This window comes from Sander vitreus, chromosome 5 (genome assembly GCF_031162955.1).
Source record: "Sander vitreus isolate 19-12246 chromosome 5, sanVit1, whole genome shotgun sequence".
Taxonomy (NCBI): domain Eukaryota; kingdom Metazoa; phylum Chordata; class Actinopteri; order Perciformes; family Percidae; genus Sander; species Sander vitreus.
The window spans coordinates 7,767,644-7,839,732 of NC_135859.1; the positions used below are offsets into that span (position 1 = coordinate 7,767,644).

At 41.2% G+C, this 72,089-nt stretch overlaps 1 protein-coding gene across 1 annotated transcript; it reads right to left on the minus strand.

The window, feature by feature from the left end:
- Positions 1-8,395: 8,395 nt before the first annotated feature.
- Positions 8,396-50,277, minus strand: LOC144517983 (protein crumbs homolog 2-like). The gene is made up of 13 exons (XM_078250294.1): positions 50,208-50,277; positions 37,233-37,928; positions 36,144-36,339; positions 32,716-32,855; positions 28,786-28,971; positions 28,560-28,673; positions 20,369-21,322; positions 18,823-19,364; positions 16,428-16,593; positions 13,401-14,262; positions 12,606-12,722; positions 12,278-12,404; positions 8,396-8,617 (listed from the first exon to the last, which is right to left on the minus strand). Exons 1-13 carry the CDS (start codon positions 50,275-50,277, stop codon positions 8,396-8,398), a joined length of 4,392 nt encoding a protein of 1,463 aa, XP_078106420.1.
- Between the last annotated feature and the right edge of the window lie 21,812 nt (positions 50,278-72,089).

The following is a 72,089-nucleotide window of genomic DNA, read 5'->3' on the forward strand; positions in this document are numbered from 1 at the left end:
TGTTATCCAAGACGACTCCGGAGGCAGTTGCAAGGTACCGAAGGGCCCGAAGGGCTGCAGCCTCTGCCGTGAAAGAGGCAAAGCAGCGTGTGTGGGAGAAGTTCGGAGAAGACATGGAGAAGGACTTTCGGTCGGCACCAAGGTACTTCTGGAAAACCGTTCGCCACCTCAGGAGGGGGAAGCGGGGAACCATCCAAGCTGTGTACAGTAAGGATGGGACGCTGTTGACCTCAACTGAGGAGGTAATAGGGCGGTGGAAGGAGCACTTTGAGGAACTCCTAAATCCGACTAATACGCCCTCTATGGTAGAGGCAGAGCTGGAAGATGGGGGGGGATTGGCATCAATTTCCCTGGTGGAGGTTGCTGAGGTAGTTAAACAACTCCACAGTGGCAAAGCCCCAGGAATTGATGAGATCCGTCCAGAAATGCTTAAAGCTCTGGGTGTGGAGGGGTTGTCTTGGTTGACACGCCTCTTCGACATTGCGTGGAAGTCTGGGACGGTGCCTAAGGAGTGGCAGACCGGGGTGGTGGTTCCCCTTTTTAAAAAGGGGGACCAGAAGGTGTGTGCCAATTACAGGGGTATCACACTTCTCAGCCTCCCGGTAAAGTCTACTCCAAGGTGCTGGAAAGGAGGGTTCGGTCGATAGTCGAATCTCAGGTTGAAGAGGAACAATGCGGATTCCGTCCTGGTCGTGGAACAACGGACCAGATCTTTACTCTCGCAAGGATCCTGGAGGGAGCCTGGGAGTATGCCCAACCAGTCTACATGTGTTTTGTGGCTCTGGAGAAGGCGTATGACCGGGTGCCCCGGGAGATACTGTGGGAGGTGCTGCGGGAGTAGGGTGAGGGGGTCCCTTCTCAGGGCCATCCAATCTCTGTACGAACAAAGCGAGAGCTGTGTCCGGGTTCTCGGCAGTAAGTCGGACTCGTTTCAGGTGAGAGTTGGCCTCCGCCAGGGCTGCGCTTTGTCACCAATCCTGTTTGTAGTATTTATGGACAGGATATCGAGGCGTAGTCGGGGTGGAGAGGGGTTGCAGTTCGGTGGGCTGGGGATCTCATCGCTGCTTTTTGCAGATGATGTGGTCCTGATGGCATCATCGGCCTGTGACCTTCAGCACTCACTGGATCGGTTCGCAGCCGAGTGTGAAGCGGCTGGGATGAGGATCAGCACCTCTAAATTGGAGGCCATGGTTCTCAGCAGGAAACCGATGGAGTGCCTTCTCCAGGTAGGGAATGAGTCCTTACCCTAAGAGAAGGAGTTCAAGTACCTTGGGGTCTTGTTTGCGAGTGAGGGGACAATGGAGCGGGAGATTGGTCGGAGAATCGGCACAGCAGGTGCGGTATTACATTCAATTTATCGCACCGTTGTGACGAAAAGAGAGCTGAGCCAGAAGGCAAAGCTCTCAATCTACCGGTCAGTTTTTGTTCCTACCCTCACCTATGGTCATGAAGGCTGGGTCATGACCGAAAGAACAAGATCCAGGGTACAAGCGGCCGAAATGGGTTTCCTCAGGAGGGTAGCTGGCGTCTCCCTTAGAGATAGGGTGAGAAGCTCAGTTATCCGTGAGGAGCTCGGAGTAGAGCCGCTGCTCCTTTGCGTCAAAAGGAGCCAGTTGAGGTGGTTCTGGCATCTGGTAAGGATGCCCCCTGGGCGCCTCCCTAGGGAGGTGTTCCAGGCACGTCCAGCTGGGAGGAGGCCTCGGGGGAGACCCAGGACTAGGTGGAGGGATTATATCTCTAACCTGGCCTGGGAACGCCTCGGGATCCCCCAGTCGGAGCTGGTTAATGTGGCCTGGGAAAGGGAAGTTTGGGGTCCCCTGCTGGAGCTGCTACCCCCACGACCCGACCCCGGATAAGCGGATGAAGATGGATGGATGGATGGATGGATAGTCTCTACCTTTGTCACGCCCCAACATTTACATAGGCTACACCACTGATCTGAGATCAGGTAGTCTTCTGAATAGGTCGCGCAGATCTCAGAAATTGTATACATTGTTCATCTGCTATTTTATCACTAAAATTCACTTCTGAGACTTTTTTATGCGAGAAATCAACTATGTAGAGGTCAAATAAGGGCCGTTTTATAAAAATGTATGGCTAGTTATAAATAAAAATGTTGTCCGACTGTGTGTCGGAATTCAGCAGCCGGTGCTGCCTGGGTTGCTGCCTCGCCCGCCCGGCCTGTCTTCTTTCACAGACCCCGGCTCGCTTTGAGCTAGATGTAGCCTGCTCCATACCCGCGTAAAGTCACCATTTCTGGGTTACTGGACTACCAAACGGCGCTGCCCTGACAGAGCTCCAGGGCCTGCAGCTCGCTGTCCTCCTTCCCTTCTTCCTGCTAAATGGCCGGTGTGTGTGAGTGAGAGCGCGGTCAGCGAGCTTGTTACGCCCGCAATCTCTTACCACAGGTTCCAGTTAATCTTATAATAGATATGTGTGTTGAGTTATTTAAACAAACGATCGGGGAAATAAACGCCTCTTGTCCGCGAGTGTGCTGGATGGAGCTCTATCAGTGAGAGCTAGCTTGCCTCCTCCTAACGAGAACTCTGAAATTCACAAAAATGCCTTAAATTGAAATTGGACAAAAGTGTTAGCATTGTAAGACCTTAGGGTAGCTGTCATATAAGTGGTGTGACGAAATTCAAACTGTAAATATACTATAGTTATGCCGAAAGTGTAGCTAGCTAGCCGCAATCTTTACCCATAGGATTGAAGGGACACTAGCAGCTAACGAAACCCCTCAAATTCACAAAAATGCATTAAATTGAAATCGGACACAAGTGTTAGCTTTGTAAGACCTTGAGGTAGCTGTAATATAAGTGGCATGACGAAATTAAAACTGTAAATATACTATAGTTATGCCGGCAGACGGCCACCTCCGCGGAGCCCCGAGCCCCGGCAGTCCAGTAACCCAGAAACGTTGACTTTGCCCTGGGTATGGAGCCCAGCGGGCTGCCGCTTTCTTGTGAGACTGTGTGGACCTCCTGAAGTCCGACACGTCTTACCAAATTTGCAATTAGCCATACATTTTCGTAAAACAGCCCATATTTGAGTATTATATAGTTGATTTCTTGCATAAAAAAGTCTCAGAAGTGAATTTAATAACGAAATATCAGACAAACAATGTATAACGTTGCAGTGTCTGAAATATGAGACCTGCTGTCTCATCTCCATTATACGTGTATGTGGTTTGCTCAACCAATCAGCGCGCAGCTCATCTAAATATTCATGCATACCATATTTGGAAGAAAAGCTCTTGTTCCAAATAGAGCCATATTCACAGGATAGTTAAGGGCCCATGGAAAAGCACTTGGGTCATTTTCAGCCCAACCAGTGTTGCATACCCTATTAGGAGACCTTAAGGAACAGTGTGAAATACCCTATATAATCATTCTATCACCCCTTTAAATGTTGATATGTTCTTTTATTTTACTGTTGGAAATGGGAAAACTGAAAAAAATATATTACAAAAAACAGTGAGTTTTTACTAAATGAAACATTCATTCATTATTCATTTATTTCTTATGTGTTTTATTTTTCCTTGAACACTGTTTAAAACACATAGCCAACTTAGCGACATTTCCAACTAAATGCACAAAATTACCATAAACCATCAAATCCTCATCATATACACACATGCTCTGAGTACAAATAAAGAGTTTTATATCAAAATGAGATACTCACTATGAATAAACAGGGGTGTCTAGTGAGTGAATTACAGTACAAGTCTTGGGTTGACCCATTAGTATCACTCAAACTGAATCCTGTTTATTTCCTAACATGAATATATAATATTTTGGAATAGAACTCTTCATGTACTGATCTACAGTGTGCTGTACATGGTACAGCTTTAGTAAAACAACTCCAGTGTAAAATCACTACCATTTTGTACATTGCCGGGATACGTCCTGTGTATGTTCTGTTGTAAATTCACAGCACTGCATGTCTGTACAATACCATGATGCTTTTAACAACATTTGAATATTTGAGCAGAGCTGCATCCCTGCACGCTTCTCACAGTGAGGTTTCTGTCAGTGTCCTCTCCTTTAAAATACAGTCCACACAAAGGCTTTCACTGCTTGAATAAGTAGCATAAGACAGACCACAGCATGTGTTTCATGGATTACAAACAATAACCATATAATAAATTAACTGGGGGGTGAGTTGAGGTGGATGTAGAGAAGAGGTTTTTTTACAGGTCCACTCAGCTCTGAGGAACAGAGACCTTACCCAGGAACAAAGTTGGACCTTTGGACCGGGTCCAAAATATCCTTGGGTTGGGAAGGGTTTAATTTTACTGTCACTGCTCTGTGTCAATATGTCTAGTATATGAATGAATCTGAGGGTGTGCCCTAATCACCGTGGGAGAAAATATTTGAGAACATCACTCCTGTCGGACTGGGTCTCTCTTTTTCAAAAGTTAATTTATGTCAGGTTTGGGCAGGTTTCCATGAGTCTATTTCAGAAGACCTCTAGTGTAGAGACTCTGAGCCCAGGTCTGATGCTGGAGAGCTGACCCCAAGCAGATCTTCCTCAAAAAGATGACGATATATCAGATCATTCTTAACTTTTTACACCTCCATAACACATGCAATTCATGGCCAGAATTCAGTATGTGAACATTTTACCCATATTAGTCTTGCATTGCCAGACCTTCCTTCACAGCGCTGCAGGGAGGGTCTGGCTAGTCCACACATCATTCAAGGATGGGAGAAAAACGTGCTCTGGTTTATTGGCATTTCTTTCATTTTTCTAAAACTATGGCCATTGATGTGCTACCCTACCAGCATCCACTCTGATTTCAGGCTTTCCGGACGATTTTGGAACCTGGCTGCAGGGATTTGCTCCCGTTTAAGAGCATTAGTGAGGTCCAACACTGATGTTTGGTGATCACTTCTGGCTCAGATTCGGTGTTTCAGTTCATCCTAAATGTGTTGAATAGGGATCTGTGAAGGCTAGTCAAGTGCTTCCACACCAAACTGGAAAAATAATCTTAATGGAGTTGGCTATGTGCACTGGGGTATTGTCATGTTGAAAGAGGAGAACCACAAACTGCTGCAACATTAAAGCTATAGTGCGTAGTTTTTAAGTAATGACAACAAAAATGTCGGCACATCCACATGATACAAGCCTTCCGTGATCAAGCAAGCGATATTGGGCCAGTTGTACTAGGTCAGTGGAAATAAAGTCAAAGTAAACTTTAAAATCTGGTACCAACCCTACCTAATACTCCACGGATCATGCTAAAAAATCCACATGTATTATAAAAAATCCACATTATTACCCCTCAAAAATTACATTCAATACTACATTCAACAGTAATGACCAGTGTATTTCTAATACATATCAAGCTGTGACTTGCATGCCACTTCCCTTTCACAAACTGTGGTACAGTGCGTCAGTCTGAATTTGAAACACATCAGCACCTTTAGTTAGCTGTAAAAGCATCCTGGTTAAGGGGTTTAATAAAGTTAGATTCACTGGTGAGAACACAGTGAAAGGCAGGTGAGCAGTGGGACATCCTGGAGTAGTAATGTGAGTACTGTGGCATCCAAGTTTAAGGACTAATTTTCAGAAATATTTACATTACTTTTAGGGACTAGGGCAGTCTGATGAATATTTGTGACACTATTCCAAAGCTAGAATGCAGGTTTGTCTGAAGCAGCTCCATGAGATTATAGTATCAAAAACGTTGACTTGACAATGTTTTATTAATATTACAACTTAAAGAAATAGTTCAACATTTGGGGAAAAACACTTATTTACACTCTTTCTGCCATTGATGTCAGTCTCATGTCTGTGTGTTCAGTAGTTAGCTTTGTTATGACGTGGTTAGTCTAGCTTAGCATAAAGACTGGAAGCCGTGGGAAACCGCTAGCCTGGCTCCGTAAAGTTCACTAATTAACACACTGCGTCTTGTTTATTTAATCCGTAAATGAACAGAAATGAGAAACTGAGAAATGAGAACTTGTGGTTTAGGGGGAGTTAGGGGCTGGAACTGTTAAATGGTGAACAACACTAATTAGTCTCAGAGAACAACAAGTCATGACCCAATCAGGCGGCAAAATATTGGTGTCAGTGTTGGTGTTGCCAAAGGTCTCCATTTGCGGCCATTGAGACTGCAACACAACCCCGAAGATTCCAAACCAAAATGGGGTCAGAAGAGTTTCCAAATGACTCCAGTTTAGGGGCTCGGAAATGCCAGAGCAGGGGGAATGAAATGTGTAAACGTAGCAAACAGAATTTGCTTTTAAACCAAAACGCAGCAATGTAAATATAGCCTAACTCTTGGAAAGATAGTGAATAAGTAGAATTCTAAAGATGTCGAATTATTCCTTTAAATTAGCTACAATTCAAGAAGACATTCTTCGCTGAATTCTCTTGAAGAAAGTTATTTATGTCCACAAATACTGACATGACACGTTTAAACCACAGCAATAACATTCCTACAATTACATACCGTTCTTCTTGAAAATATTACAAAAAGGGAAATACAGTGACTTGAACTTGTGCAGCACATTATACACAACACAAAGACATGGATAAAACACTTACAGCATATTTACACAGTGACAAAGAATGGGCAGAGTGGTTAGCCTGTACAGTGCACATTGACAATATAATACAGCAAATATTAACACAGCAGTTTTTGACCCCTGCATAGGCTGCAGTGATGTCGCTCTGGGGGTGGGGGTTCATTCACAGACTGCAGCAGCTTGAATAAAGAGAAGTTACTCAGTAACTGAGTGAATGAAAACCTGCATCCACATGATAGAAGAGTACCGCCTTCAACTTGAGAATGTTTTCCCCGTCGAACAAGGATGACTATATTTAGCCTAAGTTAAGCACCTGAAATCAATGGTGCTCAAGGCAATATTGTAACAATTTTAATTTCTTATTCAGCAAAAGATGACATAAGTTTTGAATCAAAAATACATTCCTGCAACTGCTTCTTCCAAATTCATAGACACAAAAAACACAAATTTACCGTGGAAGGAGAGAGAAAAAAGCAGAAATCAGCTCACATTACGGCAGAAGGGTTGAAGTCATGCAGGATAAGCATTCAATTAGTGTTTGTCTGTTAAAAAAAAATCTCCCTTTAAACAACACCCCTTGTAAATGCAATGTAATACTACAAGGAGTATGTTGGTGAAGAAGAAAGTGCCGCCCTGATATTATGCAATTTATACTCATGCAAATTAAACTCTGTTTGACAGAATTGATTTCACATGTATTCTTCTCCCTTTACACATCCCTCATGTCCCCAGTCATGCAAAACACAAACTGCACAGGAAGGTTTTGAATGTTTTGCTTGACTAAACCATAAATGATGAATTACTTGCCCCTATGGAGGGTGTCAGAGAGTTTCAGTTGCTGTGGTTTCCAGCCTGTGTGAATACATTCCTTAATACCTACAGACATTTGGGCTTTTCTTTAGTACACGTGGTCCTCACATGAGTTTGGTCCCATGTGAAGCTTGAGATTGTCCTCAAGACTCAACTTTGCAAAGGGGACGTCCAGCTTCAGAGCATCCTTTGACCACTCTCCCCCTGCAGGACAGCCTGAGTAATCGGCTAACTGTCACTCGTCTTTAACTGTACATCTGTGAGACTTCAACATCAGTAGTATTTCCAGGTGGAGGATCATTATTCAGTGCGTTTACATGCAGTTTAAGAACCTGAGTGATTATATTCGGGTTAAGGCAATGCCCCGTTTACTCAAACGCCATGTAAACACCTAACCCCAGCTAAAATCAAAGTACTCATACCCTGGTTAACGGACCTACAGAACTCCTTTAGTAACCGGGGTATTCGGGCATGTATACATCGGGGTAAGCTCGGGTTATGCGTCTGCGCATGCTCCGTAGGTTATAACAGCCCCTGCCCTCTCTGCTGCACGGAAATATAAGAGAGCAGTTGGAAACAACAGCGCCAAACAGCAACAGCAACAACACAAGCTTTAAACCTTTAAACCCACGCCAGTACGAGAAGTAAGGCATGAAGAATGTATTAAATGTACAGCACTGAAAATTCGTCCATGTTCTCCAGGTTTTCCAAGCTGTTGTGATTTTAAGAAAAAAACTTTTTTCCTACCAGTTGTACGTTGGTAGAGCACCACCTACTGTACCGGAGGTGGAGTTACTCTTGTTATTCTTTGCATTCTTCCCCGTTATGTATGCAGGGAGAACTGGCATAACCAGGTTCTTCACTTAACAAGGGTAAGACCATACCCCGGTTACTGCTGTGCATGTAAACGCACTGACTGAGTAATCCTCCATCACTTCTTCAGAGGGCAGGAGGGCCCGCCAGTGTGACACTGCAGAGCTTATGTTCTCTCTGCCCCTTTACATAGATCCATCTACTGGATGTGAGGCTGTGAGGCAAGGCTGCAGGCCTCAGATCAGCCTCTCCTCTGGGGGCACTTTGAGGACACTGCCCATCTCGAGCCTGGCTCCGGCCACCTCCTGTGAGCTGGGGCTGTACGTGCCCTCTGACTGCCGCTTCTTCCGCGCTGTCATGATGAGGCAAAACACCACCAGGATGGCCAGTAACACACACAGGGTGATCAGGGGAATGGTCACCACCAGCCAGGGGATTCGCTCCATATGCTCCGCTTTCTGCAAGAGCACAGAACAGATCGTTATGTACAGGGCTTTAAATAAACTTTTTTTTTTTTTATCACATGCCAAAGTGGCTAGTAGATTTTAAAAAATGACCAGCCAATGAGATTTTCCACTAGCCAAATTTCACTTCTTTCCCCCTCCTCTTTCATCTTCATTGTCACCTCTCTCTGCAGCCTTCCCGCTTTGCTCTTCTGGTTTCTTAAATCCCGAAAAATATCCCCACGTTTGTTTTTTATCTCACTAACTTTTCTTTAATTTCAGCTCCTTTGGTTTGTTTGGCGCCGTTCCGCTCGTCTTCTCTGTTTCATCATAGTTCATAACCAATACCACACACGTTAGGTCTCATAGCCAACAGTTGCAAGACACTTCACGATAAAGTTTTCCTGGGAAATGTAGGATTAGTAGGCTACTACAAGCAGTGTTGCCAGATAAAGATAACGTTTCCAAGCCACACACCACTCAAATTTCTTAGCGGAAAACAGACCAGTCTGGCAACACTCACTTTGTTCTTTGCAGCCGGCCGATTCAAACAGACGCAGTTTTATTTGCTTCTTTCATCCAAAGTGGCTAGTAACTTAACAATACCCGCTGAAGGAAAGTTTTTCCCGCATTTAGTCAGTTGCCAGGTGTTAATTTAAAACCCTGGTTATGTACCATACCTTTTTTGGTACTATTTTAATCCTTGTGTTTGTGTGTGTAATTTGACTCAACAAAGTTGCCCAAAAATAACATGGATGCATGGATCTACGTTGTTTGGAACCACAACGTTCTTCGCACATAAAATGAATGATTGCTTTCATTGAATTTGGGTTTAATTCAATTTTATAGCATTTGAAAAAAATTTTAATGATTCAAAACAGTATCCTGACTAAACTTTGACAGATGCCCGTCTGTGATTCACTCAACATCCTCTGATTATTAGTCTATTAGAACTATTAGTCAAAATGATTTATAACTCAGCTTTTAACTCCAAAACTGAGGTATAATGTCATATAAATTAGGTGTATTGACCATGAATAAAAAAGTGTTAAAGAAATTGACAAAAACACTTAAAAAACAGCCAAAAGAAATTTTGACGCGGAACAACAACAAGTTCACAGTCGACAGGAAGAGAACACAAGGGGTAAATATGGCACCGAGTAGATTAGAAGTTGTAACTAATGGGTTTATTAATGGTTAATAGATGATTTATAGATGATTTTTTTTTTCTCCCCTTGCATGACTGTTGCCTTGTCTGCAGAGAATCTGGACAAAAAACTATTACTAACTTAAGTCTGTGAACTAATAAGCCATTATGACTGCAGTTATACATGGTAATATGTTGTTGAATGTTAAATTGATTTTAGTCCAGATGCTCTGCAGCACTTTTAAAGAATGTCAGCGGTCAAACCGTCAAACCATTGGAGTGATCCTCATGATAAACTTTGCTGGAAAAATAACGTTTGGTTACAAGGTAACCTTGGTACTCTGAGTGAAGAGACTATCTCTACAGGGCACGGCCGCTCGGATACCGTTCCAATTAATATAAATCAGTGAACCCATGCACACCTGGGCCTTTTATGTCCAAGCATGGGCCAGGTAGAGGTGTGTCTTAAAGTGATATAAACTTCAACTGCCCCAGTGGGTCAGTCCCCCGTACATATGGAATATGTAACTCTGTGGAGAGATAGTCCACATACGATAGAGAACACAGTATGTGAAAATGTGAAATGTTTACTCTTATTCAGCCACAAGAGCATTAGTGAGGCCAGAAACCCAAGAGGGCTTACAGATTACTTCCATGGTATGACAGAGATACTTTTTTTTTATTATAATTTTTTTGCAATAATAAGGTTCACTTTCTAGCATCCTATACACTACTTAACTTATGTGTAACACACTCCTGTTGTTTATATACGTTTTCTTTATAGTGTTTTATTAGTATTTCCATTCCGGCTAGGCGATATGGCTAAAATCTTCTATCCCGATATAGGTAATTTAATATCTCGATGACGATATTTATCATGATATAGCATGTTTTCTGGTAATTCAATAAATAAAAAGTCTACATAAAAAAACACAAAATGTTTGTATTCTCCTGTAGGAATTAAATACTTCACAAACGGAAAGTAGAGTAGAGCACTACTAGAGTAGAGGACAAAAGACGCACCGGTGATGTTTGACGACACTCCTACTCAAAATACTACTCAAAGTGATATTACAAAATTTAATTTCAGACATGTATTTACAATTTTATTCATATATTACGCTACTTTTGTGAACCCGAGACTTTTGTAAACTCATTTAGAGCACCAAAACAATTGAGTGTAGGTATGTTTTTCACAAGATATTTGAGAAATATTTCTGCTTTAGGGCCAATTTATCTCTTTATGCATTGCTCTGAATCCATTTTGGGCGTCACTATACAGAAATCTGAGTTTGATCTGAACATTTTGATATGAAACGCATAATAAGGTTATATTTAAAAACCCTTAAAAGGAGAATTCAAGAAGATATCTAAAAATGCCCTTAGACCTCAGAGGGTTAAGGACTGTAATGTAAAATGAACATAACGCCCAAGGATCAGAACGTAAAGCGCTGTCCAAATGGCGTAAATATGGCTGTAATGCAGCAATAGAAACGATAATAATAAAGATAAAAAGTATATACGACAGACATTTTTATGTCGTTTTGACGATTTATATCGTCGTATTGCCCAGCCCTATTTGCTGTTATAATAACACTTTTTGTAACTTTTCTAACCTACTCACCTTTAGTTATACAATACTGTACCTTAATTTAAGTGATTTTCAGGTATCAACTGGAATGTAAAAGTTTACATGTTCCCTTATGTGTATGGAACATTCTGCAACCTTTAGTGCTATTTCAGAAATCCTGAAAGGTTACACATTTGAAGAGGTTAATACTGGACTGGGCCAATACATTATGGATTAAGATATAGTAATGCTATTTTGCTGTCCCTTGTGTTTTAAACATACTTTTCATGTACTTTATGTCTGTTGTTTCCTATTAACAGATCATGGCTTCTGTAGTATGGAGCACCTCCAGGATCTTGGAAATTGGAAATTTTATTTAATAAATATTACAATTTAAATATTAAATAATTGTACATTAAAACAGGAATTATCAAACTGGTTTTCAAATTCATTATTTAATCCATTATTAAATAGAGGAACTATGAGAAGAGTTTCAAAGTTAAACTTTAAAATAGTAAATAAATGCATCATTTAAAAATACATTAATGAATTAATGAATAAAAAAAGAGCATTTTCCTTATCCAATTCCAAATCGAATTTGATAATAATTTCCTCTTTCATGTAGGCGTTCCCTGAGCCTTTAGGGCCTGGTGCTAGTTGGAAAGACAATGCAAATTAGCATGGAAACAAGCTCTCTGATTGGCCTGGCCTATTATATTCATAGGTTTCAGTCACGCTGTGTATTGTAAATAATATGTACTTAAAATAATTGTATAAGTAGTGAAACAATACAAATGCAAACCATGCAAAAATACGTTTTCCTATTTAAACTGTAGCAGCTAAAGGTTAGGCTACTTGCATCTAAGCCATGGATATTAAACCCGTCACTCAGATTCAGGTTCTAATTTTGCACATGTGCTGTGAAAGTGAATTAACTCAAAGCCAGTCTGTCACTTACGTTGCTCTCGCACACTGTGCCGCTGAAACCCGGCACACACACACACTGGAAGTGGTTGAGTCTGTCCAGACAGGTGGCACCGTTGAGACAAGGGCTGGACTCACACTCATCTATTTCTGTCTCACACCTGAAACACATCAGAAGGGTTTTAACACAACCCTGACTGACAAAGCAGACACATATACACACACACACATACACACACACACACACACACACACACACACACACACTCCTGACACTCCTCCTTTACACTTGGATGTGGTTCAGACTTTCTCCTGAGCAGCAGGTGTGTGTGTGTGTGTGGTGAGGAATGTGCGGCTCTCACCTGGCACCCGTGTATCCCGGCTTGCAGGTGCAGTTGCCTCCAGAGTCACCTCCTATACAAACCCCTCCGTTATGACACTCTGTGTATGCATCGCACGCCACTGGAGGGAACCGCCACCTATTGGACACACACACTCATTACACTCTAAGGTATGATTTTTGTAGTTATACAAGTTATTTAGATGACCTTTAATAATGACCCAAAGTCCGTGCAGGTGAAACTAAGATCTTCACAATTAATCCAACAATCATACAATAATGATTTTGGCGCCCACCTTATTTTGAACAAGAGTGGGTGTGATTTGACACTTTGCATTGACAGTGGCTTGTGCCACATCAAATGAAGCATTCTACTTTCTGACTGATTACAACCTTTTTCATTGCACAGGCAACTTACTAATATTAATAAATGGTTAACTTCTGGGTATACAATTGCATTGTTGCTGTTGTTATTATTGAATCTACTCTCGTATATTTTAAGGAGTAAAGAATTATCTGAAGCAAATGTTTTTATAAGAATGCCGTGAACATGAAGCCAGTTATGTGTAGCAATGAAACAAAACTAATCAATATTTTTTAATAATAACAATTATTGACAAAAGCATATTGTCCCAGCCCACAGCTAATCACCAGCATGTCTACACAAACGGCCAACTAGAAAGGATGCTTATTCAGCCTACAATGATGTCATTACACTGCAGCATAATCAGGTCACTGATGAGTCATGGTAATTCTCAAAAATATGTGCAAAAGGTAAAAAGCCTAAAGTGTGCTGTGTAGAAAGCGTTGTACTCACTGGCAGCGTTTGCCGACGTAGCCAGGAGGACATGAACAGGTGTGAGCTCCCAACCTGTCCACGCAGGTTCCTCCATTCACACAGCTGAACTCCACACAGTTATCCACCTCTTCTTGACAGTTTGTCCCTATGTATCCAGGCTCACAGTCACACTGGTAGTCTGCCAGAAGGTCTGTACATGTACCGTAGACACAGGGACCTGAAGAACACTCATTAACATCCAGCTCGCACAGTTCCCCCTCCCATCCTGCGCTGCAGCTGCAGTTAAACTCATTAAACTGGTCCTGGCATACACCCTGGTTGAGGCAGGGCTGGGAATCGCAAATCGGTTCACCTTGGCATCCTATGATTGGCTCGTGCCCACCCAATCTGGAGAACCGGCTCACCTGCGGGGCGTCTGGTACATTTATGAGCGGCAGGTAGACTCCACCCACTCTCACCTCCCCTAAACATCCAGTGTATTTCTCCGCCAGCCAGATTTTGGTGTCATTCAGGAAGTTAAGGTTGCCGCCAACGCCGAAGCTACCACCAACTCTCTGCCCATCGACGGTAAGGCGCCAGCGGGATGCTAACTCTGTGGGATCAACCATGGTCAGCTGGATGTGATGCCATGCTCCGTCTGCGATGGCTCTGTCACTTGTGAAGGCCAGCAGCTCTGCACTCGCCCCGCTGTTTAATTTGACCAGCAGGGAGGAGTTGAGCAGACCAATGCAGAAGACTTCGGCTCTGCTGCCGGCTCGCAACAAGATCCCGCTCTCGTCCCGCGTCCGTACATCCATGGTGATGTTGGTAACAGGGCTCAGCAGGGAACCGTTGGAAACATACTGAAGAGCGTTGTCCTGAAAAATGGCTTCAGTTAAACCTGTGGGAGGAAAATATCATGTGAGCAGTTTTGAAATGTTACTGACACCAAGAATTGTGTACAAGTTACATGCTGACTCAAAACTTGTGCAGACAGAGATCATTTTTCTTTCAAAACGCTGTCTAAAAATGAAAACGTAGTAATGTGGATGTAGCCTGGGACAATTACCCTGATTATGTCATCATTTCTCAGTTTAAGCTATGTGACTAAAAATGTTTAATGAAAGCCATCAGTACATACTGGGAGCGTGGAACTTGAAAGACATGAGCATTAACCAGGCAAAGGTCTAATGAAAGTATCACATTGCATTATGGGGAATGTAGTGTAGTGATTGTTTTGGGAGCTTGGTCTATACTAAAGAGAAAATGTCAGGACAGTTCTACATCTCCCGCACTGGTTTCGCCCATTCTTCTTTTAATGTTTCCACTAACTTTAAGGGAGTTCAATAGTAAATTGCTCAAGTATCACTTGAATAGTAATGTTTTAAAATTTTATAAACAGGGTTTTCCCTTCCATTATAAGGCTTAGGCACAGCACCCAAGCCGTTTTGGGCCACACCACCTAAGCCAATTGAATATAGAATCAAAGTGGACTGCTTCGGAAAATAACTAAACTATATTTCCCAGAGCTAAAGGAAGTGGTGTAGTACTCGAGATCGATCTTGGTCTTAAGACCACTTTTTGAAGGTCTCGTCTAGGAATAGACCACTTTTTTACATGGCCTTGTCTCGGTCTCAGATAAAGAGGACTCTGGATTTTATTTCAAGACCAGTCAAGACCACAACTGCAGGGATATCATTAAATTGCCTGTGTATTGTCTGATTTACAGTATGTGATAACATCATTACTGTGATTGGATGTAAAACGTCCTGCCTCAAATGCAACCAATAACTTGACTCATTTCTAATTTGAAATATGTTACTGTTAACGCCCTCTCCCTGCCCCCTAAACACACTCCCAAGAAAGTGAATGAAAAGGGAGACAGGAGAAAAATGTTGGCGTCTGGGAGACGTCAGCCAAATCATCGGTAATACAATTTAGCTACCTAACTAGTTAACAACATCTAAAAGAAAACACACAGTAATGTGTAAATTCTGCAATGTAACACTGATTTAGACAGCCAAGACCACCTCAAATTTTTATCGGCACTTAGAAAGGAAGCATAAAGAAAGGTAAGCTAAGTGTAAGTGATGCTAGCGAAGCTAGCTAGCTAACGTTATCAATCTGCCATTGTACCAAAACTCTTCAGCAGTGTGGGACTCGCACTGGTCTGGTCTTGGTCTTGACTCGGTCTCGCCCGGCGTTAGTCTTGCCTTGGGCTCAACCCCTTAAAGTCTTGGTCTTGTCTGGGTCTCCATACACTCTGGTCTTGGTAATGACTTGGTCTTGGTTTAGGTGGTCTTGACTACAACACTGTCCAATGGTTCTAGTTGGTCCCCAGTGGACTTATTTAGCAGGTTTTGTCTTTAAACTGTATATCGGTGTTGTTTATTTTTTATCTGCTCTAGCTTTTCCAACTTTTTGTACACAGATAGGGTAATAATAATGGTCCAAAATGATGTAAAATTGCAATTAACATTTTCTTGGGGGAGGACCTCCAAACCCCCTGCCATATATGTGCACCTAACTCTTCCACAAACTAAGGGAAAAAGCTCATATATATAACATCTCTCTTAATCTACTGATGAGTCAAAAATCGACAGTCAGGATTTCAAATCCCACTGCAGTCACACATGATGGGTAATCAAGATCACTGGAATAAGCCACAAGTAAACAGATTTTTGTTCATTAGATCTGTTGTCAGTGTCGCATTTCCGGTGTGTCTCTGAGGTTCCCTGTTCCCATTTTATTTCTGCTACTTGGAAAAAGCATCAACCATAAACTATTTATTTGTTGTTTGTGTATTTCAGTAGGTCGGATAATTTCTCTTCTTAGCACCCTTTGCAGTCAAACTCTTGAGGTCATAGAGTTTCTTCCCTCTCTCGTTTTTCCTTTGATGTCAGGATCTAGGGTTGGCAGGTTGTCCTTAACTGGAGCTTCAGAAACGTTTCAAGACGGTAAGTCTAATTAAGAAATTAAGAGCTAAACAAATAAACTTGACCTCACCTGACTTGACTCGCCCTACCTTGATAAGAGAGTGATAATCACTGTCAAAAGTTTACTCACACTCATATCCGTCCTGTAGGTCCACACAGCGTATTGCGTCAGAACAAGGGTTGTCGACGCACCACAAACGTGTTGCGCACAGCCGGCCTGAGAAGTTAATGGAACAGTTGCACTTGAAGTCATTCCAGGTAACCTGACACTGTCCACCATTAAAACAGGGCTGATCCTGTGACAAGACAAACACAGATGGATGGATTAGATGATCACTTGTAAAATCTCCCACCTGATGCGATGGCAGAGAGGATTGAGCGGTAACTTACAGATCAAAGGGATTCACAACCAGATCAATGTTAATAGGGTTGAGGCAAAACAGTACAGCACTATCTATCAGCCATCAAACAGCACCGCCGAGGCGCTGTTAGAGCTACACACTGGCAAAACATAATAGGGTTTATCTGGGGCTTTTTATTAAAACTGTATATTAGCCACACACTTTTGTCAATCTCTGATATGTTGGATGTCATGCACTCTTTTTGCTTAATTACATAATATAGCCATGTTAAAGTGGTTCTAGAGATGGCAATGTTGGTTGGTCAGTGTGTTGGTCCACCACCTTGGTCCAAACTGAAATTTCACACAAAAAATCTATTGGATGGGTTGGAATTAAATGTGGTAGGCTACAGACCCCAGAGAATGAATTCAAATGACTTTGGTGATCTAGACATTACATTCCCCATTAGCCTTAGCTACACTTTAACAGCAATGCTAACATAGGATGTAAACATCCAGTAGTTGTATATTTACCTGCTGACTTTAGTGTGGCAAAGAAACTAATGATTATTTTCATTGTCTAATAATCTGTCGTCCTCAAATGAGAAGAACAACTGAGATGGAGTACAGCTAAAGCTGGAGACATACAGCTTTAAACACCATGGCCTGTCAAACCAAACCTTACTGTACACCATTTCCCACAATAGTGGTAAAAATTTAACGGGGTCAATCTAACACTGTGCATTACAGCCTCACTGTTGGAGGTAAGGTAGCTCAAGACATTGAACAACTCTATTGAACAATGTATCACTACAACAAAGTTCGACCAAGCCTAATACAAAAAATGATTTATGATGCAACACATGAAGCAGATTCCATGTTATTGTGCATTAATTTTCTCTTTGTTAGTTTGACAGTAGCATTAATAGTAGCTGTAGTAGCGGTAGCAGAAGCAGGAGTTGTAGAAAAATGTGCTGTAGAGAATCATAGTAGAAAAAGTATAAGTAACAGAGGTCAGGCTGTTCTTACGAACCATTCGTACATATCGCTACGAAAAGTAATGCACTTTAATTCGTATGTATTCCACGATGTGCACGAAAGGCACCACGATAAGTGGTGTAATATAACATAAGTACATTTACTCAAGTACTCTACTTAAGTACAAATTGGAGGTACTTGTATTTTACTTAAGTCTTTTCTTTTAATGCCACTTTCTACTTCTGCTCCGCTACATTTCAGAGAAAAATATTGTACTTTTTACTCCACTACACTAATCTGACAGCTTTAGTTACTTACTTTACAAATTAAGATTTTAGCACACAAAACACATGTAGTTTATAAAATACGATGTTGTATTATAACAATATAACGGCCAAGAAGTCCAGCTGAAATGATTAGACGATTAAACACATAGTTGATGGACAGAACAGTTTGGATCGTTTTCAGTTTCTAAAACGTGAGATCTTGTGTCGGGGAAAGCACAAGATTTTCACCCAGGAAACATGTGTTTGTGTCCCGGGAGTACTACTTGGGGACCGGCATGTAAATCCAAATCTTAACTCGTCATTTTGGTCGTCGGTGCATGGCGGTCATCTTTTGTCGGCTAAACTCAACTGCAAAGGCCCCTGAAAGGACTATCACCTCGCAGTGCCCTCTACCCAGCTCACAGTCTCCTTTTGTTGACTAAACTCAACTGAAACAGCCTCTGAAATGACTTCTCGGCTAAATTTAACTGTAAAGACCGCTAAACTTAACTGTCATGTGACTGGTTGTCACTTCAACCAGCCGGCGGTTGTGTAATTTTGTAGGATATCATACGAATTGATGTGCATACGTTTTCGTACGATATCATACAAACCCATTCATGAAAATGTGTTGCAGAGGTAGTCTTAGTGACAGCTGAGCAGTAGTTTAGGTTCGAAAGACCCCTGACCCAAATGTTGTTTGGGATTACCATGGGAGCCTTGAAATTAAATAGAATTTTGTTGCGGTGTAAAAATAGTCAGGTGTAAATATTCATAATTGTACTCTAGTTCAAAAATGTTAGTAACATTACCAAACGGAATATCACTTCAGCCTTTCTCTACATTTCATGATTTTGAGAGAAGCATACATTTCGTCAAATGTATATCAATTAAGTAGTTAAGGTGATAATAATGCAGCTGGTTATACATTTCTCTTTTACCTTGCATGTGTCATCACTTTGGCATCCTGGCAGCACGTTCTCCTCTGTGCCTGCCTGGTAAACTTCCACCCCCTCTGCATGATCCTCAGTGGTCAGATGCTTGTGGTCCAGCTGAATGTCCTGCAGGCAGCCCTTGAAATTTCCACCCCAGGCATTCATGCTCTTGCCTGCAGGGAGCCCTCCCACATATACCACGTCCCCTGCCTCTACACTCACATTCCCTAATGCCCGATGATTCCCTGCTTTGGGGTAGACTACATGGCCATACTGTACCTTTACAGTCACTAAATTGTTGTTGCCGTCAGTGACGAACATGGCCTCTGACAGCAGAGTGGTGTGAGGGCTGTAAATAGCTACAGTGCCCTCCTTCAGATAGAGTGTCAGGTAGGGCTTTCCTTCTCGACGGAGTTGCAGGAGCAGACCGTTGTGTTTGAGGGAACGCATTAAAAAGGAGATAGTGAAGTTGTCTCCATGAGTTTCCGAGATGTTGAAGCTGGCGTAGCTGGTGGTGTTCTCATGTCCGAAGGTCCAGGATGGATACTCTGAGGGGGGATGGGAAGCACACATTTGTCAGTATATTAACCAACACACTGGCACATGCTACACCTACATCAGCAATACTTTTTTGTACTTTTTACTTATTTTGGGGAGGTACTACTGAAACGGTTTTATAATGTCTTGTGAGGCTATTGAGGAGCATTTTCAAGACACAACACTTGTGTGTCTCAGCTCTGGCTTGAACTGTACTTTTAAACAGAAATTTTGAAAGAAGTGCATTTACTAGGAAGGTAAATGGTTGAGTTGCATCACGGTAAGTGCAGGATGCAGTGCTTTTTGACCCATACTGTATGGAACACATGTCAGGATTGGGCCTGTGCTGCGTTATTACATTTTTTATGTCTAATGTAAAGCATTTTGAATGGCTTTGCCGTTGTGAGGTGCTATTCTTTTTTTCTGCCCAAACTTTATGGCAGTGCAATACTAGATTGCTGGAGTAATTCTTTAACACATCATGCTGAATTTGTGGTGGCTTTATTTGTATCTCTTTGTATCTATGAGACTGAAGAGAAATTCCATTAACACTTTTTTTTTTTGCACCAAACTCTGTGATTTGGCATGATAGCAGCCCCAAACAGCAGTAAGAGCTAACTCCACTTCATAATGGGAGGTAAAGAAGCTTAGACTTTGATATATCCAGCTTTGTTCAGACAAAGTGTTTGTTAAGTGCTCATTAGAAGGGACTTTGGTTTTCATTCATACTTTTTGATTTGTCATACCCTCACTAAAAAATAGGATCCTCACTTTGAGCGAGATACTGTAGCATATGGACAACAATACCAAGAGATCAAATTGGCATACCAATCTGTGTTTGTCTCAAGTATTGGTCACAGGGTAAGAATCCCACATACACAGGCATTCCAACAGTTCCTCCTACACATAGTCTTGAAGACCACCACTCTGATCGCTAGCCACAAAGTAATCTATTCAGTGGTCTATAAGTAGTGGTTTTGCTGCAAACCTATAAGTATACTATAGGTATTCTCACCTTTCCCACAGCTTTCGCCATAGTAGGGCCGATAACACCGACAGCTGGGACGAACCCACATGTCCACACACTGCCCACGTTGCATGCATGGGTCATCTTGACACCAATCGTTTTTGCTGCATCCCATTTCCAAGGCCTGGTTCTCCTCTTTAATGAGATCCTGAGGTAGAAGCAGCTTGTGGTCAACTTGAAGGTCTTGCATGCAGCCAATGAACCCCCTTCCGCTGGACGTTTGGGCCAAATATTCCTGCGGTGCCCCTCCAACATACAGATGTTGAAAGGAGCTAGGCTGTAGGAAGATAAGATGATTGTAGCCCTCATTTTTCACCAGGCACTCTTCCTCACAGCCGGGTCCTTTTACGACCAGAACCAGCCTCTCATCCATGGTCACAGTGGCCTGGTGCCATTCCCCGTCATTGACTGGGCCAGGGTAAATTACCTGCAGTACCTTCCCTGACTTCACCCTGGCCTGAAGGGAGCCTCCAACAAGCTCCAAGGAGACAAAGCGCTCCATGGTGCCCCGGTAGTACAGCACCATGTCGGGCAGAGTGCTCCTGAATCGGAGCTGCATGTGGAGCCCGTCATTGTGGTCTTTGGTCTCTCGTTTTGTCCTGTTTTTTGAAATAGGCAGCTGCATGTGGATGTAGCCCTCAGAGTTGAAGGAGAAGGTGGTGGAGGTGTTGCAGCGTTCTCCGGTCCAGCCAGGCGGACACAGGCAGGTGTAGCTGTGCTCTCCATCATTGGTCAGTACGGGGACGCAACCTGCTCCATGTTGACACTGGTGCTGTTGGCAGCCGATCAGAAGGACGTCACAGTCTCGCCCGCCCCAAGGCTCCTGGCCAGGCTCTGGCACGGGGCAGTGACATCTATAGGAGTTGGCATCGTCTTCACACGTGGCGCCATTCTGGCAGGGATCGCTCTCGCACTCGTTGATGTCCTCCTCACAGTGTACACCTGCATGGAGAGACACTCACGTTTAGTACTACAACTTACTTTAACAACGCTCATTAAACTCTTCAGCCAAAACACCGCCTTCACATGGATTACAAAGGAAGTCATGTTTCATAATAATTTAGTTATCTCATGATTCTTCTTAATCAATCAAGGAGGATGCACTGGGAGCCTGGAAATTCAAACTAGACACAGAACTTAGCACATACAGATGAACAGGCAGATTTGGTTCAGACAAGGCATTCATTTGTCATTTGCAGATGAGGAAATGACTGGAGGGAATGGCCATTAATTGCACAATTAGAGAATAATTAGATCCGCACATAATCCCTCAACACAATTAAACCAGTGTCTGTCATACTGACTGTATCAGCTACACACTGAAATAATGCACTATATGCTTGTCAGACAAACTTGTTCACACACACCCTGTGCCAGAATTACAGTCTACTGAATGTATCTGGTTTTAGTAGTCACAGCCATCTATTCAAACCGCATTCAACATTAAGCCCTGGCAGCATCAGTCAACTCGCATTAACATAGTCCTTTAAAATACTCTACACCCAAGGAACCCTAAAGCTGTTCATCCTCTCTGTGTGCCAAGACTCCACCCTCATTCACAAGCACGCAACTTTCTTCTTTGCTAATGTAGCATTAAAGTGCTGTACCATACTGTACCTGTCAGCCACCAGAGCCCAGAGCAGCAGCACAGCAGCAGCATCAACCTGCTTCCCCCCATGATCCACTGAGTCAACAGCCAACACACTTCTCACACTGCTGGCTGACAGAATTGACACAACCAGGCTTGCTTTCTTTTTTCTCTCTCTCTCTCTCTCTCTCTCTCGCTTTAGCTTACAAAGCAGAAGTGCCTCCACTCCTCCACTCTGTACCAGGCAGATAGGCAGAAGTGATTACAAGGCAGCCCTGCCCACCTCTTCTTTTCCTAACTCTCTTTCTCCCTCCTCCGTCCCTCCCCGAATCCCTCCCTCACACCCCCTGCTCCTCTCCTGTCTGCAGCCCAGCCCTGGCAGAGCAGTAAGCTTACAGCCTCCAGCTGGCTCCTGTCAGTGCTTGACAAGAGGAATGCAGTGCTGCATCCCCTCCCTGCTTCATGTGCTGTCCTGTGGATGCCCACTAGTGGCTGGAGCTACGAGAATGAACCTGCAGGAGGTGCTGCAGGTTCTAGGTTTCAGGCCTGAGCACGGCTGGACCGATACATGGAGCCCATATTGATGACGGGACTTTTATTAACTTTTAGCATAGCAGCTAGTCAGTCTCATCCATCATTGTGGCTGATTTGATCACATTGTTTGTGTATTGCCTGTGGGAAGACTTGCTTCTGAACTGATTCTAAGACAATTTAAGGAGATTCAACACTAGTATTACACTAGTAAAAAATGAAATTTGGAGTTCAGAAATTATTTTGAAATTATGGGGGAAATAACTTCAGATTTATAGATTTTAATGGTTATAATGTTTGAAATAAATTATGAATGGTCAGTCAATTACGAGATTAAAGTCTCAGAATTTTAACCTCACAATCCTAACTTTTTCTCAAAATTCTGAAATACAAAAGCCAGACTGTCTAAGCTGTGGTGACATTTAAGTCTTACATTCTCTGACTTTATTCTGACCTTTATGTCCTATTTGATTGTCAAAATTCTGTGTTTTGTTGTATGGTCGCCAGGGTTGGGTAGGAAAGGGTGTGTGGGATAAAAGTTAATTGAAAATGTTATGTTTGAATTATATGTTCCCTTAAATGAGGCTTAGCAGAAGATAGGAGGAGGAAATGAAACGAGGAAAGGGAACCTTCTCATTCATTCTCACTCTCTTACATCTTAATCTGCTGACTATGGGCGTTCACGCTTTCAGTTAAACCAACCAGATTCTGCCAAGGTCTCTGTGAGCCAATCATATCATTGCTGTTGCCCTACACCACCACCAGTTTCTAGACTCCATCTGGGGGATATTCCTGTACTACCCATGGCCTTTCTACCCCCTAAAAAATGTATGACATTGCGATGGGGTCCACATCTCTGAACCTGATTGTGCATGATGTCAATACATTTATTTCACTCTCAAATAAAGTCTCTCCTATTTGAAATTCAGTTGTTAAACAATTGATTAGAAAACAAATCTCAGATTTTACTTTAGTCAAACTATATTCAAACATGTATTCTTGAATTCTGCCTTTATTCACGTAATTCATCTCAGAGATCATCTTCTTCCATATTGGCAATGCTCACAGTATTCGGTGATATAAATGTTTTTTTCAACAAGGTTTTCACCTAAGCCTCTGAAAGAACATTTACAAATGGAACTCTGATACAACCAGCACATGCATCAGCATTGATGTGGTTGATACTAGCTGGAAATCTGGAGATACAGTGTATGAATAATGCAGATTTTTTTTTTCACATGGACTGTGTTTACTTAAAGCGTAACTCTCGCCAAAATGCAACCTAGGGTCTTTTTGTGAATGTACCTGAGTCAAACTTTCGTTTAAAAGCATATTTAGGACAGAAGCGCCACTTTTAAGATTTACCGTATTCTCGTTTTTCGGTCAAATGGCCTTTTGAATGGGAGTGCTAGGGGCACTTTTATGCTAGCCTCAAAATAGCTATTTTTAAAACACTAAGAAGGCTCGACACAACATGAAACTTTGCTTGAAGTATCACCAGGGGCTCTACACATGAATGCAAGCATTGAGAACATTGTTTGTGTACAGAGAGTTTACTAAAAAGAAAGGTTTTGAGCAATTCACGTTAGCAGTTGTTGTTTACGCTATCCGCCATTTTCCCAGTCCAAAATAGGCGATCTCCGAATGCGAATGAACGGACTCCATAGGAGGACATGTCATTCTTATATGAGGCTACTTTTTCAACTACAAGGTCAATATTGTGTTTCACTAACGACAAAACAACGAATTATCCGTGCATTTATATGGAACTAAGCTTTAGGAGCTTTCCATCTTTACTCTCCTCCCTCAACTATTTTTGTCTGGCTCGATAGACGGCGACCAGAAGAACAACAGCTACAGTGAGTTACTCAAAACCTCTTTTTGTAGTAAACTCTGTGTACACAAACAATGTTGTCAATGCTTTTGTTAAGGTGTAGAGCCCCTGGTGATACTTTGAGCAAAGTTTCATGTTGTGTCGAGCCTTCTTAGTGTTTTAAAAATAGCTATTTTGAGGCTAGCATAAAAGTGCCCCTAGCACTCCCATTCAAAAGGCCATTTGACCGAAAAACGAGAATACGGTAAATCTTAAAAGTGGCGCTTCTGTCCTAAATATGCTTTTAAACGAAAGTTTGACGCGGGTACATTCACAAAAAGACCCTAGGTTGCATTTTGGCGAGAGTTACACTTTAACCAAGCTTTAAAAGCATCCACCTGTTGCTGATGATGTGATGAGCAAAACCGGGGGAAGGCACAATGTGAAACGCGTTATTCATAATATATCACCACACTAATAACCCTAACCCAGAGGTGTCAAACTCATTGAGTTCATGGGCCACATACCCCTAATTTGATCTAAAGTGGGACAGACCAGTAAACCACTCCAGAAAGATCAGAGACTTTTTCTGCCACAGAGTTTCTTGTCAGCGTGATGTTTGCAAACGCAAGTTGCTTCTGCTACTACAGCATTCCCATTGTAGGAAAAAAAACTATAATTTTACGGATCCGGGAGAGAGGGGTAATAGTCTGAGAAAAAAACTCTGAATTTCGAAGATTAAAGTCGTAAATTTACGGAAAAAGAACTTGGATATTCTCTGACATTAAAGTGGTAAATTTGGAATCGGCATTAATTACTTCTCTTCAATTTTCACACTTTGCAATATCATCCAGTGGGCCTGATTGGACCCTTTGGCGGGTCAGTTCTGGCCCAGGGGCCGTATGTTTGACACCACTGCCTTAACCCAAACAGATCCTGCATCGGCCTTTAAAATCTTAGCTCCTTACTCCTTTCTCTATAAGCATGGCTCAAGTACAATGTAGAGAGCACAAGCAAGGCAGCTTTATTTGTATAGCACATTTCAGCAACAGGGCATTACATGAAAACAGATTAAAAAATTTAAAACAGATAAAATAAGAGAAAAAATTTTTTACAGTGCAGTATAAGAAATTAAACATTGAAGAGCAGTTAAAACAGTTAAATATATAAAAGCAGATAAAATAACTTTCCTGGACTCAGTGATCCATTTTTTGGAAAGCCAAAGCTTTTTGACCAATATGACAGATATCTCAAGCAGTCCGGTCCATATTTTCTAATCATCTCACCCACTATGGGTCCAGATGCGTCGCACGGCTTTGAGGTTTCATTCCCCATAGTTAGAGAAGCTTTTCTTGAGTATACTCTTATCTTTTTCGATGTGGTCGTCACCGCAAAGCTTAGTTCTTTTCTTCGGCAAACCTTGTAAAACCCGGTACAGCCCTGCAGACAAAAATCTTTTAATAGCCAAGAACGTATTCTTAAACTATTTTATTTCTTCTGCAGTCTGTCTCTAAATGGCCAAGAAAGGTTCATCTCTACAAGCAGGGTTCATCTCTACAGGCTTAACAACCGGTTATAGTGACGACCACCTCACACACGTGAAAAGTTAACCTCTTGCACACGTGCCATACAACGTTAATAGGATCATATTTTTTTTAGCCACATGGGGTTTTCCTCTCTCTTTCCTCACTGTTGCACAGTAGTGAAATGTTTACCGCATAGCACACCAGAAAAATTAAATACAGATCATTTGGAAAAATGCTCTTGTTTTGCTCCAAATGTTTTGTATCGTCTTTTATTTTTCATCAGGTTTTAATGAGGCTGCTAAGCAGCTTTGCTGTAATCTCCCCTCCCCCTGACAAATTTCATAGGAGAACCCCGTTTAAATACCCAAGGAGGACGCCTGACATATGGCACCTTTAATTGGCTTTGTTGTTTTCTGCTATGCTCCTCCATACCATATGCACGCTCATCCCCCTCCAATCCTCTGCTCTGTTGTTGCCTCCACATTGCATGGCCATAATACTGTTAGCAAATTAAATTAGCCTCTCATTTTGTTGATGAAAGCGTCTGGCAGAATTCCTCACTTCTGAGTTTCATGGTCAGTTTTTGGTGCGGTTCCTCCCGTTTTGAGTGATGCGGTGACAAATCTCCTTTAATGAGGAATTAATACCTTGGCTGGCCATGAGGAATGATAAGCAGGAGGAAGATTAACCCTTTATTGTTTGGCCAAGGAGATTCTGAGACCTGAAGGCATGAAGGTTATCTGTCAAGACTGGGTTCTACTACACGCTCTGTTCACTTCACTTAAGATCTTTTTGCAGTGAGCCAAACTAGCACAAAAACAATGATTACTATTAAATAAGTTACTGTAAAAGAGAGTTGGCTTGTTACACATTTCAGAGGATTTGACGTTTTATCAATTCTAATCTAGTCTGATATATACGGTATGTAAGATGTCTGTGTGAGGAAGTTTCTAATATACTGGTATTTGAAATTAGTGAATGAGTGTTTATTGTGCATGGAATTTAACCATTATGTTAATTATTGATTTATCTGATGTATTGATTGATGGTTTAGTCTTTAAAATGTCTTCCAAACAAGGAATAAAATGCATGTAGGGAGGTGGTCGAGGTGGATGGGTGGACGTTAACATAGAGGACTTTCAAGCCAGGGAGCGGAGTTTGCTTCCCGGGGAAAACTAAAGAGTTTCACCCAGGAAATGTGTGTTCCTTGGAGTGTTTCCTAATCTTAACCAGCTGTTTTGGTGCCTAATCTTAACTTTCGTCGGGGCAAAAAATAAATTTAACCGTAATCTTCGCCGAAACAAGCGGCAGCTCATGGTGCTCTGTACCCGGCTCAAAGTCACTCATTTTCGGCTAAACACATCTGCCAACTGCTACTGATACAACCGAGCTGTGACAGAGGTCCGTAGCCCGCCGTGCGAAGCTCTGCAGATTTCTCCTGATTTCGTAGGCATACATTTCCATACGATATCATACGGACCCATTCATGAGAATGCCTTGACCAGAAGAGAGGGTATAAGTGTATCTTTAAGAGGGCTGGGTCGCCAAAATGGATATTTTAACAAGTAGGGTTGCAGCTTACTACCACTAATTTTACCAGCCAGCTTTATACTTATATTTGTTGTCATAGACCTTTGTAATTGTCAAACTAGCGATTTATTTAAATTTGTAGCTATGAGAAGCTCTTTCATTTCCTTTGTGCATTACATTAGGAAAGAATAGTACATCCACAGACACAGCACGCTCAAAAGTCCACTCTTTTTAGTATGCTTACCGACTTTTTTGCATGTACTTTATTTTGTCCCTTTTCCACTTCGAACCACAACAACAGACTTTAAACCTGCTTAGCATTAGTACGTAGTATGGTGTCGGGACAGTTACCATTTGTTCACCTTTCTTACGTATTGCCTCAGTATTAAAGTCAAAGCTCGGTTTCATCAATATACCAAGGTAAGATTTCCACTGTTTCCCTTTTAACATCAGTCTAGTAAAGTGATGTTTGTCTGAACTCGACAGCTAAGGCTAGAGTTGTAGTAGTCTATATCCACGACGTTCCAATTCCGGGATTGCTGCTGCCGGAACACGCTCCTTTCACCCGGATGTCCATTACCTTCCTCTTTCATTGTGGTGGCATTCTAAACTCCGGTCTATTTATGAGGACTATGGTTAACTGCTCCTCAGATCTCTGCAGGGTAAATCCAGACAGCTAGCTAGACTATCTGTCCAATCTGAGTTTTCTGTTGCACGACTAAAACAAATTTTGAACGTACACATCTTCCACCAAAACAAGTTCCTTCCCAAGGCTATTTTGCAGCGGCACCGTGGCTCCGTCCAGCGCTTACGAGTAAAGTGTTCTTCCAATCGGGTGCAGCCATCGAGGTTGTGGAAGGGTGTAGCCTATTTTCTTTGCATGTCATTGGAATTTGAAGAAAAATTGAGACCTAGCTAGTGGCAAGCCCATCAGGAAGCAGGGCGATCCCTCCCGTCAAAAAACGGCACCGTGGACACGTAGCGTTATCATCACAGCTGTACAAGCTCATTGACCAAGCATATGCAGCAACTGTCGTGATTTCGGTAAGTGCCTGTCCTTCTGCAATCAGTGAGGGTGAACAGTAAACAGGGACAGGACACAACTCTGCGGGGTGCCTCTGGAGGAAGAGCAGCTCAGTTTTGTTTGTTAGGAGATAAGAAAATAGCAGATAGGCGTTTTTTTTTTCCTACCTGTGAAGCCATCTGGACACACACATTGATAAGAGTTAACCAGATCCTGACAGGTTCCTCCATGCTGACACGGAGCAGACTCACACTCATCCACATTGACTGAGCAGTTGTCTCCTGCCAACAGAACATATTCATGACATTCATATCTCTGTCCTCACCACTTCATTGTGAGTTAATAAGGCAATATACCAAGAAACTGAAAGGTTTTTGTTGTGAACTGGCTTACCAGTGAATCCTTGCAAACAGCGACAGATGAAGCCAGCTGCCTCTTTGTAGCTGAAAGTGGCTTTGCTGAATTCAGGCAGCGTTCCGTAGTTCAGGATATCTGAGCGCTGGAAACACTCGCCACCATTCTTACAGGGATGCTGCTCACACTCATCTCTATCCAGCTGGCAGTTCTCTCCTTCGTAACCTGGACACACATAGACACAATTACATGTTTAAAGGATAAGTCTGTCTTAATACAGTACAGTAGTACATTATATTCACTGTAATCATTACATGTAAACAGGCCATGAGGTCATCCTGTCGTAATATACACACATATACACCAATAAAGTCCACATAAAGGCCTATGTATTGAAAAATAAGTGTTAAATTAGTAAGAGAGACTGTTTTTAAACTTTTGTTTTTTTAAGCTTTTGATGTAACTGATGCATTATGGAACCCACGCTGTTATGGTTGGGACATTTCTGTTCCCGGTATTATTTCGGTACGTTTCCTGTTTTTGTATATTTATTCTGTAGATTTCTGTTTCCTTATTTCCTTGTGTGTTTCGGTTTATCTTGTTATGACTGTAGCGTCTTGTGCATTCTGTTCTGTGTATATTTCTGTTTTATTTTGATAGTCTGTTTTCTGTCTTGTCATGTCCAGTTTTACTTTCTGTGTTTTCCCGCCTTGGTTGATTGTCCTGCCCCACCCTGATGTGTTTCACCTGCTGTATCACCTGTCCCTCATTTGTTCATTACCTCATGTATTTAACCTCTGTGTTCCCTTTGTCTCTTGTTGGATCATTTTGTGTCTGTCCGTTGCCCCGTCCGCGTGAGTTTGTGTTCCCCGTTCTGCTAGTTCTAGTCTGTCAGTTTGTTTCAGCCTTGTGCTTTTTTCATTCTGTTGTAAGGCAGGGAATAATAGGACCCAAACGCAGAGAAAAGCACACAGGCAGGCAGAAGTTTTGAGCTCGAGGATTTAATTAACGAAAAGCGGCAGTACAAGGACTGGAAAAACACTGGGAAAAAAACAGAGGGAAAAAATACCAAAAAAAGCACAAGGTTGAAACAAACTGACAGAATATAACTAGCAGAACAGGGAACAAACTCACGCAGACGGGGCAACGGACAGACACAAAACGATCCAACAAGAGACAAAGGGAACACAGAGGTTAAATACATGAGGTAATGAACAAATGAGGGACAGGTGATACAGCAGGTGAAACACATCAGGGCGGGGCAGGACAATCAACCAAGGCGGGAAAACACAAAGTAAAACTTGACAAGACAGAAAACAGACTATCAAAATAAAACAGGAAAACCGAAATATACACAGAACAGAATGCACAAGATGCTACAGTCATAACAAGATAAACCGAAATATACATACAACAAGAAAATAAGGAAACAGAAATATACACAACGGACCAGGGGCCTGTTGCGCAAAACCAGGATAAGGGATTAAGCCGGGATATTCAAGTTATCCTGGATGAATTTAGCTTTGATTTGGTTGCACAAAAGCAGGTTGAATTAAACCCAGCCAAGTAACCATGGAGATTTATTCTTTGCAGCTAGCCTGCTCCAGAGCGGGCTAACAGCCAGGCTAACAGCAACAGCCAGGCTAACAGCCAGGCTAAGATTAATCCTGGAGTCTGATGTGTTAAATCAGCTGCTGCTCTGATCCGAAATAAACGTGTTCAAATTCCGTTGTCTTCTGAATGTGTTCTGCTTTATTTTTTATTAACATGCATTACTTGTCACTATTGCGGTCACAAGTTTGATTTAAATCCTACTATTGCAGTTGTTTGGATGATAAGAAATGGTTGCACATGCACCGGGGATAAAGTGGGACAATATCGGAGGAAAGGGGCTTTTCCTCCGCTGCTCTCCCCGTGAATATGCCCCGTGCAACATGGAGAGGCGGGGTGAGGCAGGGGGATCCTCCCACACCGTGCAGCGGACTCTAAAGGAGACTTTTAGCGTCAATAACGACGACAATGGCACCTGACCAAACGTCCGTATTTTACAAGATGGGAGTGAGAATGTGTTGGAATGCCACAAAGCTTCTTAATCTTTTTATTTTGGTGCCGTCACGCATCTTGGAGCTTGGGAGTGAGAAAAAAAACATGAATAATAGGCTATACTGTTTTACAGATATGCTTACAGTGTGAATTGAAGTCACTTACTTCTTTTTCTAGTTTTTGTCCAGTCATGTTTGCTCTGTATGAACATTAATTGTAGAAAGATATTTAGAATTATAGCTTATAGAGATTTGTGGATATGGTTGTAAAACATATTCTCTCATTATGAATAAGGGTTTGAAATTAAGCCCAGTCCTTAGGGTAAATTGCCCGAGGAACATGAATTCCCTCTGCTCACTTTTAAGGCAAAGTAGGCTAAATAATAAAAATGTTATTTATATAGTGCTTTACAGGCTACTCAAAGACACTTTACAGTAAAACCAGCACATTTAGCACATAAAAACAGATACAGCAATAAAACCAACACAAAACAAGCATATTAACAGCAATTAAAACTTTGTAAAAATGTGGAGTGACTAGTAGGCCCTAAGTAGATCTTTTTAAATCCTTACGCATTGTTTTGCCGCGATGAGCGGACCACACTAAGTCAAGCTGCGCTTTTTCAGTTATCCTGGATTTCTTCATTCTACTTTTGTGCAACAGGCCCCAGAAATCTACAGAATAAATATACAAAAACAGGAAACATACCGAAATAATAATAATACAGGGAACAGAAATGTCCCAACCATAACACATGCAACTTCTAGGCAAGACCCGCCCTTCAATAGCATTCACACACTACAATTGGCCAGGCGTCCATGCTTACTCAAGGTAAAGTAACCCTCCACCCTGTCTGTATGGATCATTGTATTAAGGTTAAGTTACATATAATAGCCTATTTGGGCTCCGTGTAATCAGGTATAGCATTTGACAAACCAACCAGATTTAATTGACAAAGCACATCATGGCTACACTTCATCTACATCTGTATCATCTTTTAGTCTGATATGTTTAATATGTAAATAGTTATTTATTTCGAAAGTATCTGTTATGTTATGTAGCCTAGTCATTGTTTTTAATAAATAGTTCATAAACCTTTGTTTGACTAGTTTTTACTGAACCCAGCCATCACGCGCCACGCTGTCACATCCTGTGCCACCTACCACCACAAGTAAATTCTCAACCTGTGGGAAACACTGAATTGCTTATAGCTAGTATGGACAGTATTACAGTGACTAATACAAATCTGAACCTATTATTTAAATCTTTAAATCCATATGTGAAATCTGCACAAGGTATTTTTAGGACATGTACACAACGTGCGCACACACACACACACACACACACACACACACACGGACACACACACAAACAACACAAAAATACAATTATGAAAGCAAAAATCAGACGAAGGCTGCTGACATCTGCACCTTTTTCTGTCGCAGTGTGCTCATGCATTCCTTTTCTTAATTCATCACAGCCCTGAAGGACTTAGATCTTCAGTTTTGTGTTGCTCTACCATACATGCTGCATATTGCAAAGCACAGCCCTGCTCTTTTGTCCCCTCTTGTCCTCTAAACTCAAGGGTCAGATCAACCAACTCTTTTGTTCGGTTAGATTTACGTATGGGAAACTTCCAGCCTTAAGATGCTTTTTATATGTCCAAGCATCTAGCTAGCTTTTTCTTTTAAAGTTCCTTAAATCCATTGTCTTTTATTCTTTTAGTTTAGTGTTCAAGCAGAGCATTTGTGGCTGTTGCAATCTACTGAATATTAACAAATTGTTCACACTGTAATTATGTTATGTTGAATGTAATGGCTATATAAAGTATGATAACCTATACTGAGCAGAGGGTTTATGGGTGACTGCTGTTGTGTGAGAGTTGTTTTATAACAGGTGTAGAGTTGGTCCGGAGTAATGGTGTACCTGGCCAACAGAGGCACTTGTACTGGTTGGTATCCTCCAAACAAGTGGCTCCATGCTGGCAGGGGTCAGAAGCACATTCAGGAATATCCTCTTCACAGTGGTCGCCTACAAAGCCCGTCCCCTCACAGTCACACTCATAGCTGGAGGAAGGAAAAATAAAGACAAAAGGAATAGTGAATAAAAATTGCAAGGTTATATCATTTTGCTTAACATCAGTCACTGTGGTCACACGTGGAAGTTAAAGGTTAACTAAATTTTTTTTTTTCAACCTGGACCCTATTTTCCTATGTCTTTGTGTCTAAGTGACTGATGGGAACAACAATCTTTGACATTGGTCCAGTATTAAGCAAGGACGAAACAAGCTACAATGTAAGGTAATAGGGCAGTTATTGTCCAGCTTGTAGTGTTTGCTTGTTTTACCGCTGACAGGCTCAGATTAATATTCTAAGTGTCTGACAACATTATGGAAAGGATTTCTAAGGAGGTTGACCTTTCTGTTAAAGAGTAAGATCCTTTTTTTTTTTTAACCCTAACCCATAAAAACAGTTGCAAAATTGCATTAAAGCTAAGCCACCAGACTCCATGTAAATAAACAGTAATTTTAGTCGACAGAAACAAAATAAAACTATGAAAAGCTGTTTTGGGTCATCTTTCCACTTTTCCAACCATCACACTCTAGTTGTGGTTAAAATAAACACATACTTTACCGATTTACATGTGAAAATATGTTGGCTCTATACACGCTAGAAGTATTTTTTTATATATATATATATATATATATATATATTATAAATGGAGTCTAGTGGGTTTAGCGTTAGCGACCTCAGAGATGTTTCTGGTAAACAAAAAGGTCTTAAATAGGTTGTAAAAATCTGTCTATATCTGTAGGAATCCTTTCCATAATGTTGTCAGACACTTAAAATATCAATCTGAGCCTGTCCAAGTAGCCTGGCAAGATAAAGCACTTTCAGTGGACCAAATTGACGATGCACATTTGCCTCATAGGGTTACAGCGTTCACACTTAATACTGGACCAATTTCAAAGATTGTTGTTCCTATCAGTCACTTAGACACAAAAACATAAGAACAACAAATATGTCACTTGGTGAGGTGCGGTGGGTTACCACTTGTTTTAACTCTAGTTCATTCATTCAACCATTCAAACATGTTGATGATACAACAGAAACCAAGTATAGACCCAATAACAATGTTTGTTTGCAATAACTTCCTGGTAGAATAGTCCCTACATCCAATTAAACGGCACTGAGCAAACTGGGACAAGGAACAACTGTTTACTACTCTCATTCATCTAAAATGCATGTTTGATGCTTTCATATGTCAACACTAACACACCTAATTTGCCTGTTTGGGCCACAGAGTAAAGAAAGAAAATGACACCACCCAAACTACAGTAGCAGTCTGTCCGACCGGTGGTGACATGTTGCTGTTCGTAACGTTAGATTTGGTTTATCAAAAGCGCTAGCAAAGCAACACAGTACAGAAAATAAGCACAGCAGAGACCACAGATAGGTCTGACCAAAATGTCACAGTTGAAAATGACAACAGAAATAAACAAGTTTGCCGATTTCACATATCTCTGGAATTTAAATCAACGGGCAGTCGGTCTATAAAAGAGTTATAATGTCATTTCAGTAACTGTACCCAACAATATCTACCTAAACTTTGCTGACATTAGCAACCATACGTTACTGGTCATAGCAGACCAAGATGATAGATAGAATAAAAAGATTATAGAATATTTGAAGACAAACATATTTGACAATATTTTAAATAGACAGACAAACAGAATGTTGCAGTACTCGTTGCAAAGACTGTAATTAACAAGGTTAATAGAAATCTGAAAACCTTGTGCATAGGCCACAATTAATAAAACAGCATTATTTCAGCTGATTCATACAATAAAAGAAAAAAACTGCACTTATTTCCTCATCACTGTATTGACCTTTTGAAGGTGCACTGAAAACGATAACTCAGTTATATTAATGGGTGTGTAGTTGGCGCTCAGGGTGATCAGCTGAGTGGCGTCTAACAACTTCATCTTCTTGTTGAAACCTGCACTGATATACTGTTTTCTGGACCAATTTAGATCAGTTGTCTTGTATCCTACCCATCCTCCTCACTCCCTGCTGTTCTACCAGGTATTCTCAGCACCTCCAGCCATCTAATGACTCATCACAATGGCTGACAGTAAGTGGATTAATTCTTATCCCTGCTGGTCAACTTTAATGTCTGCCATGCAGCCTCAGGTTGACACAACACACTGCTAGATGACACATCGGCCTTACCAGGCTCAACATGAGTGGGAAATATAAACACAGACAGAGTGTAGAAAGTCATATAGAAATTTGCACTAATTATGATAAGATGGTGATCACTTACAGCCCCCCATCTTCCTCATTATATGAGTATAACCTTGATATAATTGGGCATTTGATCAAATTCCACCAAAGCTCACATTATTAATATTCTTGTCATCTCATCAAAAACTACTTGGATAGGTTGAGTAAAAGATTGGGGTTTGGGTTGAAATACTAACGTTTATGGTGTTAGTAAAGAACTTTACATAAGGAACATGACGTAAGAGAGTTAAAAGTTAACTTACTATGTACTATGTAACTCCAAAAAAGTAATTGTCACATTTGGTTTTACACAGGACGGGAATCAACTGAGCCAACTGGTTGGTAGAGTTGGGCCCTACCGAATTATTTCTGTTAACTTGTAACGCCCATTCAATTGGCTGATAACATTTGAAGCGGGTGACTGGTCAACAAACATACTTTTTGGACTGCTAAACCTTACAAAAAGCAACCTTCAAACTGAAGAAGGGTCTGAAGTAAGGTCTGAACTCTCCTCTTTCTTTCCTTTAATACCTTTCTCTTGAGAATCTTGAGTGAAACCAACTATAGAATTAGCCTTGTTAAGCCTTTTTCTGTTACTGGCATGGATGTTGTTACATAAACATGGCACTGGTAACAAAATTCTGATTTACAATCAAAGGATAAATAAAATCTAAAATAAATAAAACATGTTACAAACAGCATCACCATTTTCTGACAAGTTCAGTTACATAACTATATGAACCATCAGGTATTTCTAAGAGGAAACAATTTCATTTCAGCCTGCAGATTTACGATGAAAATTGGCGATTGAACCTTTTTAATTTTTTCAAAGGCCAATACCTCCTTAATTTTAGTATTATTTAGTTTAAGGTAATCAACATCACAGCAGCTGACTGTATATGTCTACATTTTGTTAGTTAAAAAACTCAAACATCAGTGGTCCGTTTGTCAGTTAATTGCATTCTGCCTCACATGTACTACAGTCCATTTGTATGTATCAGTGTTACTGTTTAAATCCGTGATGTGATGTTGAATTGCATTTCAAAGCATGTCTGTGTGTAATCCTACCTGTTGACCCCGTCTATGCACTTGCCCTCATTCAAACAGGGGATGCTGGCACATTCATCTATGTTGACCTCGCAGTCTTGGCCCTGGAAGCCGGCCATGCACTCACACGTGTATGTGGCGATGTGGTCTCGGCAGGTGGCGCCGTTCTGGCAGGGATGCACCTCGCACTCATCGATCTCCACCTCGCAATTAATCCCTGCAGGAAACAGAGCAGGGATGGCAGTGGGCCAAGGAGTGGGATTGGCAACACACCTAATTATCTTAGCACATGTACAGATACAACACAATAACACTGGAACTGCCAAGAACTCAGCTGCACTGCAACACAGACTAATGCTACTTAAACAGAGCCATGCAACCTCTTTTCATAGAGTAGTCAGTGGTATAAAAACTCAACCCCCCTTGCGCTCTATGCAAAGGTAAAAATAAAGCATACTATCTGTACTGAATGTACTAATCTCTCTTAATCTACGCCCCAAAATGCATTATAATTCATTCAAAGATCTAGAGACTTGTTTGAATAATACTCATGAACATGTGCAAATTTAAAGTCACTGAATGCTGTCACCAAATACTGGATAACATAAGCACAGTCAGCATGAAAGTAATGCCATGACTATATTATTCACATTTTACTCTATCTCACTAAAAAGAGCAATACAACCTCTCTCTAGAGCAGAGTCTGAAACTGTGCTACTACTGTGCACTACTTTTTTCACTAAACATTAATTTCCATGCAGAATCATCCAATATGATCCAACCAGAACCCTTCCTGATTAAGGAATACACACCAAATATAGGTTTTTAATCAAAACAACAAAATTACCACAAATGTATTGCCACACATGGAATTGGCATTTTAACCCTAACCGACCAAGGGTCTGGAGCCCTAGGGCTTACCCTCTAGGTAATCAATAAAAAAATGTCAGCTCATTAGCGAAGAAGCTTTGATCCAAAACATACTTAAATACGAGATTGTGTATCTCAATGGGTACTTCCTGGCTAAATAAAAGATAAATAAATAAATGCATTTCTCCTTTCAAAAAGCCAGCCAGATGCAACCCTGGCTTACTATACACATTGGCTTACCTTTGAAGCCCGGAGCACAGTCACACCTGTAGTGATCCACCTCATCCAGACATGTGCCATTGTTTTGACAGGGTCGAGATGCACACTCGTTGATGTCTAAGTCACAGTGGTAGCCTTGAAATCCAGGCACACAGAAACACTGGTAGGCATTAACCCCGTCTTTACAGATGGCTCCATTCTGACAGGGCTCAGACATGCATTCATCAACGTTTTCCTCACAGTTCCTCCCCTGGTACCCAGCCGCACACTGGCACTTGTGCCCAATGTCAGGGATGTCCATACAGGTGCCACCATTCTGGCATGTTTTCTCTGAACAAGTAGTCACATTCTCCTGGCAGTCCTGCCCTCCCATTCCCAGGGGACAGTGGCAGGAATAGCCATTGACTCCATTGACACAATAGGACTGGTTACCTTTGCAGGGGTTGCTCTGACATTCATCTACATCCTGGGTGCAGTTTAGCCCTGTAAAACCGTCCGGGCAATGGCAGGTGAACTCGTCAGTCCCAGGCTTGCTGGTACAGTTGGTGCAGGGTGCCATAATACATGCGTCGTACAGCTCATCACAGTTTTTCCCCATGTACCACACCGGTCCTTTGAGGCACACGCACACATAATCACCGAGGTGGTCAAGACATGTGGCATTATTGTTGCAGGGAGATGACAAACACGAGTCTGCTGCTACTGTGCACAGTAGGCCTGGAATGGAAGACAAAATTGGAATTTAAGATGCAATAGACATCTTTCTATAACAAATTATCTTGCTTAACAGACTAAATCCCAAACAGGGATGGAGAGAAGTGGTATCCAATTGCCAAAACATTGCATATTCGTCTTGGTCCATCCCAAATTCTTGTGTAAGGTACATTTACACAATTACAAATGTTTTGCATCATAACCATACCACCGTTATATAACATAGTATGTGTATATTATGCATGTTTGTCATTTTATTCCCTTTGCTTAAGTATTAATGCCTTGTTTAATCTTTCTGTGTGCTTTTATTTATATGCTCAAGAAGTCTAAAATTGTCGGCTGTGTTACGTTCAAACCACCATTCTGTGACTCCCCACTGCCACACAAAGGTTGAGTTCATTCAAGGTGGACCATTTCTGACTGTTGCTGTCCATCTACAGCTGATTTAAGCTTTAAAGGTGCTCCAATTAATATTTTGATATAACAATGGATAAAATGACTATGTGCATATGCCCTGCTATGCCCTGCTGCACCCTGCTATGCTCTGCAGTGCCCTGCCGGGCCCTGCTACATCCTGCTATGCCCCGCTACATCCTGCTATGCCCTGCAGTGCCCTGCTATGTCCTGCAATGCCCTGCTAGGCCCTGCTACACCCTGTTACGCCCTGCTATGCTCTGCAGTGCCCCGCTACGCTCTGCAGTGCCCCGCTACACCCTGCTACATACTGCTACGCCCTGCAGTGCCCTGCTACGTCCTGCAGTACCCTGCTACGCCCTGAAGTGCCCTGCTACACCCTGCTACGCCCTGCAGTGCCCTGCTACGCCATGAACTACTATTTCTAGTCATAGTTCCATTATCTTTATTGTGACTATTATTGCCACTTTTCATCACACCCCCAACCGGCACCGTCAGAATCTCCCTAAAAGGAGTTTTCCTCACCACCCGAGGTTTCTCCCTAAAAGGGAGTTTTTCCTCTCCACTGTCGCACTAAATGCTTGCTCTTGGGGGAATTACTAGAATTGTTGGGTCTTTGTAAGTTATAGACTGTGGTCTAGACCTACTCTATCTGTAAAGTGTATTGAGATAACTCTTGTTATGATTTGATACTGTAAATAAAATTGAATTGAAATTGAATGTGTAATGTGACAGAAAACTACGACCAGGTCTGCAGTTCCCCCAACTCTATGAAAATTTTTTACTTTTTTCAGCTGTTTTTTGTTTTACAGCACACAACTTTATTGTTTGGTTCACCACCCCCCCCCCCCACACACACACACACACACACACACACACGTCAAGATTCAAGATTCCTTTATAATTGCGTCTCAATCATACACGTGTAAGAGAGTAAAATGATTAGCTTTTATGCTCCTCGACATTGCAACAATAGTAACAATACAAATAAAAACCAACAATAGAAAAGCATTGAAAAGGTACAAAAAAGGTAATCAAAAACAATGCAATACAATACAATAAAAAGTGTTCGTGTGAGTGTGACATTTTTATGTTTGTGTGTTTCTGTGAGCTACAGACAGGCAGGGAACAGGTCATTAATGTCCACTGTTCATAAGCCTGGTTGCCTGATGAAAAGAACTGTCCTAGACGCTGCTGGGCCAGACCTTAAGGCTGTGTTACAGCAGCAGATGAAACAGTCCATGGTTGGGGTGGCTGACAGACAAATGTAGAGACTATCTGGTGAACATATATTTGTATTTGGTGGAGACCAAAAGTGAATTAAAGGGAAAGTAAATTTTGCATATACCAAGTCCATAAACTACAGTGGCTGACTTAAGACAACAAAATGCAAATAGTCAAGACACAATCAAATTAAGAAAACATCTTCGTTAATTTGACAACACGTGCGCAGCATTTAGCAAACACGCTGCAAATACGCACCACAAAACCAAATACATAAACCCGCTGCAAATACGGAAACGATGCAAAATGAGAAGCACACAAACCACGAAAACAAATGCAACAGAAAAACGCTGCATCCAGTTTACACAACGGAAGGCGAGGTTATGTCAGAGAGAATTTTGATTAAATAATTTTTTTTCTACTTTTCAGTAACATATATGGGCTTTTAAATTAACTAGCGTTAGCAAGCAAGCTCTTGTAGAAGTCAGTCTCTAACAGGTTAGCTATGTAAACCTGTTGCTCTTTTATAATACTGTAAAAGACTAGGGCCAAACGTAAAAATGAATATGCACCTTTTTATGTCGCCTCTTTACTACACTTTCCTTCCCGTTTCCAAAACAAACCTCTCATCTGCTCGCGCTCTCTCTCTCTCTCTCTCAATCAAGCTGTTCCACTTAGCGCTCCCCCTAGAGGCCTGGAGAACTTCCGTTGTGTAAACTGGATGCAGCGTTTTCTGTTGCATTTGTTTTCGGGGTTTGTGTGTTTCTGTATTTGCAGCGGGTTTGTGTATTTGGTTGTGTTGTGTGTATTTGCAGCGCGTTTGCTAAATGCTGTGCATGTGTTGTCAAATTAATGAAGATGTTTCCTTAATTTGCTTGTGTTTTGTCTATTTGCATGTGCTTCTTTTTTAGTTGCAGTGCGTTTGACAACTCCAAGTCAATACAAATTTTGCTCTGTGTCTCTCTACGCAAATGCATGCTAACATTATTACAATATTCACCCCACACTGGTCCAACGCTTTCTCCAAGAGGCTCCGACTGCTTTGGTGTCGCACTGACCGCTACAAGAAATCATTCCTACCACAGGCAATAAAACTTCATCACTAAATGTAAGATAAGACTCATAAACATCACAATACTGCACTAAGTGCAACTTCCACAAACACAGGTTTTACACAGTTCTAGCTTCATAAATACTATTTAAGTAGTTGTACATTTTTATTCCCAAATTGTATGTACATTTGTACTTTATTTTTTGAATATTTGAATACATTCTATCCTATTTGTATCTCTTGTATATTCTGTATATGTGCTGTGTGTCTGATATTTTGCTGCTGTAACACTGAAATTTCCTAATTTGGGATTAATAAAGTCTAATCTAATCTGATCGAATATCAACTTTAGAATGTGAGAATATGTCAGTGTTGTGTTTACAACTTGTTGCCCCAAGTGGTCAAAAAAAGTCATATAATGCAGGTTTAAGTAAAGACTTTTTTTAAATTACATATATATGTACATTTTGTTAAAAGCTTTTATCTACGTCTTGGTTATTTATTAGTGGCAAAACTCTAGAATGTGGATTTAGCTACATCATGGAAGAAGTTAGCAACAATGGCTGAAGAGTGCCATCAAAAGAAACTTTTTTAATAGAAATTCCAAGGAAACACATTACAGTACACATTTTGATTAAAAAGTGACCTCCGTAAACTAAAGAAGTGTGAGCGCTAATCTCCAAAAATACAGATAAACTCACAGATTACCCCTTTACATTCCGTGATCCAATATGTTCCCAAGAATATGACTAAGGGGACATACTAAATAATAATAAAGGCTTGACATGAAGGTATACAACTGAGAATTGGCACTTCAGTTAGCTTTAAAGGAACTAAATACCTGTTGACTAACAGAGTACACTGCTCCTCCCTCATACAGTAGGCTTAAGCTGCATTACCCTCCGGCTTTTACAGTGGTCTACATAGAATTATGATCTTTAGCGGTGCTATATGGGACAAGCCCCTCTTTCCTCTGGACTTAAGGACACAGCAGATGGTGTTAAAAGTAAACTTATTACATGGCCAAGCTAGCAGCTGTCAGTGTGGCCAATGAAAGTTTCACTCATTACCGTATGAACAGTTTGGAACTTAAGACTGTGATGTGTAGAACAATGGTAATATGACTAACAAGAAAAAATGCAATGATTATCTATCACACTCATGCTAAACATGAACCCCTTCAGTCTGACCACCACTCTGTCCCACAGTCCAACACATTGGTTCAGAGCAAGATGGCTATATCTTGACTATGACTATAAAAATAATGGACGAATCTACTAGTCTAAAAGTGAAGTGACATTCCATTCTGTGAGAACTCTGAAGAAAGTCGTTCTCCGTTTTATTTGTATCCTAAATTGCAACACTATTTCCTATCTGTGTGAGCAAACCTTGAGACAATCCTTTTGCCCATCCTGACTCTTTTGTACTTACTACACGTCATCTAAATGAATGTAGCGATTGTTAGAAAATATGTATATCCTTGTGTGTCTCATTAAACCTTTAGAACACTGTGAACTGAACCCTGCTTTGTGTCACTTTGTTCTCCGAGATCTCGCCACTTCTTTCAGAATCAACTCACAGGGTTCAAGCCAGAAGATGATCGGATTCGAACCGCAAAACAATCCTGATCGGATTGTTTTACAACACAAGCTAGCGCTATCGTTAGCTGGTAACTTAAGGGAAAGTTTGTACTGTCGTACATGCAGATGAATGGCGGCAGTAGCTGGAGGTCCGTCTTTACCTGCTGGTTAATCTCCACTGGATGACTCGCTTCAGAAGGGTTGAAAATTTAGCAACTTAGCCCCCTTAGAGTTTAGCTTAGAACAGCACCATTGCAACCATAAACAACACTTGGCCGCGTCATCCTCCCCAGCTCACACTCTTGTCAAAACCTGTCACATCCAGTTGCAAAAAAAAGCTGGTGATGCCTGTATTGGCAAACTCGAGGCTTCAAAATGGCTTTCCAAAACCAATGGGCGACATCAGTGATGCTATCTCTACTGTTTTTACAGTCTATTTTGCCCCCCAAAAAATGGGGGGGGTGGTGATCGCATGTTTACTTTCCCAGCCAGAAACCGCTTGTTTACATTAGACTCGAGCGGTTGCGGTTACATTCGGTCTCGACATACTATTTACACACTCATACTGACCGACACTAGACTCACGCACTGGCCACTACCATGTAGCAACATTCACTTCTAACATTTAACTTAACATAACTACCAAGATAAAATTACATGTATTTGTATGTGATATAATACTTTCCCCTTGGTAATGTAGCCTATGTATATATGTAATATAATTTCCATGAACACAATTCTAAAATGCACGAGACAAGGCTTCTGGGATCGCTTGATAACTCAAACTTGCCGAGAACCTAGACACCCATTTGATTACATAGACTCATGCATTAGGCACAGTTACGGTCTCGTTCAGTAGCCTGGTGCGCGGTCTCTTTGTGACAGCCTACCTACCATGTAACAAACATTTAACTTAACATAACTACCAAGATAACATGACGTGTATTTGTATGTGATGTAGCCTACTTCCCCATCAATAATGTGTGAATTGCCATGAACACAATCATCTAAGGTGCACCAGAAACAAGGCCTGGTTAATAACTCAAACTTGCCGAGAACCAAGACAAAACTTGATTACATTAGATTACATTCGGTCTCGTTCAGTAGCCTGGTGCGCGGTCTAGGCCATTTCCTGATTGATTCTACCACCACTCCAGTGGAGGCGCTAATGAGCTAGATTACTACACACACAGTAGCAGTCTAGCAGAAGAATACCAGCTACACACAACGGCACGAATGTATGGATGTATTAAGAGAACAGGAGTGAGTCGGTTCATTGGCGATTGGCACTCGATTCTCCCGGTTCAGTGACACGAGTCGGGTTAATTAACCGGCTCTTCGGTCAGTTCGTCAACACTACCCAACAACCTTGCCATTCTTATCACAACTATTCACTCAGGTAAAACAACCACACCAATTCTGACACCTTTTTTTCCCGCTGTGTCTTCTAACAATGTGCTTGATTTCCACCACAAGCACCCATACTCAATGCATGGTATCCTGTTGGCTGCTTTGGATAAATCATGAACAATGAATTCCCCTGCTAGCAAGTCATCGACAAAAACATCCCAGTAACAATGTCTTTATATCTTCCCTGCAACACCTACTATTCTCATTTCCCACTGCATCCACTTAAACACCCCCAGTTCCTCTCACATGCATCTGCTAGAACTTCCTTCATCTGCTCTAACACCAATTCTTCCTCCTCACATCAGTCTCTCACTTCTCCTCCCACCATCTTGATGCTTTCCATACCTGATAAATCCAGAGAAGTGCTGTGTTGTTTCTGCTTTCTGTTTAAATTGAAGTCCCCAGCATAGTGTTTATAACCTAAGCTGATGTTTACACTGTTAGAATGAGGTGCAGTGAAGTGCAATCAGACCATAGTCAGTGAATTTATAATGACTAGAAATGTTTTCTGCTCTTTTGATGGCTTTGTTGTGTAAAGTAGTACTTAGTAGAAAGTCTAACTCCAAATAGTATACGCCTATAGAGTATAAAGTGGGCCGCTGGAATAATCATAGACTTTTTCAGTTCAATCCAAATCAAATAAAAAAATAATACATTTAACAAAAGTTAGCTAAGGAATCAATCAGTTAATACTTTGCATTGGAAGTTGCATTCAAAGCATGATGATTCCTTACTCTTTCTTTTAAGATTCTTTTTTGGCCATTTTAGGCTTTTATTTTTATAGGACAGCTGAAGACATGAAAGGGGAGAGAGAGGGGGAATAACATGCAGCAAAGGAGTAAACCTCTATACATATGGGCGTGCACTCTACCAGGTAAGATACACAGGCCCCGTTTACACGAATACGTTCACGGGTGAAAATGACAAAATATTTTATCAGATGTGCCCTTCTTTTAGACGGCTCCACCGTCACGTTCCCGTCTAAAGGGTAAAAACGCACTGTGTGTGTGGGCTTGTTTAACTACATTTGTGGGGTCCAAAAACCGGGAGTCCAGTATACTTGTGAGGTCCCGACAGCTTTGTGGGGCCAAAATGCTGGACCCCACAATTTAAAGGGCTGTTTGAGGGTTAAGGCTTGGTTGTAGGATTAGGGATCGAATTAGGTTATGGTTAGGGTGAGGGTGAGGGTTAAGATTAGTGTGTGCGTGTATGCGCCGCATGTGTGTGTGTGTGTGTGTGTGTGTGTGTGTGTGTGTGGCATTTGTGGTCATTGTTTTGAGCAATAACTCCACCTCCTCGTCTGTTTAGACAAAATTGTCAGCTTTTGTTGTGCATACTACATCGAATTTCACACACTTTTGCATCACCATATGCAGATTTCCCCCCCACAACGCTCATCTAAACGTGGAATAAAAAGTGAGAACGACATGCCACTTCTGCGTTTTCTCTTCAGATCGTTTCCGTCTCAGGTGCCTGCATTTACAGGGCTGTAAATGCTGAATTAACAGGAAAAATCTCAAAATGCTTTTAAGGGTTAGTTATCGTTATTATGTTACTAATTTTGCACGTATTTGGTCATGAGCAAAGTATTGGACATTTTAAAAATGTATTTGTTATTGTAATTTATCATGCACGAGCCATTACGTGTACAAAATTTGTAGTGCAATAAGTCCAATAGTTGCTGAGATATTTCAGTCTGGGCCAAAGTGGAGGACCGACTGACTGACTGATATTGGCATCCTTAAAGGGTAACTAACGTTTCTGCAGTCGGCAGCTGCAAAACAAGCTACAATGTAAGTTAACAGGGCAATTGTCCAGTTTGTATTTACCTTCACAAAAGTGTCTCTCATTTTGCAAGTGTCTGACATTATTATGGAAAGGATTTCTAAAGAGGTCGACCTTTCTGTTAAAGAGTAAGATACTTTTTTTAAAGGGAAAGCGAAATTGCGTTTGCTAAACCCACCAGACTCCATGTAAATAAACAATCATTTTAGCATCATAAAATACACTTCATTCAAAGTTGACAGAAACAAAATTACAAAACTATAAAATGCCGTTTTGGGTCGTCTTTAAACTTTTCCAACCATCACAACTCTAGTTTTGGTTGAAATAAACACATAGTTTACCGATTAACATCTGAAAATATGTTGGCTCTATACACACTAAAAGTATTGTTTTTTTAAATGGAGTCTGGTGGGTTTAGCGCTAGCTACTTTAGAGCTGTTTCTGGTTAAACAGAAAGGTCTCAAAGAGGTTCTAATTGTCTATCTCTGAAGGGATCCTTTCCATAATTTTGTCAGACACTTAGAATATTAATCTGAGCCTGTCAGTGGCAAAACGGCACTTTTGTGAAGGTAAATACAAGCTGGACAATTGCCCTATTAACTTACATTGTAGCTTGTTTCGCCGCTTAATACTGGACCAATGTCAAAGATTGTTGTTCCCATCGGTCACTTAGACACAAAATCATAGGAAAGTAGGTTGAAAAAAATGGTAGTTACCATTTAAAACCAAAATAAGGTGCAGCAACAGGAGCAGTGACTGGTCTGCTGTACACCCGTATGCCTTTTGCTGTGCAGGAGCAGCTAGCACCATTTAAAAATAAATGCAATCCATACAAAATTGGCTGTTGTCAATTATCTATCACTCATTATCACTGTCGCCCACAAATTCAAGTGCTTTTTGTACACGCAACTGTAAAGCATGTGAATCTGCTGCATCATAGAGAACGGTCATGAAATTTCAACATGACTGTCTAAGGAAGCGTGAACATGCATTTGACAATAACATGGTATACTGTGGTTTTTCTAAGAACCATGAAAGTTTACACAGCAATAGGAAGATTTTTTTTTCTGTAAAGGATGATAATGCCGTAAATCCCTCAATCTGCCATTTTTCACAAGTTGAGCCAAATGCTACAGAATACGCCATGTCCTCTGTATCACCTCCCTATTTTAACTCCCTGTGTTGGCTATCACTTGTACTGAGATCATTGTTGACTCTTTCTCATTAATGTCCTCTTTCGCCTCACTTGTCAAAGTGAGCCAAGATCTTTTACCTGGACTACAGAATGTAAAGCTGATCTCAGTCAGAACCATGCACTTTAACCTGTGCCACCTGTAATCTCATGAAACCTGTAGAAGGGCTGATAGTCTCTTCACTCTTCACCCCTCCATCCAAACCCAATCAACCCTTCACACATTCCAGGGAGCTGATAACAGCTCCTCCCAGCCCCTCCCCCGTTACGGAGCACTTCATAGATCATGGTTATGGCCAGACAGGGTTGATCCCTGGCACTGACTGGTACCAGCATCTCAGTTCAACAATAACACTGAGCAGAGACACTGTCTGTTAGCAGGTAGAATGATGTCAGGATTAAACTGCTCTTCCAGAGTCTGTTCAGAGGGGGCTTTGGTTTAACACAGATCACTACTCCCTCTGATGCGAAGCCGCGAGTAGATTCACATGTAAGGCTATGTTCACACTTGACGTCTTTTATTACGCTGTCAGCATCTGTTTTACACTATAATCCTATGAAGTAAACTGCCAGTTTTGTTGTGTAGTGTCATAGCAACGACTACGTTCTCTTAATACATCCATGCTGCTCACAGCGCGCTGACGGAGTATGTCCGGTTCAAAATCAACTCCCTCGGAGTTAGGAGGGCAGTTGAAGCATGCGCAGATGCTTAAACCAATCATAGCCCGGTTAAGGTGTATACATGCAGGGATACTCCGGTTACTAAAGGAGTTCTCTACCTCTGTTAACCGGGTTATGAGAACTCCGAAATTAATTAAGAAATTATAACCAGGGTAAGATGTTTACATGACGTTTGAGACATCGGGGTATGGCCTTTACCCGAATATAATCTTTTTTTTTAAACTGCATGTAAACGCACTGGTTGTTTTTTGTCTTTCAAATGTCTGAGAGATTTGTTCACAATAAAAAAAATATAGAACAACTCCAGACTTATGTTTGAAACATATCGAAAAGTCTTTTTTATAATTTGGGGGAACCAACTTTTTAAAATTAGGAACACCCAGAGCAAAACCTTAATCTAAAATGACCTCCCAAAGCCTATGTACAGAGATTTGTGTTTTTTGCAAGATTCTTTGTGTAGGAAATAAAAGTTAAGGGCAGTGAGAATATGTTATGTTGAAAGAATATATGTTGCTGAAACAATTTATACTTTTTATTGTTTTAAGGGCCTCTGTATGTCTCAAAATACCAAGTCTAATGAGATAAAGACACCCTTAAATGAGATAGGACTTTTGTTCTTGGCAGGTGCAAAAGGCAGGGGTAAAGTGAGAGAAAGTGTTTGCCCTGAGTCACTAAAAAACAGCAACACAAAGTCAACAGAGAGTCTCGCTGCAGGGCAGAGGAAGCAGCAACGCTATGAATCACAGAGAAATGGGAAGCCCCTGCCTAACGCATAAGTTGGGCTCAGAGGAATTGTATTGAATACCAACAAGTGACTAGCAGCTCTGCCGGAGTTCATCTTTGTGCTCCAAAGGCTTCCCAGCAGGTGGCTGCTTTGCTTTGTACAAAGAAATGCACAAATCCTCTCTGAATCAGTCACAGTTACACACTGAGTCAGAGACGCACATCGTCTCCTGCGTGAGCTGCTGCAAAGACTGCTTCATTTCTGATTCAATGTTATTGTCTAGTTTGGGGGGCAAAATATGTGCTTTTAACTTTAATTTGACAAATCAGAGTCATCGGACAAGTCGTTACAATCACAATAAATAAAAAAAATCAATGTGCGTTTTTTCTAGTATTAAGAGGAATGAGGAATTACTAAGGAGTTAGTACGTTATCAGCTGGCTTCTCCTTTAAAATACATTTACTGTAGATGCTTGTACACCCATATTTTCCATTTTTTTGAGTCAGCAGTTCCTCTCTATCAGAGCAAATCCTCCTCGACTTAGTCACAGTTTTAAATGAACAGCCAAGAATGCAGTTGCCTCCTCTGTGTATCATCCGGAGATGGCTTAAGAGGCCCAAAGAGGACGGTTCTTTTGGTGTTTTTTTGTTTTTCCTAAAACTGCTGTTGTTCAGGCTTAGTTTCATTAAAGCTAACAGTCCTGCATGTTTTGGGACCTTTTCCAATCAAATCCCTATCCTTATTAACTTTTGAAGCTGTTTCCACAGTAGATTAGCTGGTAAACACTATGAATGTTCTTTTGTGGACTTTTTTTTAAAAGAAACTCTTGAATATGGCAGTCTTACTAGGCAAACCCTGTATCTTACAATACCTGTTACCCTCATCTTTATCATAACATGTATGTTCTCTGCTTTGCGTTTGTGTTTTCAGCGGCTGTCTTTTTTTCTTTAAATCCTAAACAGCTCAGAGTGCCAGGTCTCTTGCCATGGTCCTTAAGAGCCATAACTCCTTCCATTCAAAGCTAAGACAAAAAAGCTGCGTAGCAGTGCAGCCGGACGCTCAGCTCGTTACCATGGTGACCTCTCCAACAATGCCACCCTCAGCCAATCCCTGCTGCTGGTGCGCCACCGTTTAAACGAGCTTCAGACTCCTCACACAAATGAAGGTCGCGGGAAAAATAGGTCAACAGGGCTTCATTAGGCGGTAGGACCAAAAAAAACTACCAAAACCTACCAAACCCCCCCCCCACACACACACACACACACACACACACACACACACACACACACACACACACACCCCAGGACTAGCTGCAGATTCATCCAATATTAGGGAGTCATGAGGAAACTACTTCGATCTTGTTAAATTAGTTGATTATCTGTTATGAATCAGGGAGTTGTAATGTAGAGGACTGTCTCGAGAACTAACCCACACACACACACAGATACCTTTAGAAATCACTACATAAATAAATGTTTCATTTAGTATACAAAACATATGATGTTAAAAAAAAAACTGCTAAAAAGATGGATTTCTCTCCTTGCAATTAACAGTAACATTTGATGCTGGTATTTAATAAATACGGAAACTTTATCTTATAGCTACATCATTTCCCAATGATTTCCTAGGAAGTTTCCTGGAAATAACGTTATTTGGCACTAATTACGAGGTACGATATGTATTTTTTTGTTCATTCCTGATTGGGCACCTTATTTATTTCCATGTATTCCTCACCATATGTGTACTAACTGTATGGTTGACAGATTTCCATGTGTGTACGTTCACCTGACCTGCTGTGCACTGACTAAAAGACCGACCAGCTAATGCTGGCAAATATTTAGAAAATATTATTTGAAAGTGTACTTATTGATTAAACATTATCTTAATGTTGAAATGATAAAAGTACAGACCCATAAAATAAAGGATTACCAAACTATCATACTTCTACAGGATGGTCCTGTAGTGGCTCTAAACACACATAGCAATACATGGCCATGCATGTGCACTTACTGAAAACAAGCAGGGTTGTACACATACTGTACACTTCATACACAAGCAACGAATAAAGCTATAATTCTGGATGGAATTGTTTGTTTTTCCCTCCTAAAAACTTAAAAACTGCCTAAAGTGTTCCACTCTGATGTATGGAACGAATGCATATATTAAGGTGATGTGTTTACATTTCTGCAGTTGTGGTAAACTGCACATGTTGAAGCCTTACCCAGTTTGAACATCATCATGGTAATCAGCACCGTCCTCTGATATCTGGACCAAACTCTTCCAAACTCCATGGTAAAACAGGCTGCTGAGGTTTCCAGTCAGTGCAGAACGATGCTGTCAGTCCACAGGTTCTCCATCCAGCACACGGCAGTGCTCCATCCAGGCTGCTCCAAGTTAGCTGCTGAGAGTGAGCTCCAACACATGCATGCCCGACCACTGGGACTCTGGGTCTGAGTGTGTGTGTGTGTGTGTGTGTGTGTGTGTGTGTGTGTGTGTGTGTGTGTGTGTGAACGTGGGTTTTGGAGTGTGTGTGCGTCTCTCTGGAGACCAATCTGGGCTGGAGTAAAGCAGAGTAATCACCCCAGCAGAGGGTGAGGGGAGGAAAACATGAGCTGGAGTACTGGATTGGTCTCTCTCTGTCTCTCTCTAAACCAGTTAAGAACTGGATTCGCTGTTCACTGTCATTATTTCCATGTTTACGGTTATGTTTTTTACATTTACATGTTGTTTTAAGGAATTTCTTCATTACAAATCAAAAATGCACTCCAATCAATCATACTGATGCTGGGATTCAACATCCCACACATGGACATTTTTATGGCTGCAGTTAACTCCAACTAACAACTTTTCATGATCGCTTAAGCGGCTGACCGTTTTCCTGATCAATAGGTTAATTGCTTGGTCTATAAAATGTCAGAAATGTTAAAACGTTTGTATATTACTATGGTTTGCCTGGAATAATTTATGAGGCTGTGTAATTATGTTCACTGGCAATGTTTTGTTTTGTTTTTTTCAGTTGAGGAAGTGTTACGTTCTTGATACTGAGTCAACATTGTGTCAACCGTTGACTTTTCCAGTGTTTAACCAACACAACTTTCTAATGATGTATAATTGTATTTGCACAAGTGTAGGTTGTGGATCAGTGGATTGTTGCTCCCCAGTCCCCTCAACTTCCACCCCACCTTTGGGAGCAGGGGTATAGAGGGAGTTTATATCTATCTGGTTGGCGGAGGCCTCTTTGGTATAACGAATGCCTTACTCACCCCCACTCCCACTCCCACATACACTCCCACCCCCATCCCCAGGCGCTGATCCCAGCGTCAGGCTTAAACCTGCCGCGTTCACAACAACCAAAAAAGTTTAATTAAACACTCACACTGCGAGGGGGTGGGGGATGGGGAGGGGGTGCGGGTGGCCTTCAACAAGCAACATGCAAATGTGTAAAGTAGTGAGTCACAGCAGCTCCACAGCTTCACATTCCTCAGTGACTGGCTGCCACTTTCATTAAAGCAGAAACACAATAGAGAAATAGACAGCAGGCTGACATAGAGTCTCAGCCAGGCTGAGGATGCTGACAATCTCTCTGTCTGTCTGTAGGTCTGTCTTTCTGTCAAGGAAAAGTGAGGTACACATTTTTTTATATTTATTTATTATATTTTTTTTACTGTGATGTAATATTGTCCCTGAATTTTAAAGTCTAATTACTTTATTTGATGATCCCACTATACATCATACTTACATGATACAACATATAGAGAACATCTCCATTGTAAACAGTGGACTAGTGGCCAGGTTCCAGACCTCTTAATTTACACCCACATCTCCGATTTCTTGGGGAGACTCTCGGGGGATGAATGATGGGAGTAGCCAAGCTAACCCTGATTTTCCACTGGGCGCATCTGTGCTGCGTTCTGGCTACGCCACGTTTTGGTTCCGTACCACAGGACCACACCGGGAGCGTCTCAGAAGCGGAGCGTCATGCCTGCCCGACTCACATATTTTATTGTCTCTACAAGTACCTGAAAGAACAATTGCGTGTTTATTAAGCTAGTATCTACCTTCTACATTAGCACATCTGCAGGCGAACTCCATGCCTTCTCTTTTCTGGCGTTGTCTTTCTAAAAATGATTTGTGGTGTCCATAATGTTTTTTCACATCCAAGATGAATCTCTCGTCGTCCGGGATGTTGGAGAGGAGACCAGGGGCGCTGTATAGGGGGGGAAAGTTAGGACATTTCCAGGGGCCCATGACTGACAGGGGCTCCAAAAAATACGTAAAAACTAATAAAATTATTAAACCATCATCATTCAGTATATATTTCAAATATAATAATACAATTAATGATCTCTTTGTTTTGACTTGTATTTGACAGTAAAAGTTAAATATCCCCATTGACCAAAAAGTAAACATCCATATTGACCGACCACCCCCCTGTATCTGCATGAAATGGTTTGGTCCTGCGCACTCAGGCTCAGTGATGGTGTTTAGTTGCAGTCAGTAGATGCGCCAGAATTACAGTGACCACAGTGTTGCCAAGTAACGTTAAATCAATATCTGGTTTTCAAAAAAGGAAAGAGACAAAAGAAAGAGAGGAAAGGCAAAGGAAAAGATAAGGGTGTCAAACTGTAACCCAGTTTTTCACCAAGAAAGGTGGGTAGCCTATAGTCTGTGAGTGGTATTAACCTGTTGGCTTAATGTCCATAGTGAAATAAGCTAGCTAGCTACAGACTAGTGTTAGCTTAACATTTAATCACCATTTAATCAGTGCGGGGAAACGTTTAGCAAGATATTCATATTAAATCATTGTCCCTGTCCCTTTTAGCAGACTTAACAACAGATGAGTCAGCATCACCCCAGTCTCCCCCTAACTGTGCCCCTCCCTGTCCCAGTGAAGACGGTGAGCAACACTGTGTTCAATGACATGCCTGTTAGCATCATAGCAGGGAGTCTGTGGGGATTTCTCTGTCTCTCTTACTCTTTTTACCATTACAAAAAAGAAAATGAAATATTTATTAATGACAGAAATTCAAACACATTAATAACAATTATTTTCTCACATAATGATCATTATGAAATAAAATAAAAAACAACCTACTGTCTGTACTGGATGCTGGACAGTTGGAAACAGTGAGTAGCTTACCTGAGCCTGCATGTAAGATACAGACAATATTAACTGTATTGAACCTCAAGAAGCAAGGCAGTTGCAAGCCTTTAATTAGAGTTATGTAAAGCTTTTGATGGGACAGTTAGGGCCTAGAGATGTGGTGACAACAGCTGCGCAGAGGGGGCCCAATTAGATTTTTTGTCATGGGGCCCAAAATTCCTGCCTGCGCCCCTGGAGCAGACGCATATGATATTGTGGGGGGTCTTTTGGTAAATTGACTGGATGCTCTCACTGTTTAACTTGCTGCCCGGATGTCCGAACAGCCCACGGCTCAAGTGAAAATAGACCTGGCGCGTATCTTTAGGGGAGTGGAGCCGAGATTCCAGAACGCAGCGTAGACGCACCCGGTGGAAAATAGGGGTAACACTGCTGCAAGCAAGCAAGCTAATCTACTAGCATATTAACTACTGGCTGTGAGTTTGACAATGTTGTTTACTGCAATTCTTTATGTGACAATAGATATGTTCGATAAATCGATATTTGACAATTACGTTTGTTTTTTTTCTACCGCCACTGATCTTTATCCTATTCATGAGCTGATATTTCTCCAGGCAGACAATCTGAATAGAGTTTAAAGTAGGGTTATAGTGGGCCGGAAAACACAACTCAAACTCAGGCTACATTTACATCGCTACGAGTTTTGAGCCAAAAGCGAATTGCGTGCACACGTGTTTTTAGCTCCAGTAGTACTCGTACTGTAGTTTACAGTAAATAAATAATAAACAAATACAAATCTTAATCACCTTCATAAAGTAACTTTCTTTGCATTCATTTGATTCCCAATCAAGATACACTGGTAAGAATTGCTTTCCATTGTTAATATGTACTTAAACAGTTCTGAAATGCAAAATAATAGTATTTTAATCATGTGATAAAACATGCGATTAATCGCAATTAAGTATAGAAATTCAGCGATTAATCATTGGCAAAACTTGACAGCCCTAATTTGAAGTAAATAATATGGCCTAATTTGAGCCTATATTGTGTTACTCTGCACTTTTTTGGGATTATTACAAATATTAAAGCAAAATTATCATCTTAAAGTAGACGATATACTGTCCGTCTCATCACACAAATCATGAACAGGTAAGTGGGTGGTCTTGAAGAGGATTCTTTTTTTCTGTCTCGTATTGACTGTCTCTCATTTGGACTCGGTCTTGATTTAGACTCAAACTTTTCTGGACTCGGTCTTGACTTGGACTTGAACCACTTTGGACTCGGTCTTGACATGGTCTCGACTAGTCTTGGTCTTGGACTTGTCTTGGAATCGACAAAGGTGGACTTGACTACAGCCCTGCTCTTTGCCATGGTCCTGGCCCAACAGACCAACATTATTGCACAGTTAATGGAGGTGAAAACTAGCCAAGCTTTCTGTGTGGGCAGAGGTGATTTATTCTGGGGAACCACACACAGCTATGTGGCAGCTAGTCCCTGCCACATAGCCCCTATTTCAGCATTTGAAATCATATGTAGCCTAGAACTTAAATATCTCTCACAAGAGGATAATACTTTAAGTTTTCATGGAACACTATTGATGCTACTGATACAGTTAAAGCTAAATTAAGTTATTTCAGTCAGGAAAATGATATGGTAAATTAGGGTTCCCTAAGTGGAGCACAGGAGACATTTCATTGAATCATTGATTAAAATGGTTTCCAATGATTTATTAACATAACATATGCACCACTTACATAACAGATTAAACAAAAAGTAGGGAAATTAAATACAAGAATAATATTTAACATACCTATCACAATAGACCTATGTCCAAAATGCCATACAATTCATAATAAAATGAAAAAGTTACAGACTCTATATACAATTTAACAATACAATGTCCAGTGTTTCTAGACACTCTGACCTTATGTACTGGTCTCACTGTTTAAGGACTTTTTATAATTGAAATAATTTAAGTAAAAGTCAGGTGCCGCCGGATCTCCCTCATTTCGGCCGGATGTCGAAAAGGAAAACATGTCATCATTATGACCTTGTACTTAATTATAAGTATCATAATGCTATATCGTACTTATTAGACAGAATGGCATGATACTGCTTGATAGTTATGTGTCACTATGATAAACACTTCATTATTATGATTATAGTTATATATATTATAATTCATTCATAATGATGAGACACTATGATTACTCATATTAACATATCTCATAATTACAATGTTTATTATAATTGTAAGATGAATGACAATTATAAGATACATCATAATGATAATGTTCTATGAGAACATCCTTTTGAGACTCTCTCTCATAGTTATGAGAATTGAGTATTCTGTATTTAACGTAAAATTCTAAATTATGGTATCAAATGGGTCAATCTGGCATGGTTTCTCTTTCTGATGTCAGTGAATCCAATACTGAGTCATATTAGTTGTTTTTTTGTGTGATAAAAGTAATAAAATCTTCCAGGGTGACTTTTTATTGAAATTTATTTTATTTTCAAAACTTCTGTGGAACCAAATGTACCAGCACACTGATTTATTGTGTCTAGACTAGATTATGATTATGAAACAAACAACTAAAAATACAAGACGCAAAAGTCTTTCACAATGAAAATAGAAAAAGCAAGAAATAAATAAACACAAGTGTCTACAAGTGATACTGTATTAAAGTATCACCTGTAATTATCTAAACTAGTACAGTGCCCATTGAAAATGTGCCTGTTTGGAACGGGCCGATTGCTTGGCCTGTGGTATTGCTGCTTGTAGAATTCTTCAAAACCAAATTGTACCCCAAAATTACTCACAGAAGGACCCCAAACCACTTGATATGCAACTGCACTGTATAGCCTACTACTGACTTACAGTGTAGGCTACTTCTACATCAGAGAACATTGTAATCATCATTCAGAATGTAATCACAAAATATCACAATGAAAATGTGGAGTAATCAGACATTAGCGTCCTGGACTCATGGCAGTGCGCTACCCAACTGGCCCGTTATGAGAGCTACTCAGCACCTATCTGTGTTCATCAACCACCAGAACCGGACTGTGTGTGTGTGTGTGTGTGTGTGTGTGTGTGTGTGTGTGTGTGTGTGTGTGTGCGCGCACACAGAGAAAGCGAGAGAGAGAGAGAGAGAGAGAGACGTCTTGTGTCGTATGATCGTTAACAAATTTAACACTTCAGCAGAGGTGTTAATTTCCATACAGGTTTAGTGGCTTGACGGTTAACGGTGAAGCCACTAACTTTTGGCGACGGTAATGTTATTAGTGTTGTAAGTAAGCAGTAGACTTAATTAACCCGACCCAGGGTGAGTCTGATGAAAAGTGCTGTGCCTGCCCGGTTCAGCTCTAAGATTTTCTCGCATTGCACAGCGCTGTGAAGAAATAATCTCCGGGATTACGTTATGTTCTGCCTCTGTTTAGAAGTGGTGAATGTAGGCAACAGCTCACAGCAACTTAATACTATATACTGTCTGGCTTATATCCCGCAATCATCTAGCTAACGTTGGAAGCAGGAAAAGAGTCAAAAGTGGTAAGAGTCAGTGTTTGCATCTTACCCATGGTGCCATACGGAGCAGTGGTCTGTGGATAAACAAACATGCTTACAATACACAATACAGTCACAGCAATTATAGACTTCAAACCAGGAAAATTACAGCTACTAACAGGGTGCCAACACTCCCTCCTCCTTTACACCTGCACTGTATGGTAATACAGAGAGACACCGAGAGTTTAGTTCACAGATTAACAACATCACAAACATCTAAAACTGTGTTCAAGAATGGGAATATGAACTGTTGCCTTGACAAAAAAACAAATAACAATAGTTTGTTCTGATTTACTGCCCAATCTGTTGTTTTGTTCAAAGGTAACTAATCACAATCTTTGATGCCGTTTGCTTGATATCAAACTTTCAACTGTCACCACATGGCGGCAGTGGTGGAGGAAGCATTCAGATCCTTTACTTCAAGGAGGCATATGCTCTTTTTTCAGGTTAATTTGGTTACTAGAACATTTACATGGTTTAAATGTTCATATTGTCTGTCTGTATCTACCTGTATTCACCCTCTGTCTGAAACCATTTTAGCGCCTGTCTCTTTAAGCCCCGCCTCACGAAAAGCTCAGTCTGCTCTGTTTGGCTTTTGAGAAAAATAAGGCGCACCTATGCAGGTAGTTCCATAGCCTGTAAAAAATAATGGACGAAGCTTCCGGGCCTGAAAAGTGAAGCCAATGCTTTAAACCTTAAACCTGAGAGCCTTAAACCTGCATTCTCTATAATTTCCAGCAGGGGTAGACTCTACTGGTTACAAAAACAAGTCCTACGTTTCACTTGATTTATTACCTCGACAAACATTTTCATAATGAGTTCATGGCCTCAATCAGTTTTAAGTCATCTTTAACAAAGCATTATGTTCATTTTTGTAATTATGGTCCCATTTTTTTTTTTAAAACAGACGATAAAGCAGGGGATGCTTTAGAGGTGTGGCTACACTCCGACCTGTCAATCAGGACAGAGGCTTAGCAATTCCAACCATGGCACTGTGCACATTAAAATAGTGTAATCTTGTTTTGGGGTATTGTCCATGATTTCATCTTAAACTTTGACCCTCTCACTCTGTGTTTTCGCATACACTTCATTAAAGTTAATTGGAACATTTGGGTCACCTAGAAATGCATTATTCAGCGCTCTGCCAACCAAGCTAGCTATCTATCACTATCTGGTAACTAAATGAAAGTTTCCCGAGTTTCTTTTCTACCGTACATGTACAAATAGATAAATAGTGAGATATTTTCCTGCAGGTAAATCTCCACTGGATGACTGGCTTCAAAAGTTTGGCATCTTTCCCTCTTTAGCGTCTAGCTTAGCGCAGCAACAACACTAGCTTGGTCGTATCATCTTCCCAGCTCCAACCTGTCGTCAAAAACCGTCACATCCGGTTGCAAAAACACAAGATGGTGAGTTTTGCCAAACTTGAGGCTTCAAAACGGCAGTCCACAAACCAATGGGTGATGTCATGGATGCTACGTCCATTATTTTTACATTCTATGGGTAGTTCTCAAGCCATGGGTGGAGATACTCAGATTAGGGGGGCAGTATGTCCAAATAAGCCTGCATAGGGAGCCAAATCTGAATGTCTTGTTAAATCCCATGTTTTCTGATCTAGGCAGACCACAAAAAAAGGTGTTGGACTGGATTGTGCTATTTCACAGTTTGTGGGTTAGTAGGCACACCAGATATCCAAATGTATGAGCACAAGCACTCGGGCAACACACCATCACAAAACACCTGAGGGAGGAGGTCGGGAGTGAGTGGTACTGTAGCTTGGGTCAACAAAGTGGGGGGACTGACATAGTAAACCACTTTCTTGACTCAACACAACCACCCTACAACCACATACACCGTCCTTACATGTAGATGAATCTGCTTGTTTAAAATAGTCCCGAATAATATTTCCTTCTGTTTGTGTAGCGTTTGATGAAAAAAACAAAGTGACCAGCTGTTGTAGGAAATTACTGAGCCTTTTTCAAGATTTACTATACATTTTCAGTAAAAAACAAAAAAACAAAAACAGTGCTACAGACAGGGTAGCAAAGTCAGAAAGTAGTGAGAGATTGACTGTTAAAATAAGAAAAAATATAGAATACCAGCCTCATCTTTTAATATTTTTTTTTGGAATCTATAACCTCTAATAAGGCATAGTGCTTGAATGTGTGTTTTTTGTAAGACATATACAATCATAATTCATCACAATTAAATCCAAATAAAGAACGGACCACGTGTTTGTTTTGAATTACAATGAACATTTTCACAATCTGTTAAAGTGCGTATAATCTCTGGGACAAACAATGCACATGCGCTTGTGTCTTTATCGCTGTCTGTTCAAGTTTCCACTGGTACAAAGCAGATAAAGAGGAAACACTGTTGGTGGTATTTTACAAGCAGTGGGAAGAGCAGCAGCTGTCTGCTAATGGGCAGCCAATGCTAATTCTTCTATTGAATGGTTATAGAGGTTTATAACAGTCAATCATTGTCCACTGCTCATTAAATGTAGTTACCACAACGGTATGCTAAAGTCCAAATAACAATCTAACAAACTTTTTAAAGGGTAATTTCGTTTTTTTTCCCAACCTGGATCCTATTTTCCTATTTGTTGTGTGGAAGTGACAGGATATAGGAACAACAATCTTTGAAATTGGTCCAGTATTAAGCGTGAACCCTGTAACGGCTGCCACAAACTGGGCTGCAATGTAACCCTATGGGGCAAATGTGCATCGTAAATTTGGTCCACTAAAAGTGTTGTTTTTCCACTGACAGGCTCAGATTAATATTCTAAGTGTCAGATAACATTATAGAAAGAATCTCTACAGAGATAGACCTTTAAAACCTCTTTAAGTCCTTTCTGTTTAACCCTAAACAGCTCTGAGGTCACTAGCACTACACCCACCAGACTCCATTTAAAAAAACAATACTTTTAGCGTGTATAGAGCCAACATACTTTAACATGTACATCGGTAAACTATGTGTTTATTTCAACCAAACCTATAGTTGGAAATGTGGGAAGATGACCCAAAACGGATTTTCATAGTTTTATTTTGTTTCTGTCGACAGTGAATTAAATGTATTTTACGATGCTAAAATTACTGTTTATTTACATCGAGTCTGGTGGCTTAGCTTTAATGCAATTTTGCAACTGTTTTTATGTTTAAAAAGGAAAAGGATCTTACTCTTTAACAGAAAGGTCAACCTCCTTAGAAATCCGTTCCATAATGTTGTCAGACACTAATCTGAGCCTGTCATTTGCAAAACAAGCACTTTTGTGAAGGTTAATACAAGCTGGACAATTTCCCTATTAACTTACATTGTAGCTGGTTTCGCTGACTGCTGACAGCAGCGGTCTTGCTTAATACTGGACCAATGTCAAAGATTGTTGTTCCCACCAGTCACTTAGACACAAAAACATAAGAAAATAGGGTCCAAGTTGAAAAAAAAATGGAAGTTACCCTTTAAGCAATGTCAGACATCACCTGGAATGAAAGATTAATAGTTCAAAAGGTAGTTTTTTTCTAAAGAGAGTGTGTGACAGTGTGATGCCTCTCATTCTGTGTTGTCTTTAGGAAAAATCCCAGCAAACATTTCCCAACTTCCCTTGAGAGTGGAATGACAAGGCTGTTTATAATTCATGGGGTTCCTTATAAAGTTCCAGACAAAAAATTGCTGTGGGTACTCTCTCTCTCTCTCTCTCTCTCTCTCTCTCTCTCTTTCTTTCCCCTGCGCACACGCACACGCACACACACACACACACACACACACACATTTCCCTCCCCTGCATATCTTAAAATCCATTCCTGTCTGACCCCTCCACAACAATGGCATCTCAAAAGAGCTCCAATTGCCTTGTGACCCTTAACTTCACCCCCTCACTCCCCCTCTTCTAAACTCTGCCAACAAAGAATGCTGCTGGAGCTCAGATGGGGAGGCATTCAAATTCCATTTAACAACCAATCCACCATTACTCACATCCATGTTCACATGTCCACAACAGCTCAGCTCTGTATTAAACTAAATGTGATTTTATTTTGATGTTTTAAAAAAAGTTGTCAGGTAGAATGTCCAAGCCCAAAAATAAATTGAAGTGGGAAAAGTATGACAAGCATGATAAATCCCAGTGCCCTCTTTTCATGAACGTGTTTTTTTTCTTCAATGAAAAGGTTTTTCTGACCCCAGAAGATTCTGTGGTGCAGAGAAAGAAGTCTGGGGGGGGGTTGAATGTCCCCTGTGTCCCCATCATAAATCCACACAAAAAAATGCCCACAGCCCGTCTTCAGAAACTGTGCGTTTACGAACCAACACTGTACGGTTGTGATGTCACCACTAGTACTTTATATAGGTAGAAAGTGCCGTTACAGTGCCGTTACAGTCATTCCCCGGCTGCAATGACGGTATAAAGACTTGGAGAGCGCTGATGTGGAAGACCCAGAAACACTGACCAATCAGAGCAGACTAGGCTTTTTCGGGAGAGGGGCTTAAAGAGGCAGGTGCTGGAGTGTTTCAGACAGAGGGTGTAAACATGTTCTAGTAGAAACCCAAAATACAAGTACACTATGAACCTGAAAATGAGCATAACATGGGACCTTTAAGTATATTAAAGTTTCCTAATTCGTTTCTTCAAATACAAAGGTGAGTGAACTGAATAAATGTTTGTTTTTTTTTACTTTTTTCCTTCTAAATGTACTGGGTAGTCCACAGCTGTGACTGCAAGTAGCCGTGACTTCACCAAAGGCCTCCCTTTGCAGGTACAAGTTAAAAATGAAAACGAGTTTCACTAAAGCAATGTGACAGCTGAAGCCATGATAAGATAGTGATAGATAGAAGTGATAACTCCAGCACAGCAGTCCACCTCCTCCACTAGGAATTAGCGTGGATAGTGGGAGTCCCAGTAAGAGGATTCTGGCCTGTTCAAGCATCTTAAAGAGCAACGGAACAGATACATGACCAAATCCCTGAGGTTTCTCGTTGAGGGAGAAATGTTGTTGCTCGCCAAAACAAATCTCTGTTGTGACTTCACTAATTGCTCCGGCTGTCTCTAATACCTGATTAGCATGATAACGTGATTTACACGCCAACTGGGGCCGTTCTCACTGCCTGTCTCTGTGAGGGTCTATGTTCTCTTCTGGCCCTTAATAAGATGTCATCCATGCTCGACTGGAGTCTGCAACATACGGTAGCCTACTATCTACTTTGTTTTCAATAAACTAGGTGGATGTATTGCTAAATCTCCAAGCTCAACATGAGAATGTTTGCGTCTCAGAAAAAACAGCTGACCTCTTCTCTAATGATATTTTCTCTGTATGGTATAAAGAGATTGTCAGGCCTCAATCTGTTGTCCTGTCTCCTGGCCTCCTGTCTGCAGTAATCTTGATGAGGGGCTAATAAGCAAGAAAGACAGCAGATCCCAGCTATGGCCCCCCAGTGGGTCCCTCAACCTTGGAAAACATCCGCTGTTAACCCTTCATCACCCAAACCTGGTCTAAAGTATGCACGCTCAAATGCTCAAGTAATGAAAGGGATCTGAACAAAGCTAGGTAGGATCAAAGCAAACATCCTCCAGTAATATTCCGAAGGCAAATATAATAGTAAAACATTGCATTCCATTTGGCTTTTAAATTGTGTCTGCCTGTCAGCTTAACTCTGACATTACTACACAGCAGGGGACTGAGGACAGACCAGACAGACATGTTCTTGTTGTTCAGGTGCAGCAGTTTTACTGTATTATAGGCTTGTGGCTGTTGTTGTAGGCTATTCCTGTCATAAGAAAATGCTATGTTTAACATGCAACAGAACATAAATGATCAATAAGGTTTCTAAAACTTAACTTAGGAGCAATCAGATGATTTTACAGATACTGTAAAGATCAGTTTACTTAAATAAATAATAAAATTATTATGTTGCTAATCCTGGAATAGTCTCGCAGATCTGGCTAGTCCACACAACATTTCGGGATGGAAGAAAAAACGTGCTCTGGTTTATTGGCAATTCTTTAAACCAATCACAATCATCTTGGCGGTGCTACGCGCCAGACGGAGCCACAGTCACCCTAAATCAGGGAGTTTTTTAGGCCAAGGAGCCCTAACCTGAAAGACCCCCTACTACATATATTGTATAAGTCAAGTCAAGTCAGCTTTATTGTCAGATGTGCTATACATGCATGACATACGGCACAAATGAAATTTCAGTCCTCTCAGACCCACGGTGCAAAATGCAATAAAAAAATAAGTTTTCTATAAATAGAAAAGACAGAATAAACAATCAGCAATTTAACATGACATTAAAATTAACAATCAACAATTTAACATGATATAAAAATAAACAATCAAGACATAAAATAAGCAATCAACAATTTAACAAGACATAAAAATAAACAATCAACTATCAACAAGACATACAATAAACAATCAGAATCAAAATCAAGGCACTTGAGTATTTACATGACGAAATAAAATAGGATAAATAAAAAGTATTTTAAGTATTTTAACAGGTGAGGTAGAGCGGTGTAGTGCAAATAAACAGAGGAAAGTGAAATGTGCAGTCCCTGAGTACAGAGTGTGTGAGTGGTGTTGGGGGTGCAGTCCTAGTCTGTGGCAGGGGGCAGAGGGGGGAGGGTGGGCAGAGGAGGGAGTGAGGAGGGAGGGAGTGACGGTAGAGCAGGGAGGGAGTTGAGTCTCCTGACAGCCTGGTGGATTTGGCCCGGAGACTGCGCAGTCTCCTCCCTGATGGCAGCAGGCTGAAGAGGCTGTGAGATGGGTGGGTGGGGTCACCTGCAATCCTGGTTGCTTTGCTGGTGAGGCGGGATGTCCGAAAGGGGGGGGGGGGAGAGAGACACCAATGATCTTCTCAGCTGCTCTCACTATGCGCTGCAGAGTCTTGCAGCAGGACACGGTGCAGGCACCGTACCACACGGTGATGCAGCTTGTCAAGATGCTCTCAATGGTGCCTCTGTAGAAGGTGTGCATGATGGGGGACGGGGCTCCTGCTGTTCTCAGTTTGTGCAGAAAGTACAGGCGCTGTTGGGCTTTTTTGGCCAGTGATGCCGTGTTGTGGCTCCAGGACAGGTCTTCAGAGATATGCACACCCAGGAACTTGGTGCTGCTCACCCTCTCCACTGCAGCACTGTTGATGGTCAGTGGAGTATGCTGGGTGTGCACTCTCCTTAAGTCCACAACAATCTCCTTCGTCTTCTCTGCGTTCAGGTGGAGAGTGTTGACCTTGCACCACGTGGCCAGCCTGCTCACCTCACTCCTGTAGTTTGTCTCATTGCCATTGTTGATGGAACCCACCACAGTTGTGTCGTCCGCAAACTTAATAAAGAGGTTGGAGCTGAATGATGGTGTGCAGTCATGAGTCAGCAGAGTGAAGAGGAGGGGGCTCAGCACACATCCTTGGGGGGCCCCTGTGTTCAGTGTGATGGTGCTGGAGGTGTTGCTGCCGACCCGAACTGCCTGTGGTCTCCCCGTCAGGAAGTCCAACAGCCAGTTGCACAGGGAGGTGTTGAGCCCCAGCTGGTCTAGTTCGTGGATGAGCTGCTGGGGGATGATTGTGTTGAATACTGAGCTGAAGTCGATGAACAGCATTCTGACATAGGAGCCTTTAGTCTCCAGGTGGGTGAGGGCTGAGTGGAGGGCAGCGGAGATGGCGTCATTGGTCGAGCGGTTAGACCGATATGCAAACTGGAAAGGGTCCAGGGCGGTGGGGAGGACAGACTTGATGTGCTGCATGACTAGCCGCTCAAAGCACTTCATGAGGATGGGAGTGAATGCGACCGGGCGGTAGTCATTGTAGCAGGAGGGAGATGACTTCTTCGGGACCCGGATGATGGTGGTGCCTTTGAGGCACGTGGGGACAACAGCCTGTCTCAGCGAGGTGTTGAAGATGTCGGTGAAGACATCTGTGAGCTCCTCTTTTGTCAGGACCCTGGGCTTTCCGTGGGTTCGTCCTTCTGAGGGATCGCCTCACGCTATCTGGGGATAGCATCAACACCTGGTCGCCAGGAGGTGGTGGGGTCTTCTGTGCCGGGGTGCTGTTGTCTGCCTCAAAGCGAACAAAGAAGTCGTTCAGCTGGTTCAGCAGAGAGGTGGAGCAGTCGCAGGTCTGCGGAGTAGGCTTATAGTCTGTGATGGTCTGCATCCCTCGCCACAGGTTCCTGGTGTCTCTACTGTCGTTGAAGCGGTCAACGATCCTCCTGGAGTACTGTCTCTTGGCTTTTCTGATGCCTCGTGACAGGTTGGCCCTGGTTGTCCTCAGACCCACTATGTCGCCAGCTTTGAAGGCGGCGTTCCAAGCCCTCAGGAGCCTGTGGACTTCCCCTGTCAGCCATGGCTTCTGGTTGGCCCGAATGGAGATGGTTCTGTTGACATCGTCCATGCACTTCCTCATGTAGGAAGTAAGTGACTCCTGGAGGTCCGTGATGTTGTTGTAGGTGGCTGCCTGTCTGAACATGCTCCAGTCGGTGGTGGAGAAGCAGTCCTGGAGTGCCTCTGAAGACCCCTCATGCAACACGCGTATCTGCTTTGTAGCTGGTTTGATGACTTTAACCAGCGGCCTGTATGCTGGCATTAGCATAACAGTGGTGTGGTCTGAGGCCCTGAGGTGGGGGAGGGGACGGGCTTTGTAGGCACCTCTGTCTGTGGTGTAGACATTGTCCAGGATATTTTTTCCTCGTGTCCGTGGAGTTGTGGGAACACGCTCTTGGGGTTTGCGTGGTTGAAATCCCCAGCCAGGATAAGGAAGGCATCTGGGTGGGCTGTCTGCTGGTCACTGGTGTGCTGATGGAGTTCATACAGTGCCTCGCTCCTGTTGTTGTTGGAGCCAGGGGGGGATGTATATTGCTACCAGCAATATGGCACCAAATTCCCTCGGCAGGTACACTGTAAATCCAAATAAGTAAGCAGAACTTAAAAAAAGCGAGGCAATCGGTTGCCACAATTTTTTTTTGAGTTCATAAACTCAAACATTTGAGTATATCATCACTTATATATTTGGAGTTTATGTTAAATGTAATTTTAAATTATAATTAAATTTACCGATTTAAAAAACATTTTCAGTTTCTGCTACTCAAAATATTTATTCATCTTTCTCATTGCAATAACTCAAGATAACTTAATCATTTCAAGCATGAAAACTCAGGATTTTTATGTCTCATAAACTTAACATTTTAGTTTTTTCAATCAATCTTCTGATTACCCATAACTCAAAAACATAGACTTGTTACAACTCAAAATCATTTACCTCCATTGTGGCAACTGATTGCCTTAAAAATAATAAGTACTCTTGACTTAAAAGTCAAACAAAAAAAACACATCAAATTAAAAGTAAATTTTTCTTCTATTAAGATGTTTAGTAGAAACTTTTCTTGCCCAGTCTTTTAGCAAAAAAAAATATATGAAATAAAAAAAAAAAAAATAAATAAATACATGAATAAAAAATAACAATTAACTACTTCTGGCCATTTTGTTTATACTTTAACATGAACTATGCAATAGTAGAAAATATTCAAACTTAGAAAAGCTAAAATTACATTAAGAAAATATCTTTGTCACAAATAGCTTATAAACTGTTAATACAACATTACCAGGGGGGCATCAGTAAGTCTTGGGTGGTGACCAGAAATTTGAGTTTAGAAAGATTAGTTGCCCACACCTGTGCCTTTTAGCACAAAATGAAACAAACAATATTTAATAATAATAATAATAATAATAATAATAATAATAATTAAGAATAATAATTAAGAATTAAAAAGAGAATTTAAGAAACAATTACAAAGGCACACTTTTGGCCATCTGGTTGTAAACTTGCAGTGCAGCAATGTATAAACAAATTGCTTGTAAATTCTTCACAACTAAAACATGTACAAAGGCAGTGTGTAGCCTTCCTTTGGCTATCTGGTTCAAATCTAGCAACTTCAGGGTGCACTGTATAGTTTTAGAAAAGCAATTCAAACTTAACTAACAATTAATAATATTAAGACAATAAAGACTATTTGATCCATTTCCATAACTGAAGAAAATAAAGTCCCTATAACACTGTTTCCAAGTAGAAAGGTGAAACTTTGAGGACAGTTGTTTATTTATTTATGAAAATGTATCAATGAAGAGCTTTCTTTTCTGATAAAAATGCATTTCCCAAAACTATATAGTACACTTTTTAAAAACAAAATGCCATAGTGTATAAATATGGAGGATATATTTATTCATAATTCAAATTGAAAGTCCAAAGAGAAAACAAAGCAAGATCAAATTAATAGTATTATTTTACTACGAAAAAAATCATGCCATAATTAAATGTGAAATGTAAAAGCTTAAATGGAAATACTTAAATTAAAATCTCAAATAGAAAAAAGAAATTATTTTATTTTAGCCTTTCAGAATCAGAATAGCTTTATTGCCAAGTACGTTTTTTACACATACAAGGAATTTGTTTTGGTGTTGTAGGTGCATGTCACACATTCTCTAAAATAAGTTAAACAAGCAGATTAAACAGAACAAACAATATAAGTATAAATATATGTATATATATACACACACAGAATGTATTCAAAATAAGAGAGTAATAGTTAAGATAAAAAGAGCAGATTAAGTACAGTGGCATGTAGAGCCAGAGGTGGGGTGTGGAGAGAGTCAGGGTGGTTTCCGGGCCTTGTTAATAAGGCTAGTGGCGGAGGGGAAAAAAAATGTCCTTGTGGCGTGAGGTTTTGGTCCTGATGGACCTCAGCCTCCTGCCAGAGGGGAGTGGCTCAAAGAGTTTGTTGCTGGGGTGGGAGGGGTCAGCCACAATCTTTCCAGCACGCTTCAGAGTCCTGGTGGCGTTTAGGTCCTGGAGCGGCGGCAGATTGCAGCCAATCACCTTCTCAGCTGACCGAATGACACGCTGCAGTCTGCCCTTGTCCTTGGCTGTGGCAGCAGCGTACCAGATGGTGATGGAGGATGTGAGGATGGACTCAATGATGGCTGTGTAGAAGTGCACCATCATTGTCTTTGGCAGGTTGAATTTCTTCAGCTGCCGCAGGAAGTACATCCTCTGTTGTGCTTTCTTGACGAGGGAGCTGATGTTCAGCTCCCACTTGAGGTCCTGGGAGATGATAGTTCCAAGGAAGCGGAGAGACTCCACAATGTTAATTGTAGAGCCACAGAGGGTGATGGGGGCAGGTGGGGCTGAGTTCCTCCTGAAGTCCACAACCATCTCCACTCGTCTTTAGAGCATTGAGCTCTAGGTTGTTTTGGTTGCACCACTTCACCAGGTGGTCAGCCTCCGCCGCTGTTGGTGTACAGGGAGAAGAGCAGAGGAGAAAGAACGCAGCCCTGAGGGGATCCGGTGCTGATGGTCTGTGAGTCGGAGAAATCTTTCCCCAGCTTCACATGCTGCTTCCTGTCAGACAGGAAGTCAGTGATCCACCTGCAGGTGGAGTGAAGCACACCAAGCTGGGAGAGTTTCTCCTGAAGCAGAGCGGGGATGATGGTGTTAAAGGCAGAGCTGAAGTCCACAAACAGGATCCTGGCGTAGGTTCCTGCGGAGTCCATGTGCCGGAGGATGTAGTGGAGGGCCAGGTTGACTGCATCGTCTACAGACCTATTGGCTCTGTAGGCAAACTGCAGGGGGTCCAGGAGGGGGTCGGTGATGGCTTTGAGGTGAGAAAGCACAAGGCGCTCAAAGGACTTCATAACCACAGAGGTGGTTATGAACCTTTATAATTTTCAATTTGACATTTTATCTTTTGAATTTTACGTTTTACATTTGACATTGACATTTTAAGATTCACCTTTTACATTTCGATGTTAACATAAAGCTTTTCATTTAGAAGTGACAGCTGTCAATTTAAATGAGGAGGCGTGGCCCAAAGGCTGGTGGGAGGGTCTGAAACGACTTCCAGCTGACAGCGGGGTCTCTGAGCATTACTGGCCGACCGGTAAGCAAGCGATCCCGGCCACCGCCAGCTGGCTGTCACCTAAGACTGGAGCTTCCAAGTCCGACAACATATCGGAGCAAATGTGCAATTGGCCATCACTTTTTGTAAAACTTTTCAAACTGTACACAGTTAATTTCTCGCATAAAACAGTCTCAGAAATGAATTTAGTGGTGAAATAGCAGACAAAAAAAGCAATTAATTATTAATAATTAAAGCATTTAAATTTAAAAAGTGTCAAGTCAAAATGAAAAGCCAAATGTTAAATCGAAATTGAAAAGTTGAATCTTCAAATGTCAAACGGCAATTGACAAATGTAAAATTCAAAAGAGAAAATTGAAAATTAAAAATTATAAAGTGCAAAGACTAAAATAAAATAATTTCTTTTTTTTCTATTTGAGATTTTAATATAAGTATTTACATTTAATCTTTTCCATTTTGAGTTTCATATTTAATCTCTCAATCAATAAAAGATTTAAAAGATTTCGGTTTAAGCATTTATATTTCAGTTTAAGCATTTATATTTCAGTTTAAGCATTTATATTTAAGCTTTGCATTTTAAATTTGGCTTTTTAAATTGAATTATGGCATGATTTTTCCTAGTAGTGTAGTAAAATAATAATATTTTTAATTTGATCTTGCTTCGTTTTCTCTTTGGACTTTCAATTTGAATTATGAATAAAAATATCCTCCATATATATACACACTTAATTCAACCCTGCATTTCAGTTTAACAACAATACAATTTACATTAACAAGTACAAAGACAATATGTACTTTGTGCCATTTGGCTGAAAACCAGTTGAGTAGAGCAGCAACTTTAACATCAACAGTTGAACAGTAGTCAACATGGACCTGACATGACATATTCTCATTGTGGACTATGCTCTAACAGAGTGAGCCATCAGAATCCACCACTCCTTTTTGGATCTTCAGTTACACATACAACATCAGGTCATTTTTAAGAGTTGGAGCTGAATGATCATTCATCATTTTTAAGAGTCTGCATTCTGCAACTCAAAAGTCCCTTGGGATAGCTGAGATGTAGTGCATACATCAGGCCGAACATTACCAGGAAGGCATCAGCAAGCCTGGGGAGATTGACAACCACATCACCCTCTAGGACGACACTGGGTGGTAGTGAACTGGGCTTGTGGCATCATCACTGACAGTTGTAAGGAGGACCACTGATTCATCCCTCAGGTCTGGCTCATCCATATCATCCTTAAAAAAAAATGAAAGGGAGATCATATACTAATCACATTTACTGAAACTATGGCTGTGGCAATTTTGATTACAGTTGGATGTAGGGGTGGAACGGTACATGTATTCGTATTGTAAATTCATGTACCGAAACGGTACGGCCGTTTCGGTTCGGTACATGAATTTACACGGAGAATACACAGTATAAAAATAAATAAAACTTGCTTGCAAATTAATTAATGTAATGCGGAACTACTGTTAGACAGGCGGTTCTTTAGGGACACCTAATCTGTAGCCCTGCCCTTAGCTCTGAAGCACATGTCGAGTCAGTCGGTCCAGTGAGTCCACACGAAGCAAACTAGTCCCTTCCATATACAACCAAACACGGACGTAGCTGTATCCCTTCTCACCTCGACCACAAATGGACTCCAGGCCCGTTTGCTCCACTGTTTGCTCCACTGTTTGCTCCGGTATTAGCTATTAGCTCCACCGTTAGCTGTTATCTTCGCCGTTAGCGTGTGAAGCTAACAACAAAACTCGTCAACTGCTCTGTGTAACCGAAGCTGCTCTTTTAAAATCCCTGCTCTGTGCATTCACATATGAGAGCAGTGCTTGTCTCCCATATCACACTACTAGCTGATTGCCTTATTTTGTTCCAGATGGAGTCTGGAGATGATGCAGGGTACTTATTGTTTACTGTTTACATCTTACTTTATACACTTCAAGCTGTTACAGCTAGCTCAGTGGACAGCCTGAGACATGCACAATAAAAAAAAATTGCCTTCTGCATTTTTTTTTATGCTTTTCCCTCCATTGTACCGAACCGAACCGTGATGTCTGAACCGAGGTATGAACCGAACCGTGACTTCTGTGTACCGTTCCACCCCTAGTTGGATGTCATATAAATAAAAATAAATACACAAGTCTGAAAGACTCCTGTTCATTCTGCTGTGTTGTGCTCTCGTTGCTGAGAAAGTGAGATGACTTTTATGTGTTCCACTGTGAGGCTAATGACGGCTACTTGATTTTTTTTTTATGCCATAATGGGCTCAAAATGACAATTCACACTTATAAACATCTTGCCAGAGGTTTGTAGTTGATATATATATATTGAATATACAGAAATTCTAGTGGGTTGGAAATGAAATGAAAATATGAATTGGTTAATTTACAGTACAATAGGCCTGATATCTCTTTACTGGGACTTACCACACATGTTCTGAAAAATCCAGAGACTTCCTCTAGTAGATAAACAGGAAGGGCATGGAGAACAGTGGTACGCCTTGTGTGGACATCATGTAATTCCTAAGAAGATTAAAATAGTGTTGTGACAAGTTTACTAATCAAACCCAATGACAAACAGTCCCAACTAATTATTAATTAATTAATTAATTACCAATATCTGCACATAAATCCACTAATAACCTGCTGACTGGTGCAACTGTGGAATTCAAAAGCTTATTTGAAGCATTAAACTCCCAACATTACACTAAGACTCTACCTGTGAAATGTATAATCACCTGTGTATCATGGACTTTGAAAATGTCTGCCAAAGCATCTGCAGTCTTTCTAGTTTTGGAAGCGTTCTGTCTAAATAAGGCCATCAAACGAGTAGGATGGCGATCAAGCTCGGCATAGAAAGTGTTATGTAGGTTCTGGTTAGTTATCCGTTGGAACTCTGCATATACCTGCATTGAGGAAAGGACAGTAACAGCAATTATTTATTTTATGATGAATGAAAGTAGGCAACATTACACACAATGTGACATACAGTAGCAAAGATAAAAACAGAAAAAATAACCTACAAAATGAATTTATTTATTAAATTTATTTAGCAACGATAAAAACAGATGAAAGAGTTGACCCATATTACCTCAGACTGCATATGAAGAGCAGGCCAGAGGTCCATTAGCTCTTTCACCGGTGGGCAGGACATTACAATAGTCTGTCATCGCAAGGCAAACATGTTCTGCATCATCTTACTAATAAGGGGTAGGTTTCTCTCAGTCTTCTTTACTTCCTCAACAATACCCTGCCTCAAAAGGTCAAGACTTGAGGGATCCCTCCTTGAGGAAAGTAAGGCAGAAAGTTGACCTCTGCAGGATTAGGCCTTTTGATGTTAGAGTGTGAAGGTTCATTCTCAGGGTTTTTTTCCGGCTTCTTTTCCCAGCATTTACAGCGACCTCCTGACATCCAGCCCTTCTCATCTTGGTCCTGTAATTGCCCATTTTAAACTTGATGCTGTTCTTCCAGCCATTCCATCCATTGTCAGATCCTGCTTCTTTTAAACAGGGGTGTTTCCTCACAAGAGCTTCAGCCACCA

Coding starts and splice junctions, on each gene's coding strand:
- LOC144517983 (XM_078250294.1), bottom strand. CDS start 50,277: ATGGAGTTTGGAAGAGTTTGGTCCAGATATCAGAGGACGGTGCTGATT. Junction 36,340..37,232: donor CTGTGCTCCGGGCTTCAAAG/GTAAGCCAATGT, acceptor TGTTTCCTGCAG/GGATTAATTGCGAGGTGGAG. Junction 16,594..18,822: donor AAAGTGATGACACATGCAAG/GTAAAAGAGAAA, acceptor GTCTTGTCACAG/GATCAGCCCTGTTTTAATGG.